A 72089-nucleotide genomic window follows, 5' to 3' on the forward strand; every position below is an offset into this window, starting at 1 on the left:
TCAGTTACCGCAGAGCCACAGAAAGAGAAAGACTGTGTGTGTGAGAGAGAGACTCCACTCCTCAACACAGATCAATGGCTTTAATGGGGGGCTTGTTGCACCATAGGACACATTTCCATCACAGCTGTGGGCTTGCCGGGGTGTGTGACTCCTAATGAACCCCTATCCTTTCCGACTGAATGTGTGTGTCAGTGTCTATCTGATGTAGTGGGTGTGAGTTTGAAAGTTGCATCTTCCCTTTTAGAGAGCGTTGAGACACTCTCATCCATCTGTCTGGGTTATGTGTGTATCTTACAGTGATGTGTAACCAGCGTAAACATGCTCACAGTAATCAGCCTGCTGTCTCCATTTACGGAGCGACTCTCTTATAGCGTGCAAAACGGGGTTTTCTGTCTTAGAAGAACCATTTTGGAAGAACCTTCAGTGAACAGGTCTTTAAATAACCATTTTTTTTGTTTTGTAAAAAAATGTGAATAATCTAAAGCAGGGTTGTAAGCTGATTAAAAAGCTAAATGTAAAAAGTTTTATTTATTATTAATATTTCAGTAATATGTGACCCTGGACCACAAAACTTCTTAAGTCGCTGGGGTATATTTGTAGCAATAGCCAAAAATACATTGTATGGGTCAAATTTATTGATTTTTCTTTTATGCCAAAAATCATTAGGAAATTAAGTAAAGATCATGTTCCATTAAGATTTTTTGTAAAATTCCTACTCTAAATATATCAAAATGTAATTTTTGATTAGTAATATGCATTGTTAAGAACTTAATTTGGACAACTTAAAAGGTGATTTTCTCAGTATTTTGATTTTTTTGCACCCTCAGATTCCAGATTTTCCAATAGATGTATCTCGACCAAATATTGTCCTATCCTAACAAACCATACATCAATAGAACGTATTGAGCTTTCATATGATGTATACGTCTCAGTTTTGTAAAATTTAACCTTATGACTGGTTTTGTGGTCCAGGGTCACATATAACATAATATATATATTTATTATTGGTTTTATTTATATGGGTCTAAAAATGGAGGACACTGTCTCTAATAGGTCTGGTCAGAATAATTATTAAAATAAATGTACTAAAATATGTGTAATATATATATAGTTTGTAAGTTGATAAAAGAGCTAAATATAAAATGCTTAATGTTTTATTTATTATTAATATTTGAGTAATATAATGTAATATAATTTTTTTTTATTAATACAGGTTTAAAAATTGAGAACTAAGTGGTTTAGACACTGTCTCTAATAAGTCTGGTCAAAATAATTCTTAAAATAAATGTATTAAAATAACTATTTTTTATTTTTGTAAAGAACATTTTAATAATCTAAAGCAGGGTTTCCTAAACGGTTTGTAAGCTGATAACAAAAGATAAATATAAAATAGTATGTTTTATTTATTATTAATATTTTAATAATGTGATATAATATAATATAATATAATATAATAATATAAATATTTTGTATTAATATTGGTCTAAAATTGGAGGATGGATGCACTTTATCGGACTTCAAGATCTCAACAGCCATTCAATGCCATTATAAAGATAGAGATTATGGTTTATAAAATTTTAAATATGGATATTTGTCCTACACAAACGCATCAAATTGCTTCAGAAGGCCTTTATTAACCCCCCAGACACATGTGGAGCACTATTTATGATGGATGGATGAACTTTATTGGATTTCAAAAATCAACAGCCATTCACTACCATTGTAAAGCTAGAGATTACAGTTTATAAAGTTTTAAAAATGGATATTTTTCTTACACAAATTCGTCGATTGCTTTAGAAAGTCCGGACCCGTGTGGACCACTTTTTATGATGGATGGATGCACTTTATTGCACTTCAAAATCTCAACAGCCATTCAATGACAATATAAAGCTAGAGATATGGTTTAAAAAGTTTTAAATATTAATAGTTTTCTAAAACAAACGCATTGATTTGCTTTAGAAGGCCTTTATTAAGCCCCGGAGCCATGTGGAGCACTTTTTATGATGGACTGCCACACTTTATTAGACTTCAAAATCTCAACAGCCATTATATAGCTTGAGATTACAATTTATAAAGGTTGAAATATTAACATTTATCTTAAACAAATGCATCGATTCGCTTCAGAAGGTGCTGTGTGAAGTACTTTTTGTGATGGATGGATGCACTTTATTGGGCTTCAAAATCTCAACAACCATTCACTGCCATTATAAAGCTTTGAAGAGCAAGGACATTTTTTAATATAACTCCGATTGTATTCGTTTGAAAGAAGAAAGTCATATACAACTAGAATGGCTTGACGGTGAGTAAATCTTAGGGTAATTTTAATTTTTGGGTGAACTGTGCCTTTAAATATGTCTTCATCTAAGAATGTGTGGGCATTTGTACTGGAAAACAAGACAAAAAGAGTAAGAAAATCTCTCTTTTTTTGCATTGTGAGAACCACTGATTTAATAAATGGAAAGGTTCTATGGATGTTAAAGGTTCTTCCAATCAATGCCAATCAAGAACTAAGTCGACTGTTTCTAATCTGTATCGTCAGCATGTAATTTCAAGAAAATATAATGTGGCATCATGTGGGCAGATCTGCTTTCATCCATGTAGAATCTGTCTCACGCGCATCTCAATACAATTCACTGTGCATCCCATTCATTCTTCGCCTCAAACTGCAACCAACGTCATTCACACAAAGAGAGAATCGCTCTTACATACGCCCACCATTCCTCTGACGCTCAAATCATCTGTGATGAAAAATACTTGCTTTTTATGATACTGACTCACAAGAGGTCCACAGAAACTTAATGAAATGTGAGAGAAGTGATGCTGTTTTAGTGTACTCTGTGATGAGATACCTGCAACGGGTGTGCCGGACATCGCCGTGAAGCCCACCAACATCACAGCGGCGAGCAGAAGCGCACAACATCCCAGCAGTCGCCGCGAGCTCCTCAGGACCACCCTTGAACCGGAGCTCTCCATTCTTGCACGTTTCTTATTCAAGACAGGCCATCCGATAATGATAAAATGTCCCCTGGATAGCCACAGGTCTTCCCGCTTGGTATCCTTCCTTTTCTACACATTGCTATGAGAAGACGAAACACATAATCAGTTAGAGAGTAAAGCTAAATTGTGGAGTTCAGAGCTTTATGAAAGATAAATGGAAGGCATCACCATCATCCAATATATACTCTGTAGGTTTTTAAGTTCCACTATTGGCATATCAGTCTGATACACTATGCATGTATTATCTTGGGTAATTTACTGTATATACTGTTTATTTTATAGTTTTAAGTCTTCTTATAGACAAGAAGAATCAAAGAGCAAATGGCTTCTTCAAGATCCCAAAGTCTGCAATCAATGGTCTGTGATTTCAGTATGAACTTAATTAATATATATTTTTAATCTTTTGATGTCAAATGAATTACATTTTATCTATCTATCTATAAAAAAAATTAGGTAGAGACAATTTTCATTCAGAAATTGCTAGTAAGTTTCACAAATAATAAACTCTACATTTGTTATCTATCTATCTATCTATCTATCTATCTATCTATCTATCTATCTATCTATCTATCTATCCTGAAAAATGGTGGAAATTGCTAGTAAATTTGACAAATAATTTATAATAAACAGTAATATTGTATCTGTCTGCATATCTATCTATCTATCTATCTATCTATCTATCTATACAAATGGTATTTTCAATCAATCAGAAATTGCTATTAAATTTCACAAATAATTAAAATAAGCTTTATTCTATCTATCTTTCTATCTATGTATCCTGAAAATTTGACAAATCATTAATAATAAATTCTAACAATCTTAAAATAGGTAGACAAAAATTTCAATCAGAAATTGCTATTAAGTTTTTTTTAAATATATTTAGTTTCTATTTTAGTATCTATCTATCTATAGATCTATGTATGTATGTATATATATATATATATATATATATATATATATATATATATATATATATATATATATATATTGTCTGTCTGTCTATATATCTTTCTATCATCTATTTATCATCTGTCTATCTTTCTATCTTAGAAAATTTCACAATTTTCTATCAGAAATTATTAGCAAGTTTCACAAATAATAAACTACAAAAAATATATCTATCATCTATCTATATATCTATCTATCTATACTGAAAAAAGGGTAATGAAACAAATTTTCAGTCAGAAATTTCACTAATTATTAAAAAAATTGAAGCTTGAAAATACAGAGTGTAACAGAGTTCTACTATCTATCTATCTATCTATCTATCTATCTATCTATCTATCTGTCTGTCTGTCTGTCTGTCTGTCTGTCTGTCTGTCTATCTGTCTGTCTGTCTATCTGTCTTAAAAAATGGTAGACACAATTTTTAATCATAAATTGCTAGCAAGTTTCACAAATAATAAACTGTAAAAATGATCTATCCATCTCTTGAAAAAATGGTGGAAATTGCTAGTAGGCTATTAATAAACTCTGAAAATTATTTTACAGTCTGTCTATCTATCTATATTGAAAAAAATGGTAGAATTTGACAAATAATTCATAAAATTCGAAAAATCATTTGTACAGTAGACACAGTTCTTCTACCTGCCTGACTGTCGGTCACACATGCATCATCCATAGGATGTATATTTTCGATTATTCCAATGCCATGCAATCCTACAACGCCATAAAGTCACTATATGCACACTGTGAGAATGTAGGTTATAATGACAGATCATCGGTGTGCGCGGCCCAAGGCTCCCGTGAGGTTAATATCGCTCGCATCTTGTCAGACAGGTATAGCGATAACGGGAATGATCTGAAACAGATAAATAGCGGTACAGATGGAAAAGGGCGGGTGTGGGAACAGACTAAGCGCATGCACTGGGTCAAAGACGGAAAAACAGCACCTTCAGACGCACAGACCGGCAGAATCTCCTCAAACCCAGATCATGTCACATATTTACAGTATTTTAAAATGGGTACTGACATGCAAAGATACAGAAGGAGAATGGCACCAGAGTCATTTTCGTATTCGTTACCTGTCATGTTGAGATGCGCGCCCCTTTAACGTTACACACCCGATATCATGATGACAGAACGGCCATACATAGAGAATTATCGATGCTATCAATGCAAGGAATCAAATCAGATGAAACATATTATATATTAATGCGGACGGCTCCCCGTATAGATGGTCTCCAGTGCGTTGCGAGTGCGCGGTTCATTTCCCGGTATCCGGTGTAGATATAATTGTGCAGAAGCGGTTATAACGGTCTTGCTGTTCCCGTGCACGGCCCATTTCCCAAGATCCCATCCCCTCCGAACACGCTGGACAAATTGCACCGCTTAAATAAATACGTGAGCCGCTTCTAAAAGATAATGTTGGCAGCTCATGTCCATTTCTACTACGGCATAAAACACTCCATAGAGGAGAAATACGCCTCATCGATATCTGCGGCTCTCGGTAAAGACCCGCCCCTTGGATTTATTCATAAGAAACATACAGAATAATGGAGACACTGTCATTGGCTACCAGCAGGACCCTTTAGTAACCCTCACACGATCATCTTATTTCAATTTTATGTAGCTTTCTTTGAAAAAAACAAACAAAAATACTAAGGACTTGAGCTGTGGATATGCGAGCGAATGGTTTAATATTATATTAATTATTTATATTTATCTGATTTTGTCATGAATTTCGTCAACTAGCTATCTTAAACGCGTTTAAAGAAAACATTAACAAACCTTATTTTGATGCTATGATATTTGTGCTATATATGTCTATAATAACTTAATAAATCATTGTTTATGCCGATGTATTTATCCCTTACAACATCGCGAATCTGTTGCTATGGTTACATCCTTGCAAAAGCGATTTTTGTTCCTATTCTGATGAAATTTAAGATTTCAGAGCGAATGGCTTATTATTACATTATTTATTTTTTATATTTATCTGATATTTTGGTAAGAGTCATAAATTTCGTTTAGGCGCAAGTCGATGTCGTCTTCTGGCGCCTGTAACGTATTTAACTGTCAACTAGCTATCTTAAACACATTTAAACAAAACATTAACAAACTTTATTTTGATGCTATGATATTTGAGCTAAGTATATAATAACTTAATAAATAATTTGTTTTTGCCTACGTACTTACCCGTTACAACGATCCTGAATCTGATGCTATGGTTATGTCCATACACGAAAGTGATTTTTGTTCGTGTTCTGATGAAATTTAAGGACTTGAGCATAGATATCAGAGCGAATGGTTTATTATTACATTATTTATTTTTTATATTTATCTGATATTTTTGTTAGTCATGAATTTCATTTATTGTTCGTCTTATGGCGCCTGTAACGTATTTAACCGTCAATTAGCTATCTTAAACGCGTTTAAACAAAACATTATCAAACTTTATTTTTATATATTTGTGCTATGTATGTCTATAATAACTTAATAAATCTTTAGTTTTTGTCGATCTACTTACCCGTTACAACGATCCTGAATCTGTTGCTATGGTTACATCCTTACGCGAAAGTGATTTTTGTTCATATTCTGATGAAATTTAAGGACTTGAGTGTAAATATCAGAGCAAATGGTTTAGTATAACATTATTTTTTATATTTATCTGATACTTTCATAAGAGTCATTCATTTTGTTTAGGATTTTTTTAGGCGCACGTCGATGTTCGTCTTATGACGCCTGTAACGTATTTAACCGTCAACTAGCTATCTTAAATGCGTTTAAACAAAACATTAACAAACTTTATTTTGATGCTATGATATTTGTGCTATATATGTCTATAATAACTTAATAAATAATTAGTTTTTGCCTACGTACTTACCCGTTACAACGATCCTGAATCTGTTGCTATGGTTACGTCCATACACGAAAGCGATTTTTGTTCGTGTTCTGATGAAATTTAAGGACTTGAGCATAGATATGAGAGCGAATGGTTTATTATTACATTATTTATTTTTTATATTTATCTGATATTTTTGTTAGTCATGAATTTCATTTATTATTCATCTTATGGCGCCTGTAACGTATTTAACCATCAACTAGCTATCTTAAACACATTTAAACAAAACATTAACAAACTTTATTTTGATGCTATGATATTTGAGCTAAGCATGTCTATAATAACTTAATAAATAATTAGTTTTTGCCTACGTACTTACCCCTTACAACGATCGCGAATCTGTTGCTATGGTTACATCCTTACACGAAAGCGATTTTTGTTCTTATTCTGATGAAATTTAAGGACTTGAGCATAGATATCAGAGCAAATGACTTTTTATTACATTATTTATTTTTTATATTTATCTGATATTTTTGTTAGAGTCATGAATTTCATTTATTATTCGCCTTATGGCGCCTGTAACGTATTTAACTGTCAATTAGCTGTCTTAAACGCCTTTAAACAAAACATTAACAAACTTTATTTTGATACTATGATATCTGTGCTAAGTATGTCTATAAAAACTTAATAAATAATAAGGAACACATTAGGCAAAATGCACAAAATTATATTATTTAATCAGTGCTGTTGGATCAATTAATCACGATTAATCGCATCCAAAATAAAAGTTTGTGTTTACATAATATATAGTGTATATATAGTATAATATAATATATATATATATATATATATATATATATATATATATATATATATATAGTGTGTGTGTGTGTGTGTGTGTGTGTGTGTGTGTGTATTATACTCAAAACGTATTATTTAAAAACAAACGTCTATTTTGGATGCAATTAATTGCGATTAATCGAATTGGCTGTGCTAATTATCATATATTATATTAGCCACATCCCTCAACACTTCTCAAAGTAAATAATCTCTTTAACATACATCAGGATTCAACAAATCCTGATTTATTCAGATTTATTAGAATTTAAATTAACCAAAATTAAATAATTTGTGCTGGTGACTAGCATATGACTGAAATGGCTATATCTTGCAGAACTACAAATATATATATTTTTTTGTATTTAAATGATTGACTAAATAGGAACAACAGAGTGTTTATTGATGAATACATATGAAAAAAGTGAAGGTTTATACCTCATGAGTTGATCGATATCACCCCATGAAAATACCACATTCACAGAAGGCACACCAGACAAATCCAGGCATGATAAAATAATAGAAAATTGATGCTAAAGTCACAGTCTTTAAATGTGTCCATTATCAGAAAGGAAGGGCCCTTTCGTATGAGCAGATGATTGAGCTATAATAAATCACTTAAAACATAATTTATAAGCACTTAAAACATAATTTTTTGGCAAAGACAGGTCTATTTTGATTAAAAATAATGATATATTTTAGTATTTCTTAAAATGAATACTTCTTAAATATTATTTGAATCAATTAATCAAAGCATTTGCAGTTCATGTATATATATGTATGTATGTATGATTTGAAAAGTGAGACAAATCCTAAACAATAACTCATAATTTGAATGTCTTGTCCTTAAGTACATAAACAGTGTGTGTTTGTGTGTTTTGTCACTGGGCAGCTTTAGCCTCCACCTCATTGATAGACACAAATCGTGGTCGTCTGCGCACCCTCCTCTTTGTGTTGTGTTTGGGATTTCTTTGATACATGTCTGTAAAAACAGAAGTCAAATAATATGAATACAATATAATATAATACTTTTAGTGACTGCAGAAATCCTGTTGCATACATGTAGTACCTTGAAAACTGACATAGTAATGCCTATTTCCTTTAATGACAGTAACTTCTGCGTTGCTGTCTTCTTGAAATGCTTTCTCCAGCTCTCGTGACGTCACAGATGTCACACGTTGCTTGTCATCCTAAAGAAAAATGATGTTGAAACAAAACCACAACCTGACCTTAAATTCAGGCTACTATGTTTGCAATTGAGTCTCACCGGTTGACCATACTCTATCCAGTTCTCATGATCTCCTTTGTAGTACCAAATCCACTCTGTTGTTAGGATGTAGTGGGCGGGTTTAGAGACAGAAGAGACTGTTGAGAGTCGGCGCACGGGTTCATGGTTCCTGGTCATGGACGCAAAATCCACCGCTCTCGAGCCTGGACTGAATCCAAGAGCAATCAGGGTTATTATGGTTAACTCAAACTAAAAGCCATTAAAGAAACTTGAAATAACATAAACTTTATCCAATATATATTATAAGAAAAAAAAATGTTGAACCTATTTTTTTTTCCAGCTAGTTGCCAGGACAAAATCTCTTTTTATTTTAATTTATGTACTAATGTATCTAAAATTGAAATAAAAATTAATTAAAAAACGACATCGACACATTAAAAAAAATTTATTAAAAAAAAACATAAGATAAAAAAATTTACATTTAAAAAAATGTAAAAGAAAAGAAAAGAAAAAATGGCATGTGCATTTGTACTGACCATAAAATAAATTTGATATAACATAAACTTTTTCCAAAATATATTAAAATATAAGAAAAAAAAAACAAGAACGAAACAAAAAAAAAAATACCCTGTTTTATTTCAGCTACTTGCCAAGGCAACATTTTCCATTTTCATTCAGTTTAATTTGATGTACTAAAATAACAAAAAATGAAATAAAAATCAATAAAAAAACGACATAGACTATATAAAAACTAATACAACAATACATAACAAAATTACTAAAACTTTAAATAGAATTAAACAATTTTAAATCTTAATGTTAAAGCAATAAAGTAATAAATATAAACCCTCGTTATGTTCCTTCCCATTAGAATAAATAAAAATAAATTAATAAAATAAAAAACATTTGATAAAATATATATTTTTTATAATGTAAAAGGAAATTAAAAATGGCATGTGCATTTGACCATAAAATAACAATCTTTATTCAAAATGTATGAAAATATAAGAATTTTTTTTTAACCTAATTTATTTCACCTATTTGCCAAGGCAACATTTCTCATTTTTATTTTGTACTAAAATAACTAAAAAAGCTGGAAAAAAACTACATAGACATATACAAATCTAATAAAAATGACAAAAATATGACAAAACTAATAAAACTTTGACTAAAATTACACAGAAAACAAACAAAAAATAATAATTCAAAGCAATAAAGTAATAAATATAAATCCTCATTAAGTTCCACACCCATTAGAATAAATAAAAATAAATGAATAAAAAAAAACATAAGACATTTTTTAATGTAAAAGAGAAAAATGGCATGTGCCTTTTCACTGAAAATAAAATAAACTTAAATAACATTAAAAAAAAAACTTGAACCTTGAATTTCAGCTGTTTGCCAAGGAAACATTTCTCATTTTCATTTTGTTTAATTAAAGTAAACTGAAATAAAAATTTACAAAACAAAAATACATAATTAAATGACTAAACCTTTACCTATAATTATACTTTAAATGATGCAAAAATTATTCAAAGTACTAATTCTAAGTGATAAATTAATAAATATAAACCCTCATTAGAATAAATAAAAAATAACATCGTGTAAAGGAAAAGAAAGGACAAAGAAAAAAATGGCATGTGCATTTGTACTGACCTGTGCTCATTCTTTGGGTCACAGTAAGCTCTCTCTATTTCCTCCATGTTTCTCAAATCCCTCCAGCCTTTCCCGTCATTAACCTCCCATTTGTATGGAAGATTAAAGTGGACAAGAACACACTGGTCTGAAGCAATAAAGCAACCCCATTTTAACTTAAATCTAACGTAAATGGCTTAAAGAAAACAAGATTACCCAGAGCTAACGTGGACGAAATGGACACCGACCCTGAAACTTGCATTTCCGTCTTATGAAGTGGAGACAGATTTCATTCTTCTCCATCTGAGCGACCGTTTTGACACCTTCATCGGATATCAGCTCTGAAATGTATATGAATATCTATGTAGAATTTGAATTACTGCATACATACGTAATATGTGTAACTGAATGTAAGCACCCTTACCATTGCTTACTGTTTGAGCGTTTAGGCGATAAACGTTCTGGTAGATGTAGGGCAGGTCATGGATGATGTCACCGCCGAGACCACGTTCCTCCAGCATTCGGCGGCTGTGCTCATCGATGCTGTGCGACCGCTTGCACTTGGGGCCGAACAGGCAGTCGTCTTGCACAAAGTGCTGACAAATGTGCACCTTAGTGCAGCCTTCCATAAAGGTACAGGCGCCGAAAAACCCTGTGCCTTTATTATAGTGAGCACACACCTGTGTACATAAATATCAGACTTGCACTACCGGTCAAAGTTTGAAAAAATTATCCTTTTTTATGTTTTTGAAAGAAGTCTCTTACGCTCAACTAGCCTGCTAATACTGTGTTGTTACATGAATGAAGTTGTTCATGAGTCCCGAACAGTTAAACCCCAACAGTTTGAACCCTTTCCAACAATGACTGTATGATTTTGAGATCCATCTTTTCACACTGAGGACAACTGAGAGACTCAAACGCAACTATTACAAAAAGTTCAAGCGCTCACTGATGCTCCAGAAAAAATACGATGCATTGAGACCTAGGGGGTGAAAACTTTTTGAATTTAAAGATCAGGGTAAATTTAACTTATTTTGTCCTCTGGGAAACATGTAAGCATCGTGTGTAGCTTCTAAAGGGTAGTGCTAAATGAAAATAATATGATATTTAGGCAAAATAAGAAAAATGTACACATCTTCATTCTGTTCAAAAGTTTTCACCCCTGGCTTTTAATGCAATGTTTTTTCCTTCTAAAGCATCAGCTAATGTTTGAACCATCTGTAACAGTTGCATATGAGTCCCTCAGTTGTCTTCAGTGTGAAAAGATGGATCTCAAAATCATACAGTTATTGTTGGAAAGGGTTAAAATACACAAAAATGCTGAAAAACCTAAAGGATTTTTCTGAGGAACAGCAGTTTAACTGTTCAGAACAAACAAGGGACTACTATCACTAAACAAAACAACACAGCTGAGGATCATTCAGGTAATAAAACAATATTAAGAATCAAACTTTTGACCTTTTGAGGTGTGGACTATAACATTTTTGGTCTATGATCCGTCTTATTTAGCTAAAATAATTAACATTTTGCAGATTCTGCAAGATGTATGTACATTTTTGACCTCAACTGTATTCATCAAAGAATCCTGAAAAACGTATCTCCATAAAAAGCTGATTTCAACATTGATAGTGATAAGAGCTATTAATAATTGAGCACCAATGATCATTTAGAATTAAGCAGCAAATCAGCATATTACAATGATTTCTGAAGGATCATGTGACACTGTTGTTTAAAAGAATAATACAAAAAATAATACAAAATGCAGCCTTGGCGAGCATAAGAGACTTCTTTTAAAAAACGAAATCTTGACGATTCCAAACATGATCTGTATGGTAAATGCAAATTACAATTTTCAAAACCACACATGCACTTATTAATAATTAAAGTTAACAACGGAAATGCCTTACAAATAGAGTGAAACGTCTAGAATGAACCAGTGCATCACAGTGCAACATTCTACTTTACCTGTTTACAGGACATTCTCCTTTTTTTCTTTTTTTTTCTTTCTTTTTTTTTCTTTTTTTTTTTTTTTTTTTCTTTTTTTGTTCAAACCAATCTTAGGAGACCATCAGGAACTCTTCATCCTTAAAGTGGACCACAATTCTTCTCAATTCACCACTTGCTTTTTTTTTTTTTCCTCCCCTCAACATTAACATACTGACGCTGATGAAGCAGACCTTCACTTGGATGACTTACTGGTTGACTTTTTCTTGCTGTTTGGCTTTTTTGTGTTTTTTTTTTAAACATTACAGACGTTTGACTGATGGTACTGATCAGATTGCAACTTATCCAGGATATAACGCAGAAAACAAGCCTCAAAAATTCAATTACTTGTATATTTGGGTGTAACCAGTTGCATGCCAGAACAAACGTCTGAGCGGTTACGTGAGCTCTGTTCTACTCTGAAAACATCTCGTAACTGAGCGCGCAGAGAAAGAAACGAAGAAGGGCGTTTCAAACCGCAGGAGAGGTACCTGGAAATGCAGAAATATCCCAGTCATAGCATGATTTTGGCTTCGGGGAGGAATTCTCTCATGAGAATGGAGTCCAAAAAACATTTAGGTGGCTATTTTAGCCGTCCTGTTTGCATTTCCTCACCTCTGGCAGTAGTGCTGGGTCATTCTGGAGCAAGAGCAGGAAGAGATCATCCTCGTTCAGTTCTTGAAGCGTACATTCCCGCAGCAGGGGATAGTTATGCTGTGACTGGATATCATGGGAGAATTTACACTCCTTCCTGATAAGCACAAAAACATAAGCATATAGTGATTCCGAGCTCTACATAATTTCCATACATTCATTTGTGTAAGAGGTTGACTGATATTGCTTTTATTTATCAACTATACAGACTATTTTCATGTGTGCAATGTGTAATAGCCAATCCGCAAAAATTATTTTGAACATTTTATTTCAGATTTTTTGACACAACGACTAAATGAATAGAGTTGCTGGGTGTTATTATCAATATTAATGAAACTTAATTCTCATTAATTAGTGCTGTTATTAATATTAGCACCTCGCAAATAATATGATAAACTCGGAATAAAAGTCGCAATTTTGAGATATAAACTCGCAATTCTGAGAAAAAAGTAACAATTTTTTTATTTAAACTCGATATTCTGGGGGAAAAGTAGCAATTTTGAGATTTTAACTCACGATTCAGAGAAAAAAAAGTTGCAATTTTGAGATTTAAACTCACTATTCTGTGGGAAAAAGTAGCAATTTCGAGATGTAAACTTGCTATTCTGGGGAAAAAGCTGCAATTTTGAGATTTAAACTCATGATTCTGGGGAAAAAGTAGCAAATTTGAGATTTAAACTTGTAATTCTGGAAGAAAAAAAGCAATTTCAGGATATAAACTTGTGATTCTGAGAAAAAAAGTAGCAATTTCGAGATGTAAACTTGCTATTCTGGGGAAAAAGCTGCAATTTTGATATTTAAACTCATGATTCTGGGGAAAAAGTAGCAAATTTGAGATTTAACCTTGTAATTCTGGAAGAAAAAAGCAATTTCAGGATATAAACTTGTGATTCTGAGAAAAAAGTAGCAATTTCGAGATGTAAACTTGCTATTCTGGGGAAAAAGTAGCAATTTTGAGATTTAAACTCATGATTCTGGGGAAAAAGTAGCAAATTTGAGATTTAAACTTATAATTCTGGGAGAAAAAAAGCAATTTCAGGATATAAACTTGTGATTCTGAGAAAAAAGTAGCAATTTCGAGATATAAACTCACGATTCTGAGAAAAATAGTTGCAAATTTGCGATATAAACCAGCAATTCTGAGAAAAAAGTCGCAATTTCAAGATTTAAACTCACGATTCTGAAAAAAAAGTTGCAATTATGAGATTTAAACTCACGATTCTGGGAAAAAAGTAGCAATTTTGAGATTTAAAGTCACTATTCTGTGGAAAAAAGTTGCCGTTTCGAAACATAAACATGCAATTGTGAGAAAAAAGTCACAATTTCGAGATGTAAACTCACGATTCTGAGAATAATAGTTGCAAATTTGAGATATAAACCAGCAATTCTGAGAAAAAAGTCGCAATTTCAAGATTTAAACCCACGATTCTGGAAAAAAAAGTAGCAATTTTGAGATTTAAACTCACTATTCTGTGGGAAAAAGTAGCAATTTCGAGATTTAAACTTGCTATTCTGGGGAAAAAGTAGCAAATTTGAGATTTAAACTTGTAATTCTGGGAGAAAAAAGCAATTTAAGGATATAAACTTGGGATTCTGAGAAAAAAGTAGCAATTTCGAGATATAAACTCATGATTCTGAGAAAAATAGTTGCAAATTTGAGATATAAACCATTTGAAAAATAAACTAGCTATTCTGTGGAAAAAAGTTGCTGTTTCGAAACATAAACATGCAATTCTGAGAAAAAAGTCACAATTTCGAGATGTAAACTCGTGATTTTGAGGGAAAATTTCAGTTTTGAGATGTAAACTTGCAATTCTGAGAAATAAAGTGTCAATTTTTAGATCTTCACTAGCAATTCTGAGAAAAAAAGTCGCAATTTCAAGATTTAAACTCAATAACCAATCTGCAGAAATGATCTTAAGCATTTTAATTCTGACATTTTTGACACAATAACAACTAAATGATCACCATACTAATTAAAAACATAGTTTATTGTTATTATTCATTTATTATACCATTGAATAGCGTTGCTGGGTGTTATTATCAATATTAAGGAAACTTTTTTCTTATAAATAGGTGCTTTATTAATATTAATGAATCGTTCTGAATCAGTTATCGGTTAAATAAATAAAAAATACTAGCCAGTTTTCTTTTTAATGCCACTAAACTTTGATGACAGCTAATACATTGTTGTTTTTTCTAAGTATTGATAATTAGTCCAATAGTCTTTAGTATTCATTTTCTATATTTAGGTAATATGACATGAACATATTACACTAGATATGCAGATATTCTCTCAAGCTTACCTTCCTTTTCCATATCGGCAGTTCCCGTAAACATAATACTTGCACAGATGTAAATCCTGGCACTCGTAGCATTCATTTTTGGAGTATTTCTTGCAGAGTCTCAGAGATGTTTTGGCAACGACGATGCAGTCAGACTCTCCATCCTCTGTTCGGGGTTTGCTCTGGACCACTGCGAAGCGGGCGCATTTCTGAACGATGTACCAGAAGCCATCTTCAGAGATATCAAAGCGCTGTGAGACCTTGTGGTGCAGCTGAGATATTTCCATAGAGCCTTTATTGCTGCATAATAAGCTGGTCGCATAATGTATGATCCGGGAGTAGCCCGACATGTCTGCGCAGATCTTCGACCACCGCTGGGCTGCTGTCTGCGTTATTATTGGTACGATTTCTATTCTGCGTTTCTCCAGAAATGAAACCGGAAACTGTAAATCCGTATTTAAGTCAATGCTAAATTCCCAAAGCCAGGTCTTTTCAAAATAAAAGCCTTACAAAAACATCCACCCTCAGGCTCTAATTGTCTAATAGACAGATAGTCGCAGTTCTGACTTCTTGCTCAAAATTGCTTGATATAAACTCGCAGTTGTTAGTTATAAAGCCAGAATTGCAAAATATAAACTCAATTCTGACATTTTCTCAGAATTGCTTGATATAACTCACAAATCAGATTTTTTTTTTAAGAATTGCTTCATATAAACTCACAGTTGCGAGTTATTAAGTCAGAATTGCAAAATATAAATTCACAATTTTGGCTTTTTTCTCAGAATTGCATTATATAAACTCACAATTGCGAGTTATGAAGTCACAATTTTGAAATATACACTCGCAGTTCAGAGAAAAAGACAATTTTAAGATATAAACTAGCAGTTCTAAGTATTTTGAGTTATAAACTTGCAGTTTGGAGAAAAAAAGTCACAATTTTGAGATATAAACACGTAATTCTGAGAAAAAAAGTCACAATTTCGAGATATAATCTCACGATTCTATTCGAATTGAGATTTAAAAAAAAAATACAATTTTGAGATATAAACTTGCTTTTATGAGAAAGAAGTCACCGTTTCGAGATACAAACTTGCAATTTTAAGATATCAACTTGCAGTTCGAAGAAAAGAGTCACAACTTCGATATAAATTTGTAATTCTGAGAATTTCAAGATATAAACTCACATTTCTAAGAAAAAAAGTCACAATTTCGAGATATAAACACATTTCTTAAAAAAAACTTTTACAATTTCGAGGTACAAACTCGCAATTCTGAGAAAAAAGGCCACTATTTCGAGATACAAACAAACAATTCTGAGAAAAAAGTAAAAATTTTGAGATGTCGCAATTTCCTTTTAATTTTTAAGGTGTTTTCAAAATAAAAGCCTTACAAAAACACCCACTCTCAGGCTCTAATAGACAGACAGATACTTGCAATTCTGACTTTTTGCTCAGAATTGCGTTATATAAACTCGCAGTTGCGAGTCATAAAGTCAGAATTGCAAGATATAAATTTTTTTCTTCAGAATTGCATTATATAAACTCACAACTGCGAGTTATAAAGTCACAATTTCAAAATAGAAACTCGCAATTCTCAGAAAAAAGACAATTTTAAGATATAAACTCGCAGTTGTGAGAATTTCGAGATATAAACCTGCAGTTTGGAGAAAAGAGTCACAACTTTGAGATACAAACTTGCAATTCTAAGAAAAAATGTCACAAATTCGAGATATAAATTCACAATTCTGAGGATTTTGAGATATAAACTCGCAGTTCTGAAAACAGTTCTGTCACAATTCTGACAAAAAAGGTCAAAATTTTGAGATATAACCTCAAAAAAGTCACAATTTTAAATATAAACTCATAATTCTGAGAAATAAAAGTCACAAATTCAAGATATAAACTCGTAATTCTGACTTTATAATTTGCAAACGCGAGTTTATATCATGCAATTCTGAGAAAAAAAGTGAGAATTGTGGGACAAAGAGTCGCAATTACCTTTTAAATTTTTTATTCAATCATGGAAATGATCATAAGTATATCTACTTACTCTTGTATTATATTATTAATATGGGGTTGTTATAATGTAATAATGCTATAATAAACTCTTAATGAAATTAAATGATTTCTTAATGAAATGAATGATATAAAGTGCACAATATATATATCGTTACAAAACAGCTTTAAAGAAATTTGTAACGTTAAGTGAGCAGCACAAAGGTAAAAGTACTAAAATAGACTAGATACTTGACTACACTAGACTAAATTAAAATAGACTAGAATAGAATAGACTCTGACAATGTAACAAAGCATCTGTTATCTATTGATTCAGTGCTTTCAGAGCTTCCTTCTGCATGATCTATCTGCCTGGGAAATACTTCCAGTTGATCTGGTAAGGGACTGTCGCTTGACTAACCAACCAGCATTTTTTGTTTGCAATAGAGTGCTAACATCACTCTGTGGCCCAAAAACAGAGACCTGGAAAGCTGTCCATGGTCTTTTTAGGGTTGCATCTTGAATACAACATGATGCTGTTTGTGTAGAGAAGCTTCTAGGGAGTTTGGTAGTTGGTCGTGTTACATATGATTGTTGAAGCCCACTGTGTGATTCCTTGAAAGCAGTCGTAGGCCTACCTAGTGACAGTTTGTTGTTTGAAGTGGACCCGATGGGCTTTAGAACATGCTTTCTTGGTCCTACAATATCAGGGGTAGAAACACTGCAGAGAAAATATGATTAAAAATTAATTCAGAGTTAAACAAGTATCTGTGTGATTGCAATACAATGCAATATAGTGAAACTCACAGGTCCAGGTCTCGGGTCAGTGGGTGCTCAGGGCCCAGGAGGTGAATCCTTATGTCTGCAGCTCTCTGGAGCAGATCCAGCCCTTCTCTCCTGTCCGCTCTACTGCAGCTACGCAACAATATTTTACCTGCCAGACAGCATAAAATACAAAAGTTTGGCATCAGTAGGATTTTTAATGTTTTTTAAAGAAGTCTCTTATGCTAATCGAAGTTACATTTATTTAATTAAAAATACAGAAAAAATTGCAATATTGTGAAATATTATTGCAATTTAAAATAACAGCTTTCTATTTTAATATACTTTAAAATAGAATTTATTCCTGTGATGTAAAGCTGGATTTTCAGCATCATCAATCCAGTCCTGTGATAGTTTTTTTCAGGATTCTTTAACAAATGAAAAGTAAAAAAAATAACAGCATTTATTCAAAATAGACATATAAGTCCTTAATATCACTTTTTATCAATTTAACACATCCTTGCTGAATAAAAGTATTAATTTCTTTCAAACAAAGAAAGAAAAAATGCACTGACACCAAATTTTAAATGGTAGTGTTTATTAGAAAAGATTTTTATTTTAAATAAATGCTGTTTTTTTTTTTTTATTTATCATAGAATTCTGAAAAAGTATCACAGGTTCCAAAAAATATTAAGCAGCTAAACTGTTTCCACCATTGATAATAAATCAGCATATTAGAATTTCTGAATGATTGTGTGACGCAGTAATGATGCTGAAAATTCAACTTTGCATCAGAGGAATAAATTATATTTTATAGTATATTAAAATAGAAAACCACTATTTTCAATTGCAATAATATTTCACAATATTACAGTTTTTTCTGTTTTTAATCAAATAAACGCAGCCTCGATGAGCAGAAAAGACTTCTTTAAAAAACATTAAAAACCTTTTGAACAAAAGTGTATATCTAAATATATTATGTTATGTTATTATGTTATTTTAAACTAGCAGTGAATGACTTCAATTGCTAATTTACAATGCTTCATTGGAAAAAATGTTCTTATGCTCAACAAAACTAAAGAATATTACTGTTTTGTGAGCATACGACACTTCATTGAATTGCAGTAGTGTATATCTACACACATAGCACACTTCTTTGTCCAAAGAAATCAAATACATTTTACCTAACGTCTGATTCATTTTGGAGCTGGATGGTTTGGTGTAAAGCTTTCAATGGAAAAATGACATTGAAACCAAGGCCACTTAAAAAGTGGATGGTCATTGTTCAAGTGTACAAGTACGCAGTGGCACAACCAGTCACTAAAGTCATTTAGTCACTCACCAAGCTTCATAAGAACAATAGCAAGGTCGTGTTGCATGGTGGAAAGTTGCAACATCTTAGCCTCAGTATCTTTAATGCTTATAACATGCCGGTACAGTTCAAGCATCTTCCTCTGTGTCCATCTAAAAGTGCAAACCAAACCAGTGACCTTGATATCACATTATGTGGCATTAAAGGAGTAGACAGATAATTTACAGATAATGTACTCACCCCCTTTTCATACAAGATGTTCATGTCTTTATTTTTTCAGTCTTAAAGAAATATTTTTTTGAGGAAAACATTTCAGGATTTTTCTCCATGTAGTGGACTTCTATGGTGCCCCCAAGTTTGAACTTACAAAATACAGTTTAAATGCAGCTTCAAAGGGCTCGAAACGATCCCAGCCAAGTAAGAAGGGTCTTATCTAGTGAAACAATCGGTTATTTTCTAAAAACAATTACAATTTATATACTTTTTAACCACAAAATGCTGTTTATGACAGTTAGGGTATGTCGAAGAACTCCCATCTTATTTTCTTCTCCAACTTCAAAATCATCCTTCATCGCTGTTTTGCCTTTGTAAGGGCATGTTCACTTTGTACACTCTTAAAAACAAAGGTGCTTTGTAAGTTTCTTCACAGCGATGCTATAGAAGAAACCATTTTTGGTTCCACAAAGAACCATTCAGTCAAAGGTTCTTTAAAGAACCATCTCTTTCTTACCTTTTTATGAACCTTTTTTTCGCTACACAGAAAACCTTTTGTGAAACAGAAAGGTTCTACAGATGTTAAAGGTTCCTTATGGAACCATTTTGACAAAAAAGGAGTGTAAACACAAGCATACGTCTTTTTTTCAGTACTTCTGCAGTAATGTAGGATGATTCTGAAGTTGGAGGAGAAAATGAGATGGGAGTTTTTCGACATAAAAAGTAAAAAAGTATATAAATTGTAAAAGTTTTTTTTTTTTTTTTAGAAAATAACCAATTGTTTCGCTATATAAGACCCTTCTTCCTTGGCTGGGATCATTTCAAGCCTGCTGCATTTAAACTGCATTTTGGAAGTTCAAACTCAGGGGCACCATAGATATCCATTATATGGAGGGAAATCCTGAAAAGCTTTTCTCAAAAAACATAATTTCTTCGACAGAAGAAAGAAAGACATGAAAATCTTGGATGACAAGGGGGTGAGTACATTATCTGTAAATTTTTGTTCTGAAAGTCAACTACTCCTTTAAGGTTTGATGAGAGATTGATGTAACTAAATGAAAGCATCTCACTCTGTGTTGGTTTGAGCTCCGGCCAAGAGATCTGCAAGCTGCTCCTCCACTTCTGCAACCAGAGGATGATCATGGCCGTACCAGCGCCTCCTGCTGGTTAATGCAACTTGGAAGCATTTTTCAGCAGTTTTGAGCTCGCAACAACTCAACCTTGACAAATGTTGAAAATGCAGTCAAATCAAATGGACATCAGGTATGCTTTACTGGCTGATAAAATAGTGGTCATATACTTGGTGCCCAACCCTGTTCCTGGAGATCTACCTTCCTGCAGAGCTCAGCTCCAAACCTGATCAAACACAACTGGACCAACTAATTAGGATCTAAAGGAGCACTTCATTACAGACAGGTGTGTTTGATCAGTGTTGGAACTAAACTCTGCAGGACGGTAGATCTCCAGGAACTGGGTTGGACACCCCTGTCTTAGACTTTACTGACACCTACTGATGTGGATGTACAACCTTCGCATGGTCTTACTTGTGAATGGCCTTCAGTAGCATGGCTGTGCCTTCAGCACAAGGAAGTCCAGACTTGTATCTAACAGAGCTGATTTCTTTGAAAAGCCCTGGCACTGCATACAGCCGTTCATCTTCTAGCAATGCCACACACAGACAACGAAGCAGCTGTCCTGTGAGAGCAGATTAGTCCTAAATGTGTTCAAATTCACCCTTGCCAAAAAAAAAATAATAATAATAATAACTCGCTTGTCTGTGAAATAAAATATGAAATACATTTACCAACTATTAGTTTGACCTCTGTGCTGTCAAGGTGGGCTTCTGTAAGAGACCAAGCCGTCTCAAGTCCCTTGTGGCAATACATCTCTGTGTCTTTTGGCAGATGCTTTTGGACATAAAGCTCTGCCAGCATATGTTGCACTTTGAGGAGTGACCTCATACTGTCACTATCCAGCTCTGCGCCCTTTGGAAAGACCATTGTAATAGATTATAAATGAATGAAACCTTGCATTTGATAATATTTTGAATGCACACAATTTCTGACAATGATTAGAGCTAATCATCTATCAAGATATTAGTGTCTTTGATTATTTTTACCTTTTGGAAAATTTGATTTGCTTGCAGTAGCAGTTTCTCAGCTTGTTGCATTTCACCCAAAGAGAGGAGGACTTTAGAAGAGTACAATGACAAGGTCCACAAACTGCTGTAATCTGGAGGGTGAACATCTAAGAAAGACCAGGTGATTTAGTTAACATTTACCATGAAGTGATCTCTGTGTCATAATTTCTGCTGTTCTGTGTCTACATATTAGAATTATCCTTTCCAAGAGGCTCTTTAGAAGGCAATATTTTGGAATACTTTAGTTTAGAATAAAATTATTTGACACTTACTTTATTCATATAACTTACATAACTATCAATTGTAAAAAAAATAAATAAATAAATACTATGTATTCTTTGAAGTGCATGAGAGTGCATAAATTCTATGATGCATGAATAAATAATTGCACTTTTTAATATATACAATGAGGTCAATAAGTATTTGATCACACTGTGATTTTGCAAGTTCTCTTACTTAGAAATCACGGAGGGTTCTACAGTTTTCAGCATAGGTGCATTTCCATTGTGAGAGACAGAATCTAAAAATAAAAATCCGGAAATCACATTGTATGATTTTTTTAACAATTTATTTGTGAATTACTGTGTCAAATAAGTATTTGATCACTTGCTTATCAGCCAGATTTCTAAACCACCAAAGACCTGTTACTTTGCTTTTAAATAGTCCAGCTACACTCATGATTCTAAATTAGTAGCACCTGTTTGAGGTCGTTAGCTGTCATAAAGACACCTGTGCACCCCACAATCAGCCAAAGTCTAAGTAGCAACGTGGGCAAAACCAAAGAGCTGTCAAAAGACACAAGAGACAAAATTGTAGACCTTCACAAAGCTGGAAAGGGCTAGGGGGAAATTGCCAAGCAGCTTAGTGAAAAAAGAACAACTCTTGGAGCAATTGTCAGAAAATGGAAGACGCTAATGATGACTGTCAATGTCCCTCGGACTGGGGCCCCACGGAAGATCTCTCCTCGTGGGGTATCAATGATGCTAAGAATGGTGAAGAATCAGCCCAGAACTACACTGGAGGAGATTGTCAATGCCGTGAAGAGAGCTGGGACCATCGTTTCCAAGGCTACTATCAGTAATACACTAAGACGTCATGGTTTAAAATCTTGCATCGCAAGGAAGGTTCCCCTGCTTAAGTCAGCCCCTGTCCAGGCCCGTCTGAAGTTTACCAGGGACCATCTGGATGATCAACAGGAGTCATGGGAGAAAGTCCTGTGGTCAGATGAGACCAAAGTAGAACTTTTTGGTCTTAACTCCATTCGCCGTGTTTGGAGGAAGAAGAATGATGAGTATCGTCCCAATAATACCATACCTACAGTGAAGCATGGGGCTGGAAGCATCATGCTCTGGGGGTGTTTTTCTGCACAGGGGACAGGACGACTGCACAGTATTAAGGAGAGGTTGAACGGGGCCATGTATTGTGACATATTGGGCAAAAACCTCCTTCCCTCAGTCAGAGCATTAAAGATGGGTCGTGGCTGGGTCTTCCAACATGACAATGGCCCAAAGCACACAGCCAGGAAAACCAAGGAGTGGCTCCGTAAGAAGCATATCAAGGTTCTGGAGTGGCCTAACCAGTCTCCAGACCTAAATTCAATAGAAAATCTTCGGAGAGGGCTGAAACTCTGTGTTGCTCAGCGACAGCCCCGAAACCTGACAGATCTAGAGAAGACCTGTATGGAGGAGTGGGCCAAAATCCCTCCTGCAGTGTGTGCAAACCTGGTGAAGAACTACAGGAACTGTTTGACCTCTGTAATTGTTAACAAAGGCTTCTGTACCAAATATAAAAAAAATTTTGACTCCAGTGATCAAATACTTATTTGACACAGTAATTCACAAATAAATTGTTAAAAAATCATACAATGTAATTTCCGGATTTTTATTTTTAGATTCTGTCTCTCACAGTGGAAATGCACATATGCTGAAAATTGTAGACCCCTCCATGATTTCTAAGTAAGAGAACTTGCAAAATCATAGGGTGATCAAATACTTATTGGCCTCACTGTAAATATATATATATATATATATATAGCAAAATAAAATATATATATATGGCTTTTTTAATAAATATTTACATGTATATGGAGTATATAAATGGTTATATATGTTATATATATATATGACAGAAATTCTTTATTTATTTTTATTTTAAAATATAGAATATAAATATAGAAGATATATAAAATTATATATATATATATATATATATATATATATATATATATATATATATATATATATATATATATATATTCAATATTATGTAATTACTTTGTAAAAATAGTCTTATTATTATAATAGTCATATTTACATGTATATGGAGTATAGTTATAGAATATGTTACCATTAAGATGCTGACAAGTCTGAGCCATCAGATTCTGGAATGAAGTCACAGGGTCAAATCCCCTCTTCCTTAGTAGTGTCCAATAATATATAACATCAATTGTCATCTGTGGGTATCGCTTCAGGCTGCTTGACAAAAACTCCATCGTACTATGAAAAATATGGAGACTTTATTTTATCACAGACTGAAAACTCACTGGCTGTATTAGCAAAAAATGTTTGCATTCAAAGACAAAGGGTGAACATACGCCAGACCGCTGAGGAAATCATGCAGCTCCTTAAACAAACCAGCTTGCTTGAGATGCCAAGGAATCTCTTCAGTCTTTCTTGCCCAGCTACAAAGCTCTAAACTGGACTCCTGAAAAAACTTAGCAAGGATCTGATGGTAGGAATTCTGACTCTCCGTACCATAGAGACAAAAGCAGTATGTATATTGTATATAAACTGTAAGATCACCCTAGAAATGCCTGTTCTCCTTTAATGCTTGGAATAGTGTCAGAGTTATTTTTTTTTTAAATACTAAGAAATAAAAATGTATTACATTTTATAATTTGAAAATATTATTATTATTATTATTATTTAATTCAATTTAATTTGTCATTCAATCAAATTAGGTTTGGCTACTTAAAGCAAATATTTTGTGGCAAGGATTGAAATTAAAACCATCCTCACCATGCAACAACAAGTTCATAGCCTGGCTGAGTGATTGATGCATGATTGTCAGAAGACCATTGTCTTTCTCCTGAACCCAGGGCCAAAAAGCAGAGCGCAGTCGGGCCCATTCCAAAACCTGGACTTTCAGATCACCACAGTAGCCTAGATCCAACAAAGCCAAAACCTCAGGCTCAGTCAGCCCAGAACGAGACACATGAATAAGGCAAAGCGTATCCCACACCCAGCCTGAGAGATCTGGTTAGAAGAAGAGGAAATGCTCATTAGATTTGACAAATAAAGTCATGGTTTTATATTATAACAAAGTAAAAAGGACTACCATCTCTGAGTGATTCAGTGCTTGTTTGAGCCTCAGTGACTTCTTCTGTTGGAGCAGTTCTGCTGTAATCTTGTATCCATCGATAAATGACCTTCACCCAGAGCTCTACAATTGAATCAGCCTCTATATACTCCCTCAACAGCTCCATCTCTTCTTCTTTCTCCCTCAGCCCTCCACATGTCCGTAACTCTGTGCCAATGAGCGCTAAAAAGGCCGGAAGGTGGGAGTTTTTCTTACGTGCCATTCTTTGCAAAACATTGTCTGGCAGCTCCTTGTAAGGCAAAGACATATGCTTGCGCAAAATGCTGTCCAGGACACTGGGATCGGAGAGATGGGGACAATTGAGAATCTGGACATCAGTCCTGCTGGTGAGACTTTTGTACGTGAGGTCAGTGAAGGTTGTTGTGATGATCATTTTACAATTGGGAGGCAGAGCATCTGGCAGCCATTGTAGTGCCTTAACCTGGGAAATGAAATACAGAAGTATGGTGAAATAAAAAAGGTAAAGACAACCTGTTCAATTTAACTGGAAACTGAAAGAGCACCTCTTGCTTTGAGAGTCCAAGTGTTTCTGTCAGAAGGTCAATACCATCTACAAGAAGAATACAAGGTCCAAGATTAACTGCTGCAGTAAATGCCTGGACCGCACGATGGAGGTGCATTAACTCAATCACGTCCTCTAAACTATCATCCCAATCTGGAAAATCACCTGCAGAAACAATTAGTAAAATATTAGAATATTTGCTCTTTATTTATTATGCACTAAAATATTATTTTAAATATATATTTATTTTATATATATATATATATATATATATATATATATATATTACATTTTTTATTAAAGATTTGAATCTATTTATTTAGATTTGATTTTTACTTCTGTCACAGTCTTCCGGGGAAGACTGTGACAACTTCTATCTCAGTCCCCCAATATTTAATACATACATTCAAATTGTAATATTACAATAAAATGTTACAATAAATGTTAAATACAATAAAATGTTAATTTAATTTTAAATGCATAATCTTTACATTTGTATTTAACACTTATTTGAAATTATGAAAATTAATAATATAAAAAATTACAGATTTGTTGTCATATATATATATTTAAATTAAAATTTATTATATTTAAAATTATTTTTGAAAATAAAATTTTTTGGTATTTATTTATGATGGTATAAAATGAAATATTGCTTAAAAATATAAAAAAAATTATTAAAAACGATTTGTATTAAAATATAGAATAATAATTTAACACAATTACATTGAAATAATAATACTTACATGTATAATAAAAGTTCCTGTTTTAAATGTATAATCTTTGCATTTATTATTTAACATCTCTATATTTATCACTTAACATTTATTTTAAAATTAATAATAATAATAAATATACATTTTTGGTCTTTATTTATGATGCTCTAAAATAAAATATTGTTTCAATTTTGTTTTATTAAAAATCTTTGTAATTAAAAATTATTAGGAATTATTTAAATTATAATACATGTAAAATACAATTTCCTATTTTAAATTTATAATATTTACATTTATTATTTAACATTTATTTTAAAATTAATTTAAAAAATAATAATGGATATACATTTTGGTCTGTATTTTAATTTTAAAATGTTTTTTTATTTATTATGCTCAATTATTAAAAATGTTTATTATTTTATTTATATTTAATATTTTTATATCTATGTTTTTTTTTTGTTTGTTTGTTTTTTTTGGTCTGGTCAAAGCAATAGTTCAGATTTCAGATTTTCCACTTGATTTTTTATCTGACCCTCCATCCACCCCACCAAAATGTAATACATTTATATTTATAATATTTACATGTTCTGATTTTAAAAATATAATGCATCTTTATATTTATTAACATTTTGAAATAATAATTACTATACATTTTTTCAAACACAATTTTACAAGTATTCAGTCTATTTCTGCTGGAAAATGAGTCAGTTTACCATAATGTGCTCTTCGAAGTTGAGCAGTCCACTGTCTAAGCATAGACCTGACATCAATGCTAGATACGCTAGTCCCACAGAAATGAGAGATGACTGGAACATCGGGATTCTGTCTGCAGAAAGACCACAACCACCAGGCTGCCAGAGTGGACTTCCCACAACCCCTTTCACCACATACCAGTAAGATAGACTTCTCTGAGTCGTTCAGATCAAGATCACTGAAATCAAACAAAAAATTGACCCATAACATATGTTAATCATACACAGTTTTCCTACTTCATTTGTGTTTTATGGTCTTACCATGTGAAATGAGCTCCTGGATGGCTTGAGTGCAGCTCTGATTTTGCATTATGGGTTACAGGATGCAGAAATTTGGTTAGTGCGTTCAGTATTTCTGTGGCGGGTCCTGAAGGCACAAATCGGTCACACAAAGCATGTGAATGTCTCACATGGTAATGCCGATCAAATGAATCCTGCCATCCTACAACAAATCAAGACAAGAATTATAGATCTTACTTGAAATATAATTTTCCATATTAATGACTCAAAAAAAAAACATAATTAATATTGAAGATTGAATATTAAAGATTTTTATTTATTTATTTGATTTGATTTTTACATCCCCATCAACTAATTTATTGAATATTTAATACATTTACATAAAATTATAATATTTATGAGTACAACATTTCTCATTTTAAATGCATAAATTATTTTAATAATAATAATAAAAGTTACACATCTTTTGTCATTGTTTATGTTGTTAATATTGTAAAAAAAAAAAATATATATATATATATACACACACACACACACACACACACACACACACACACACACACACACACACACACACACACACAAATAATACATAAATATAAAAAACATAAATATATTAAATAGATGCATGTTCCATAATAATGACTCAAAAAAAACATAATTAATATTGAAGATCAGGTTGATAATTTATGATTTTACAATTATACAATTTGCAAAATACAATTATTATTACAATTATTTCTTATTCTCTGAAAAATATAAACAATTGAATATAAATATATAAAGTATTAAAGAAATAAAGTTCTAATACAAATTAGAATACAATAATATCAAATATCAAATTAATCAAATTCCAGTAATTATTATTAATATTAATAATAATAATATTAAAGTTATCAGTAATTATCAGGTATAATTACCTTTCTTTGGGGTTTCATTAGGCCAGAGAAAGAATTTAAATGGGAAGACTTAGACCCCAAATATATAAATATATGCAAATATAATCATATAGACATATTTAATTATGTATTTTTTAATTTTATATTTGGTGTAATAAGTAAGTATACGTAATAATAAAAATTTGACTATTTTATTCACAATTAACTAAATATAAATACATTAAATGATAAAGAAATAAAGTAATACAATTAGATAATATAAAATATAATATAAAAAATAAAATAAGAAATAGAATACTGAATTGGATTAATAATATTATTAATAATAAATAATAATAATGATTCATATTAAAGTATAAGGCTTTTCATGGGTTTCCATTAGGCAAGAAAAATAATTTAAAGGTGAAATAAAATAAAAATTGTTTAAAAAACTACTATTATTACTACATATACAAATATAATCATATATAAATATTTTATTATGTATTTTTCATTTCTTTTTATATTTTGGAATTATAAGTATAATTAATAATTAAAATTTATATAAAATTAAATTGTATATACACTGAAAACAAAGCATTGAAAATTCAAGAAAATAATAAAATAAAAACTAAAATATAGAATTATTTCAGAATTTAATTAAAAAGGGAACAACCCAGATGTGTAGTTTTACTTGAGATGGGATATTTTGGATCCTCGTGAAATGCACAAATGACTCCCTCCCAGTCCGCCTTTATCATCTGCTCAAGTTCATGAAGGTTTCTGAAGAATCTGTTGCATAGTGAAAAGAAAAAAGAGGATGCATTTAAAATACACAATACACAAGTGAGCTTTAGTATTTATTTCAATAAATAAATCTGCATTTGTATTAAGACACCGTGGCTTGTTTAACTCAAACCTGACAGGAAGACAATGATTTATAATCCTTCTTTTAAGATCTCTCAATTTCTGTCTGTCACTTTGGCTTTGAGTAGACAGCATGTTCAAGAAACTGCAAATTTCGTGACTGTTTCCGTCCTCGGTGTTTTGTGGGGTGCAGTCTTTAAAATAAAAGAAGCAGCTTCTGTTGTTGTCAATGAAGGCTGCTTTGGTGATCTCCAGCTCTGTTGGGCTACAGGTGCGATACTCATCCTCCAAAACCCAAGGGTAGCCATCCTTCGCAGCAATGTATAAGTTCCTCACCACCTCAGATGAAGATTGGGAACCGTTTTCTTCTGGCAGACACTGTCCATAACTGCGTCCAAGAAGACAGATGAAAATAGTCGAGCGGTCAATGAGATCCAAACTGATTTTCAATTGCAAGTCACTGGATTTTTCATCTTCTTTTCTTTGTTGTGTGCTTCGCTGCAAGTCCACAGGTCTAAAACAGGTTCCTTTTGTCTGGCAAAGTGCATCTAGGTATGGAAACACTTTTGTTTTCAGGTAAATCAATTCTTCTTGAAGATCACCTGGAACATAACACAAATAAGGCCTGAAAGGAACCCCCAAGTATAAGTTGTCAGAAGTTTCTCCCATAATTTCTAACAATTTCAAAAATTGTATTTATTATAATGTAACTGTTAGTTTTAATCATTCAATATCTCCTGAAGGTTTAGTCAAAATAAAATAAACAAAATAGTGATTTTCTTGTGGGCTTACACTGTGTCAACAACTGGTTGTTAAGGAAACCGTAACTCTAAATTAAATCTGATTCTGAATCATCTAGTTCCGTTCCCACCAACCCGTTTAAACTGGAAAAACAAAATTAACACCGTTCCCAGATCAGCTGTCACAGCCTATGACGAAATCCCCTAATAACGAACTGGCATCCCGTCGAGCCAATCAACGCGAGCCACGATTGGAACGTGTGGAATCGGACATGTAAAGCGGTGATTGGACCACTGCGGCTGCGGATCGTTCTCTGATTGGTGTGGTTTTGTGCGTGGGGTGCTGTGATTGGCTCAAACCGACTGGGCTCAACCCCTAGAGCGCAGGAGTTTATAAAGCCGATTTGTCTTTCTATCTCCACGCACTGCAAGAGTTTATCGAGGCGAGGAGGGCGTTGCAACTGCTCAAGGCGTTAATCTGCTACCGAGTCTCATTAACAAATCTTTTTTCATTCTGAAACAATGAGGCGACTGTGGATTATCGGTCTCCTCTGTGCACTTTTGGCTTTCGGTGAGTCACATTACGTTTTATTGGAGGGCCATGAATTGCACCATTTTGCAGTTTGGTGGCTTTGAACTTGACAAAGCTTCTGTGTTTGCAGTAATGCTGCTGTCTTTGTGTACTTCCTCTTTTTGCCATGTAAGCTTTAGTATTGTATTTTAACATTTTTAATAACACTTAAGGTGCAGGTATGCGTTAACGTTTCCTAAATGGATGAATGATCCAGGAACAGGAAATAAAACATGGAGAGTGGATTTGACTCGCATGTGCTTCTCGAAGTTTCCTTAAGATTGAAATGGCCTTCGTATAAAAAAATCCCATATTACACACCATAGAGTTATATGGTGTCTTAAAACGACAAACTGCATTGAAATTAATATGGAATGAATGGTAAGAGTACTAGTAATGTACCGTTTTATTTTATTATTTAATTCTGGTAAGTAGCCATGCAAGAGACGTTAAAGAGCAATGCAAATGAATTGCACGTTTTTTTCAATTGAGAGATATATATAAGCGTTTCGTTGATGTTTGCTTTTTTACAGGACAATATTTGGCTGAGATAAAATTATTTTTAAAAAATCTGCAATCTGAGGGTGCAAAAAAAACCAATTCAGTTGTCCAAATGAAGTTCTTAGCAATGCATATTACTAATCAAAAATTAAGTTGATACATTTACGGTAGAAATTTGCTCAATATTTTAATGGAACATTATCTTAATATCCTAATAATTTCTGTCTTAAAAGAAAAATTTATAGTTTTCACCTATACAGTGTATTGCTGGCTATTGCTACACATGTAGAGAAGAATTTAACCTAAGATCTTAAACCATGTTGAATTGTCAAATCAAAAATGTGCATTTGCGCACAAATCCAGTACATTTGCACGTTTCAGATGTGGAGAGCCTTAACTGAGCAATTTTAATCAAATTTAACTTCACATGGAGTTTACTTTCATGTGCAAGGAACAAACAGCCTTGCTGGACACAGGGTCTTTGCTGAGCAAATGCATTTAGAAATTAAGTAATAAAACACTTGTGATCCAAATAAAAGTTCTATTTGGTGCTGTGTGTTATTATATCATTAAGTTACTCCTTAACACCAGTTATAGTGCTTTTTATCACTATCACATTCACATTATTTGTGGCTTTCCCTAATCTTTGATGTTTTGCATAATTGCAGCACCTGTGAAAGCGGATGACGACGTTGACATTGACGGCACAGTAGAAGAGGACTTTGGGAAGAGCAGAGATGGATCTCGCACAGATGACGAGGTTGTTCAGAGGTTTGTATGGACTTGGACTTGCACTTGACTTTCATTCATTTTGAAGCCATGTTCTTCACCCTTCATTTAGCCTCAGATCTTAAAGTAGAGTAAATACAATTGCAAAACGGATATTTGCTGCTATATTTAGCTCATTTGTTTACATTTAAGAGGTCTATAAACTTTTAGCTCCTCACAAAGACAGAAAATGATCCCCAATGGGGGTTGGACATCTGGTTGATGTATTTGTTGATGCATGTTGTTCCACAATACCCAAGGGTAAATCATAATAAGTCCCTAGAGGAATAAACATGTCACAAGCATCCTTTGCACCCGTCCATGATCCATCTTTTCACTTACAGGGAGGAAGAAGCCATTCAGCTAGATGGTTTGAACGCGTCGCAAATAAAAGAAATTCGCGAAAAAGCAGAAAAGCATGTATTCCAGGCCGAGGTGAACAGGATGATGAAACTGATCATCAATTCCTTGTATAAGAACAAAGAGGTGAGTTTTTAGAACATATTATAGGTCTTCACCGGTACGTGTTTTTGAAAATTCCTAATTGTTTATTTATTTTTTTATCCTAAAGATCTTCCTTAGAGAGCTGATCTCTAATGCCTCCGATGCTTTGGATAAGATCCGGCTGTTGTCCCTCACCCACGAAGATGCTCTTGCTGGAAACGAAGAGCTTACTATTAAAATCAAGGTGTGTTAAACTTTTACTGATCGTCCCTCTTTCCTGAAACTTTCGACTGGACAAAGAAATATAACATCGCTTTTGCATTTGCATTGCAAAAGAAGTTCAAACAGGCATGAAGCAAATTGAGGAACGTTTCCTTCCTTCGTTTTCATATCTTAATTTCGATACTCAACAGCTTGTTTAACCATGCAAACACTTTTTAGTTTCTTTAGTAAATATTTTACTACTTTTATCGGTTATAACCAGTCATAAGGGTCGATTTATAGCTGAAAAAGCTTTCCATTGATGTATGGTTTGTTAGGGTAGGACTATATTTGGCTGAGATGCAACTATTTGAAAATCTGGAGGGTGCAAAAACATAAATATTGAGAAAATCACCTTTAAAGTTGTCCAAATCAAGTTCTTAGCAATGCATATTACTAATCAAAAATTAAGTTTTGATATACTTATGGTAGGAAATTTACAAAATATCTTCACGGGACATGATCTTAATATCCTACTGTTTTTTGGCATAAAATCGATCATTTTGACCCATGCGATGTATTGTTGGATATTGCTACAAAGATACCCATGCTACTTACAACTGGTTTTGTGGTCCAGGGTCACATTTAGTCTCTTGTCTCTCCTCGACAGTCCGACAAAGAAAAGAACATGCTTCATATCACTGACACGGGTATTGGCATGACCAAACAAGAACTGGTGAAGAACCTTGGTACCATCGCTAAATCCGGAACCAGCGAGTTCCTCAGCAAGATGACTGAGATGCAGGATGAGGGTCAGTCCACCTCTGAGCTGATTGGTCAGTTTGGTGTGGGCTTCTACTCTGCCTTCCTCGTGGCCGATAAAGTCATCGTCACCTCCAAGCACAACAATGACACCCAACACATCTGGGAATCTGATTCCAACGAGTTTTCCGTCAGCGACGACCCTCGTGGAGACACTCTGGGCAGAGGCACCACCATTACGTAAGCAGTTGAACTCAAAAAGCTGCACAAATGTGTAGACTGTGATATGATGTAACTGAAGAAGTCTTGTTTGTTCAGGCTGGTGATGAAAGAGGAAGCTTCAGACTACCTTGAGCTGGAGACCATTAAGAACCTAGTGAGGAAGTACTCTCAGTTCATCAACTTCCCCATCTACGTATGGAGCAGCAAGGTTAGTGTACCCACTAAAGTCTTCAGGTCTTCTGGTTTCTAGCTGGAGGACGTCACGAACTCATGGTTATGTGTCATTTCCAGACTGAGACTGTAGAGGAGCCCATTGAGGAGGAGGAGGCTGAGGCAGAGAAGGAAGAAGCCGCTGAAGATGAAGCTGAGGTTGAGGAAGAGGATGAAGACAAGGACAAACCAAAGACTAAGAAGGTATTTAGCTGCATATATGCAAGCAAACACCTAGAAGAGATATACTAGATTTTCTCAATGATTTGAACGGTTTCTTTCAAGGTGGAGAAGACCGTGTGGGACTGGGAGCTGATGAACGACATTAAACCCATCTGGCAGAGGCCTGCAAAGGAAGTGGAGGAGGATGAATACAAAGCCTTCTACAAGACCTTCTCCAGGGTGAGTCAACACAAAGTCTGTGCTTTACGCACAAAGAATCAACTCCTGTGATCCTCTGTGGCTCAAGTGCAATCATTTTTGTTTTTAGGAAACAGATGAGCCCTTGTCTCACATTCACTTCACTGCTGAAGGAGAGGTCACCTTCAAGTCCATTCTCTTCATCCCTGCATCTGCACCCAGAGGCCTTTTCGATGAGTATGGCACCAAGAAGAATGACTTCATCAAGGTAATTTTAACAATCTTTAAGCGGGAAAGGATTGCATTTTCTTGTATTTGAGTTATTAATTGTACCAAATTTGGCTCTTTCAGCTATTTGTGCGTAGAGTCTTCATCACCGATGACTTCCATGACATGATGCCCAAGTATCTCAACTTCATCAGAGGCGTTGTAAGTGCTTCTGTCTGTGTTTTTAAGTGTAGCTAGGAAGATATTCAGCATGCGTCAACATTTTTGTGACTAAAAGCCTTCACAATCCTAATTCTGTGCGCACAGTGTGTGGCATATTTAAAATTCTTAGAAATATAATGGATGTTTGCATAGCATTTCCCTAGAAGAGATGGCCCTCCTGTGTAAGGGCTGATTAGTAAAGAACATTTCCATTCTTAAGCAGATTAAGCACTAATGTAATACAGGATGCAAATGTAATTTTATTTGCCAAAATTGGGTCAGTTACATTTGTTTTCTGCGTAAAAGGTGTTTAGAATAAACCAGTTCAAATGTTATTTAATAAGTTAACTATTAAAAACTAAAACTATTACTAATTGAAAGTTGCTAATGTAAGCTAAAGTAAGTTGTATAAAAGGAAAAACTGGAAAAAAAAATATTTCCAAAAGTATTAGATGGCAACTGGCTGAAATAAAAAGTACAAAATTTGCTAAAACTGAAATGAGTAAATTTAAATATAAATTGAAATACAATAAAGAACTAAAGAAATGTATTCATAAATATTATCATTTTATAAATTAACGATGAAAGCACTAAATTGTCAATATAAAATAATAAATGCTACTTTGTGTAAATTATTTATTATTTTTACATATAGCTGTCATTCAATGACATGTAAATAATTGAATAAAATAAAATTGCAACCCTAGACCACTAAAGGGTCAGTTACTTTAAATTGAGATTTATACATCAAATAAATATAAATAAGCTTTCCAATTGATTGAAAATCTTCAATCTAAGAGTGCCAAAAAATCAAAATATTGACAATCGCCTTTTAAAGTTGTTTAAATGAAGTTCTAAGCAATGCATATTACTAATCAAATTAAGTTGAGATATTTACAGTAGGAAATTTACAAACTATCTTCATGGAACATGATCTTTACTTAATATCCTAATGATTTTTGGCATAAAAGTAAAATCGATCATTTTGACCCATACAATGCATTGTTAGCTATTGCTGCAAATATACCTGTGTTATTTAAGGTTTTGTGGTCCAGGGTCTCGATTGCATTTATCAGTTTCAGACAGTAATTTCTTTTGCTAGATCACTATAATGAATATTCAGTGACCCAATGTTTGATCTCATTTCCCAGGTTGACTCTGATGATCTACCTCTGAATGTCTCCAGAGAGACTCTGCAGCAACACAAACTGCTCAAGGTAAGCTTATCTTGTTACAGTTCAAAGTAACATTGATTCGATGGTTTATGTGCAATTATTTGATGCAATGAACTCACTGTACATTGTTGCCTTCGTTCATCAGGTCATCCGTAAGAAGCTGGTGCGCAAGACCCTGGACATGATCAAGAAGATTGCCGAGGAGCAGTACAACGAGAAGTTCTGGAAGGAGTTCGGCACCAACATCAAACTGGGCGTGATTGAGGATCACTCCAACAGAACCCGCCTGGCCAAGCTGCTCCGCTTCCAGACCTCCCACCACGAAACCACCCTGTCCAGTCTGGAGCAGTATGTGGAGAGGATGAAGGAGAAGCAGGACAAGATCTACTTCATGGCTGGAACCAGCAGGAAGGAGGTGCTTGAATGCTTTTACTTTGAACTGTGAGAGACCCCATGTCTCTCCTTCCATATTAACATGAATTCTGTCTGGTTTTAGGCTGAGTCTTCTCCATTCGTGGAGACTCTTCTTAAGAAAGGATATGAGGTCATCTACCTGACCGAGCCAGTGGATGAGTACTGCATCCAGGCCCTGCCCGAGTTTGATGGCAAACGCTTCCAGAACGTGGCAAAGGAAGGCGTGAAATTCGACGAGAGCGACAAGTCCAAGGAGAAGAGGGAAGCTTTGGAGAAAGAGTTTGAGCCTCTAACCACCTGGATGAAAGAGAAGTCCCTGAAGGACAACGTATGAATATTTTCTGTCACTTTAATGCATTATATTGCATTTTATTACCTGTCATAACTTAGAAAACTGGCAGATGAGTTAAAACGAGCCTTGTTTTGTTTTTCAGATTGAGAAGGCCATTTTGTCCCAGAGGCTGACCAAGTCTCCCTGCGCTCTGGTTGCCAGTCAGTATGGATGGTCTGGCAACATGGAAAGGATCATGAAAGCCCAGGCTTACCAGACAGGAAAAGACATTTCCACAAAGTACGTCCTCTAATCAAGTCTTAAGCAAATTCTAGTGACACTATTGCTGTCAAATAATGATACCATTGTATAACTGCTTTGCAGCATAATCTAAATTGCCTCTAGTCTTCTTTTTTTTTAAATCACTGTTACTTTGGTGCAACCCACCATTTCCTTCTATGTGAAAAGGAAAAAAATGGTTAGTATTCTGCAAACTATGCTCATAAAAACTTACTGAAATGTTTTTTTCGCATTTTAGTTATTACGCAAGTCAAAAGAAGACGCTAGAAATCAACCCCAAACATCCTCTCATTAAGGAGATGTTGAGGAGAGTTAAAGTAAGTCAAACGTAATCACTTCCAGAATGAAAATGTACTTACCTGCATGTCATCCAAGATGTTCATGTCTTTTTTTTTTCTTCAGTCGAAAAGAAATTAAGGTTTTTGAGAAAAACATTCTAGGATTTTTCTCCATATAGTGGACTTTAATGGGGATCAACTGGTTGAAGGCCTAGAATTTTGCCAAATAAGACCCTTATTCCTCGGCTGGGATTGTATAGAGCCCTTTGAAGCTGCATTGAAACTGCAAATTTCAAAAAGGATTTTTCTCCATATAGTAGACTTCACTGGGAGCCAATGGTTTGAAGGTCAAAATTGCAGTTTCAATGCCGTTTCAAAGGGCTCTACATGATCTCAGCTGAGGAATGAGGGTCTTATCTAGCGAGTCAATCATTTAAAAAAATAAAAAATAAAAAATTAAATGTCTATACTTAACCACAAATGCTAGTCTTGCATTAGCTCTGCTTCAGTTCAAAATCCAAATTCGATTCAAATCATTTTCTCCAACTTCAAAATTGTCAGACATTTGTTTTACCTTTTTTGTAAAGGATTTTTGACTTTTTTTTTTGCATGGTCACTTTGTAAACTCTCCATCTACGTCAGGCTAATCCTTTTTTTTTAACATGACTGCATAATATGTGAGTTCGAGCTAGTGTAAAATGAGGATTACTGCTTAAAGTATATTTTATTATTTTAATATTTAAAGTATTTTAAGGTTTTTCTTTTGGTTTTTGTTTTTTTTTTAATAATTGAACCTTTTGCTTGATAAGACCCGTATTCCTCTGCTGGGATCTTGTAGAGCCCTTTGAAGCTGCATTGAAACTGCAATTTGGACCTTCAACCTGTTGCTCCCCATTGAAGTCCACTTTATGGAGGAAAATCTGGAATGTGTTTTTCAAAAACCTTAATTTCTTTTCAAACATGCATGAACGTCTTGAACATTTTGCTGTTAAAAGAGCTCAGATTGTCTTTTATATTGTGCTTTGTATTGTAGGAGGACGCTGAGGATCAGACCGCTTCAGATCTGGCCGTGGTGCTCTTTGAAACTGCCACACTGCGATCCGGCTACCAACTCTCAGACACCAAAGCTTACGGAGAGAGAATAGAACGCATGCTGCGGCTCAGCATGAACATAGATCTCGACGCACAGGTACACACACAGTCAAGCACCGGTAATATGAAATAAACTGGTTCCTATAAAGTGTGGCTCAATATCCTGTTGCCGTCTCCACAGGTAGAGGAAGAGCCAGAGGAGGAACCAGAGGAACAGACAGAAGAAGCAGAGGATGAGGAGGAGGAGGTCCAGGCAGATGAGGATGCAGAAGAAGAATCGGTGAGTGTGAATTTTTGCTAGCTTGCCCTCATGTTGCTCTAAATCTGTGTTTATTTCATCTAGTGCAGAATTGAAAAGGAACATGTTTTAACACATGGATTTCTCTGTGTTTCAGCCTACCAAAGACAGAGACGAGTTGTAAATTGTAAATCTGGGAGGGACGGGGTGTCAGACTGTGATGCAGAGTGAAGATGGCGAACTCAGCTGGTTATCTTTTCTCTGTGCTGAAGTGGGTGGGTTGGGGGATAGGAGCTGTTTTTTTTTTTAAGGTGTTGTGTTTGAAATTTTCTTTTTTTACATTCCTCCATGATTGTAAATTTGTTAATATTTAACTGACCCAGTTGTGGAGTGCTGACTCCTGTCCACTGAACCATTAAATGTTTCCGGAAAAGGACCCTGTGTCTAATTGTAATCTTTTACTATCTTCAAACTCTTCTCAAAACAACAGAAATCCAGTTTGGGTGCTATTAGTTTCTTTTTATTTAGTAGCCTCAGTTCTTGGAGTGGTTTGTATCAAGTATCAAGGTTTAAAGTTAAATATTGTTCATGGTCGTACCAGGGTGAATCTTCCTGTGGGGTCTGGGATAAACCATTTCTCCCAGAGGTCTAGATGGACGCAGGGGTAGTTCCAGGGCTTGAAATGGCCGTTCCAGTGTAGTAAGCGTGCATCTCTGAGATAGGATCTGGGATAAAGGGCATCAGGACTCCATCCTTCATAGAAAACAAGAGTATTTAGTTTGTGTTGATTTGCATTGCTGCAAATTTAATTTTACAAATCTTCACATTTTCTCTTGAAAATCCTATGATCTAAGGACTTGGTCTAGTCTACAAATCAAACATCTCAGGTGAATTATGCATAGGCTTATTGGGCATTAAATTGACTCTTAAAAATATAGGGAATATGCTTTTGATACATGATATTTAAATATATTTTAAAATATAATTTATTCCTGCAATGGCAAAGCAAATTTTCAGCATTACTCCAGTCTTCAGTGTCACATGATCCTTCAGAAATCATTCGTATATGCTGATTTGCATATTAAGAAACATTTCATAAATGTGGAAAATGGCTGCGCTTAATATTTTTGTGTAAACTGTTTTATTTTCAGGTTGCTTTGAATAGAATTATGCATTTCTTCAAATTTGAATTATAAATATCTTTACTGTCATTTTTAACAATTTAATGCATCCATGATAAATAAAAGTGTTCCTTTTTGAATGGATATATACTTTATAATACATAAACGTTTAATAACTATAATCACTGTCTGGTAAATACTTGTGTGTATTCTTTAACTACAGCTGTGCATAATTTAATGTGTGTATAGAGAGAGAGAGAGAGAGAATGATTTTATCAACACACTACCAGTCAAACATTTTTATTGTCTCTTCAGCTCACCAAGCCTGCATTTATTTGATCCAAAGTACAGCAAAAACAATTCTGACATTTAAAAATATTTTTAGTTTAAAATAACTCTCTTATATTTTAGAAGTCATTCTAATATTCTGATTTGCTGCTCAAAAGCATTATTAATATGTTGAAAACAGCTGAGAATATTTTCAGCTTTCTTTAAATAGAAAGTTCAGAAGGACAGCATTTATCTGAAATAAAAAATTGAAATAGAAAATGCAACATTATAAGTGTCGTTGTCATCACTTTTGATCAATTTAAAGCGTCCTTGCTACATCAAAGTATCAATTTCTGTAATTTCTTTCCAAATAAATGCTAATCTTTGGATGTATTCATATCCATCAAAGAATCCTGATTTTTTTTTTTTTAAATTACACTTTTTTTTGAAATATTGCAAACAATAATATAACATTAGAATGAGTTCTGAAGGATCATGTGACACTCAGGACTGGAGTAATGATGCTTAAAATTTAGCTTTGAATTCACAGGAATAAATTGCATTTTCAATAGTACAAATATTTCAAAATTTTTACTGTTTTGCAGGATTTTTGATCAAATAAATGCAGGCTTGGAGAGCAGAAGAGACTTTAAAAAAAACCAAAGATCTTATTGCTCAAAAGCTTTTGAATGGTAGTGTAAATATGGCTTTATTTGTCATTTTTATTGAAGCTAATGGATAATAATAGGGACAAATTACATAAATACATATAATTAGAGTCCAAATATTTGATTAATATTAGAAATACTTAAGAAATAAGTAATTATTCAGTGAGATTTGGCAGAAAAAAGTTAGAAGACAAACCCAGGTGTCTGACGTGCCACATTGAGTCAATGGTTGTGTATTTATCATAAAAAACGATCAGCATTGGAGGGGTGGCCACACCACCTGCCATAGCACTGCTGTACAGATTCTCCCTGCAGTGACAAAGAAAAAAAAATCTGTTAAATCTGAACTAATTCGATCTTCTAATAACTCAGTATGAACCAACACATCACCTGACATTCCTAGCCATCCATTTCTCCAGCTGTTTAGTTATTTTTTGCTTTTTCCATTCACCAAGGTCCGCCACAAAAACACCTGGATTGAAGGAGCAGTCGCTGGGGTTGATGCCCAACTCTCTGACTTCCTCTTTGCGGTAGTCCAGAAAGCCCATATAGGTTGTCTGTGAGAGGCAATTGTGTTTTGATAAAATGAAAAATAGAAATCAATCCATGTAAAAATAACTAAATACCAGAAATACACACCTGCATGCCCACACTGCGCACCATCTCATGCGTTGGGGGCAGATCACAGTCTGAGGCGAATGCAGCAGCGTGTCCCGCTTTCAGATTTATGTTATACAGTTCCTGTATATCTCCTTTAAGTCAGATGTAACAAAATCATGCCTTGTCACAGTGAATAGAGCAGTGGAGTGGTTTCATTTCATGCACTTGACATATTTGATGACGATAGCTTTTGTATCAGTGCAACACAAGTACAAGTGTAAGGTTAGTATCAATATCAGATGCTTACACACATCATAAAGCATTTCACCTTGCACTATGACGTCATCATCCAGGTAAACGATCCGTTTGTGATTTTCAATGGCGAGAAGGGGTAAGTAGAACCTCACAAAGTTAAGCTGCGGCACAAAAAGAAACCAGGATCAAGAATTAGTATGAAGGAGTCTATGGTTTGTCTAAGAAAATGTCATGTATGCTTGATTTAGTTTAGGGTGAGACTGAAGAGAAGAGTCATTTGGTCATACAGTGTACTAAGTGACCAGACCTTTTAGAAATAATGAAGAGTTTGCTTCCAGAAAACAGCAGAACTCACAGGGTGCAGCAGTTCTGGTCTGGATGAGTCCGGATTGACTTTTCCCTTCAATACCATCGGATTGAACTCCAGGATCTTGTATTTGATTTTTCTCAGCTGGGTTTTTTCTATGTATTCCCTGTTTGAGTCCAGAAAAAAAAATGCTTATTTAGGCATATGGGAGAATATTTATTGACTGAGCATGTTTCTGATTTACTATTGAGACATGTCATAATGTCAACCAGTCATAAGGGTAATTTCTTTTTGAAACTGAGATTTATAAATCATCTGAAAGATGAATAAATAGGCTTTCCATTTATGTTAGGATAGGACAATATTTTGTTGAGATACAACTATGTGAAAATCTGTAATGTGAGGGCGCAAAAAATCTAAATATTGAGAAAATCACCTTTAAAGTTGTCCAAATGAACTTAACAATGCATATTACTAATCAAATTAAGTTTTGATATATTTACGGTAGGACATTTACTAAAGATCCTCATGATCTTTACTTAATATCCTAATGATTTTTGGCATAAAAGTAAAGTAAAATGTAATGTAAATGTAATAAAATGTAATTTTGCTTATTGCTATACCTGTGCGACTTATGACTGGTTTTGTGGTCCAGGGTCACATTTTTGTTCATTAAAGCTAAAACAACTTTTAAAATCATTTTTATTCAATGAAATATAACCAAAATGAAAATACACCTGAAATAACAATAAATGCATCCTAAATAGCAATATTTACCAAAAAAAAAAAAAAAAACTACTACATGACAAAAGCACATTCTAGAATTACTGAAAATAAAAAAATAAAGCAGATAAAACTACACAAGTTTTAAAAGATGTGTATTATGCTAACTGACAATAATTAAATTTAATTGAAATAAATTGAAATAATTCAAATTAAATAAAATACATTTAAATGTATTTGAATTCAATATTATTATGTACTATATATTATTATAGTATTTTCATTTTCTTATATATATTCTTACTTCATTATCACAATAAAATTGCATATATACAATAAAATAAAAATATATAATTATTATAATATTTTATTGTTCATTATAATATAAATATATATTTATATATGTGACCCTGGACTACAAACCCAGTCATAAGGGTCATTTTTTTAAATTCATCTGAAAGCTGATTACATTTTTTCATTGATGTATGGTTTTTTGTACACATATATACATATATATATATATTCAGGTGTATAAATATATAGTGAGCCTATGTATAAATAATTGCAATGATTCTCAAGTGCAGAAGGTTGCAGGAAACAGAAAGAAATGCAAACAAATGCAAATAAACTTCAACTAACCATAATAAATGCAAATATATAGGCTTATCTACTTTTAAAAGGGAGAAGATGATCCTTCATAGCTTATGTTATTGATGTCAAAGGGTCCGATTAAATGCTCCAGTATTTTGACACATAAAGGTTTATAGCAGTGGTTCCCAACCGTGTTCCTGAAGGCCCCCCAACACTGCGTGTTTTCCATGTCTCCTTAATCAAACACACCTGATTCAGATGATCATCTCATTAGTAGAGCCTCCAAAACCTAAAATGGGTGTGAAAGACAAAGGAGAGATGCAAAATGTGCAGTGCTGGGGGGCCTCCAGGAACGTTGTTGGGAACCACTGGTTTATAGTATTAATAATGTTTGATTTTAAGAATATCTGTATTGAAATGTTGTACAATAAACTACTTGATGTGTTGGATCATCATTTTTGCGTTAAAGGCTATACCTTATTTTTTTGATGGCATCTCGCAGGGTAACTATGTAGAAGAAAACGCTGGAACGACTGTTGCTGTAGACGCTGTTGATGGTTGCCATTGCAGCACCAATACGCTCCTCTGAAGCACAGATGACCACAGGGATGTCAATGTCCATCTCCTTCTCGTCCTCAACACCCATTTTGCCCTCATCTTTCTTGGGCACTGCATAAACCACAATACGATCAATATAACAAACCAAATATGTGCGTATACTTGCATATCAGTAGCCTGCAAGTGCACCTGAATACTTAGCCAGCGTCTGTAGTCTGGTCTTTTTGTACAGAAGAGCAAAAGCCACCAGGATGAGCAGAATGAGGAGACCACGGTTGACTGGTAGAGAGAGAGATAGAGAGATATGACTTGACCAGGGTTGGGCCACTTGAGGACACTGTCCTTCAGAGTTTATCAAACACACCTGCCTGAAGCTTCTAGTGATCTTCAAAACATTGATTGTTCAGGTGTGTTTGATTAGTCTGCGGGACAGTGGACCTCCAGGACTGAAGTTGCCTATTATCTTAAGTAGCATGGGTATATTTGTAGCAATAGCCAACAATACATTGTATAGGTAAAAATATCTCTTTTTCTTTTATGCCAAAAATCATTAGGATATTAAGGAAAGATCATGTCTCATGAAGATATTTTGTGAATTTCCTACTGTAAATATATAAAAATGTATTTTTTGATTAGTAATATGCATTGTTAAGAACTTAACGATTTTCTCAGTATTTTTATTTTATTGCACCTTCAGACTCCAGATTTTCAAATAGTTGTATCTCAGCCAAATATTGTTCTATCCTAACAAACCTTACATCAATGGAAAGCTTATTTGTTCAGCTTTCAGTTTGGAAAAAGAGACCCTTAAGACTGATTTTGTGGACCAGGGTCACATATGAAAAAAGTGACCACTAGAGGTCACTATAAGATAATGCATGAGGGATGATTTACAACTGTTCTAATTGCTACCAACTTAAAAATAATAATAAATAAGCATTGGTAGTCAAACTGGAATAAGTAGCTATAATTCATATACTACACTTTAAAAAATTATGTTTCTATGTTGTAAACAGATTATTACTAGAGTATGTGTATTTCAGTCTTTCTACTTCAAGGTTTCATGTTTGAATTAATGCATTACTTGAAGTTTCTTTTTAATTATTTGTAAAGCAATTTCTGAGCAAAATGTTTTATTGCTTATTATTTGTATTGTTATTGTTTACCTCAACTAAAAAAATCTAAAATTAAAAAAGCTAAAAAAGCTCAAATTAAATAAAATATAATTGTTAGATGAAAAGTTAAAAATATAAGAAAATATAAGAAATTTTGCCTTACTTGTAAAAATGATTTTTTTGAATTTTAAAATAAAACAAAGAATACTGAAGTATATTTTACACATAAGCACTATTTCAGTTTTTCTACTTCAGTGTGTTACTTGATGTTACTTTGTAATTATTTGCGAATTTCTCTAGCAATTTCTGAGCGAAAAATTTTTATTGCTATTTTTTGTTATTTTTCAACTGTATTGTTATCCTTTACTAACACTAAAGACAACGCTATTTACAGTCTTTTTTGGTAATTTAAATAAACCTGAAATTAAATAAAATACAAATATTAGATGAAAAGTTAAAAATGAAAAATCTTGCCTTTACTGTAAAAAATTATTTTCGGATTTTAAATAAAACAAAGATTACTGAAGTGAAATTTATTAGCAATTTCTCAAAAAAAAAAATGTATTTAGTGTTGTCAACTAACTGAAGGCAGTTTAAGTTGAAAAACCATAATTATTAAAACTAAAACGGAAATAAAAGTATATTAAATCTATATAGTAATATTTAAAAGAAAAGAAACGTGAACAAAAAAACACTGAAAATATAAGAAATGCTCATTCAAAATGTGAATAAATACTATAATAATACAGATCTGACACAAAAAGGTGAAATCTAATATAACTTTTTTGGGGTGTAGTTAGGGCTAAATAAAATAAACATGCATGTGTTTTGTTGCTTTCCATTCCTTGACTAATGCAAAACATGTTTTTATACCTCACGGCCTTAATGAAACTGAGGAAAAAGAAAGGAAAGCATTGCTTACACTGACCAAATCTGTTTAAAAACAACTGGTTCATCAAATTTCTACTATTACAATGACATGGCATTTAAAAATAATACTGTTAATTGAGCATCTATGCTTTAGATAAAGAGTAAAACCTACAATATAAAGGCCTGCAATTAAAAAATACCCACTCAAGATAACTCTGGCTTCAGTAAATGTGTTCTGAGTTGGATTTCCAGGCAGAGATCTCGCTATGCATCACTTTTATGGTTCCTTATCTGTCTGGTTACCTCATTTACTCTGGGATGACCAGTGGGACTGACCCCTCCTCCAACACATGCACACACACACACACACACACACACACACACACACACACACATGTTTGTTTTTGTGAATTGTGGGGACATTCCATAGACGTAATGGTTTTTATACTGTACAAACGATATTTGCTATCACCCTACACCTTCCCTACACCTAAACCTAGCCCTCACAGGAGACTGTGCATATCTTTACATTCTCAAAAAAACGTATTCTGTATGATTTATAAGCCTTTTGAAAAGTGGGGACATGGGCAATGTCCTCATAAGTCACCCTCTCCTTGTAATACCTATGTCATACCCATGTTATTACACCAATTTGTGTCCTGATATGTCACAAAAACAAACACACACACACACACACACACACACAGGACACATTCCTGTTTTGCAGCACAGCAGTGCAAAATGACGCACTAAAACATTCTCAAATATCAGTTTTCCATGAGATTTCACAATCAGAGTGATCTCAAATCATGTACGTAAGACTTTTTGTTTTGTGTAAGGAGTCTGATTCAGAGTGTGACTCATGCACTGGACGTGATCACTAACCTTGGATGTTTTTCCATGTATTATGAAACAGTGATGCAATAAACAACTGTACAAGGGGACTCGTGTAAATGCAACCTGCAAAACTTGTTGCATGTTACTTACTTTTCCTCAACAAAGCCATTTTCCCCCATCAGCATCTGTAAAGAGAAAGAGAGAAATAAAAAATGCTCAGATATTTCAGGGGATTTTGCTTTGTTAGATCTAGAAAACTAGCAGATTTATTTTAAAATCGCAGCACTTTCCTGTAAAACATTTAATATAACTCATTTAAAGAACAAAAGAAATCAATGCGTAATGCCAGCAAGTTTTAAAAACTTTACTTCAAAGATAAAAATTTGCAATTATTATTAAAACTGACTTCAGTAGTATTATTTACAATTATTGAAATATTAAATTTTTAATTATTAAAAAGTGAGCCAAAAGGAATTAAAAGTGTATTTAATTCTTACTAATGAGTTTTTTTTTTTATATCAAACTAGTTTGTTTTTTTCCGGGTCTCTTGAGACTTTTGCACACATGTGGGACTGTTTATCGGGAGTCTCCTGGCCTTTCCTTCCTGATGGCATTCCTCACTAAGCTCTAAACTTAATAGTTTCATTTCGAAACTCTCTTTCTGTCCTCTTTTCATATCATATTCTCTAAGGCCTTTCAAAATGGAGTAAACTTACTCTAGCTTCGCTGAAAGGAACCAGAAACCAAGTAAAATCAAATAGTGACTACCATCAAGCAGTTCAAGCAGTGCAAGTCAAGTTGATTTCTGGCTTTATGGTTTGAAAATGTTAAGCTATAAATATTTTCTTTTATTTAGGGTCTTATAAATACTTAAAAAAGCTGTCACATGCTTCACACATCACTCTTTCTTTTTTTTAAAAAAAAAAGGCTATAATAGAAAAAAAAAACATTTATCCTATTTACTGTGGACAATTTGTGTGGCTTTTGGGTTTTAAAAGCAGAAGGCATCTTAAAAAATGATAAATTAACAAAAATATAGAAGAACATTAGCCACATTTGTGACCCTGGATCACAAAACCAGTCTTAAGTAGCCAGGGTATATTTGTAGCAATAGCCTAAAATATGTATGGGTCAAAATTATTTATTTTTCTTTAAATGCCAAAAATCTTTAGGAAATTAAGATCATGTTCCATGAAGATATTTTGGAAATTTCCTACCATAAATATATCAAAACTTAATTTTGGATTAGTAATATGCATTGTTAAGACTAAGAACTTCATTTGGACAACTTTAAAGGTGATTTTCTCAATATTTTGATTTTTTTGCAGATTGCAGATTTTCAAATAATTGTATCATGGCCAAATATTATCCTATCCCAACAAACCATACATCAATGGAAAGCTTTTTTTTTTTTTTTGTGGTATCTTCTTCAGACAGATAATATTGACTTATTACTATTAAAGGCAACACTTTAATATTTTCATTACTCACATTAACACATTTTTACATCAGTAACAGATTTTATTTCATGTACGGTATACTGATATATCCTATATGTGACCCTGGACCACAAAACCAGTCTTAAGTCGCTGGGGTATATTTATAGCAATAGCCAAAAATACATTGTATGGGTCAAAATTATTGATTTTTCTTTTATGACAAAAATCATTAGGAAATTAAGTAAAGATTAGTTCCACGAAGATTTTTTTGTAAAATTCCTACCGTAAACCTATCAAAATGTAATTTTTGATTAGTAATATGCATTGCTAAGAACTTAATTTGGACAACTTTAAAGGTGATTTTCTCAGTATTTTGATTTTTTTCACCCTCAGATTCCAGATTTTCAAATAGATGTATCTCGGTCAAATATTGCCCTATCCTAACAAACCATACATCAATAGAAAGCTTATTTATTGAGCTTTCATATGATGTATATATCTCAGTTTTGTAAAATTTAACCATATGACTGGTTTTGTGGTCCAGGGTCACATATTTTGATTTATAGCTATACGTTCGTCCACATCCATGGACTATTACACAGTATATGTCATTTATTACATTTAACCCTAGTATAATAAACATCTTCCTTTATTTTGCCAACATTACCCAAAATAACACTAACTTTGTAAAACAAGAGGTGGTTGAGTTTCTTCATGTCTTAAGTACCGTAACATAAACAAACAAACAAAACATGTAACGTAACGTTAGCAAAAAGGTTTTCAAGTCTTAACGGACACACAACAAAGATAACCAAATATCACTGGCAGTTCTCATAAAAAAGGAGGTGAAGCTTAGCAGTGCGCAAGGGTAAAATATGAGGGAAAACACGCTTGTCTTCGCGTTTTAATTGTTTATATTGGCACTTACCAGAGTTTAATTCCCAGCAGTTGCGTTTATTACGTTCATTTAATCCGTACGGCGTGGTCGAGTGGGCGTGGCTACGCAAGAGACGTCCAGCGAAACTCGCAGATGCTCACTGCTACGTTTGACTTATTTATCCTCATGAGACACAGATATGTTTTTTTGTCCAGATGTCTTCTTAATATTTCTGAAATCCACACACTCCACAGTGCAACATGTAACTGTGTCTTACAGGGGACGTCCCGGAGTTTTCTCACATAGCCTACCAGAAGTGGGTGTGGCCAATACGTTATTTTATATATATATATATATATATATATATATATATATATATATATATATATATATATATATATATATATAGTATTATATATAACTATTGTATAATTTTGACAATTATATAGCATATTACATAGTCATAATAACGATATATAACATATTCACTACCAGTCAAAGTTTGGACTGGTGTTTGAAGAGTGAGATTTGTAATGTTGTGAAATATCTTTACTATTTAAAATAACTGCTTCTATTTGAATCTATTTTAAAATGTAATTTATTTTTGTGATGCAAAGCTAAACTTTCAGCATCATTACACCAGTCTTCAGTGTCACATGATCCTTCAGAAATCATTTTAAAATGCTGATTTGCTGTTCAAAAATATTTTTTTTTGTTATTATCAATATTTAAAACAGCTGAGTACATTTTTTCAGGATTCTTTGATGAATCCAAAGATCAGCATTTATCTGAAATAAAAAGCTTTTGTAACATTATACACTATAACATTCAAAACCTTGGAGTTAGTGGGTTTGTTGTGAAGATATTATAGAAATGAATACTTATATTTAGCAAGGATGCTTTAAACTGATCAAAAGTGATGATAAAGACATTTATGTTACAAAAATCTAATAATAATATTAAATGTTTTTGAGCAGCAAATCAGAATATTAGAATGATTTCTAAAGAATCACGTGACTGGAGTAATTATGCTAAAAATTCAGCTTTGAAATCACAGGAATAAATTAAAAGTTTAAAATATATTCAAATAGAAAACAGTTATTTTAAATAGTAAAAATATTTCAAAATTTTACCATTTTGCTGTACTTTGGATTAAATAAATGCAGGCTTGGCAAGCAAAAAAGACTTTAAAAATTTTTTAATCTCACTGTTCTAAAACGTTTGACTGGTAATGTAAATTTAGATTATTAGATTAAATATCTATTCATTATTTACCATTAATTATGTATATTGCAAACAGTTTGAAGACAAAAACAACAGAGAGACTGTATCAGATCTGCCCAAGATTTACTCAAGTCTGTGCAACATTTACACATATATACATATACACATAACATAATAAATTCTCAAACAATGGCACACAAGTCACTTGTCTTTCAGAAAATGTCTGCTGAAACAAAAAGTAGTTAAAAAATTAGGACTTTTTTTTCCCAAATGGTAAAAAAAAAAAAAAAAATTAAAAGGTTACATAATTATGATCAAGCTAGTTTACAATGTTCAAAAACTTTTGCAAAAATAAAATTACACAATGTATATACAGTGCAAAACTTAAGTTAGTTTAATTACACACTTTGTCTTTATGTAAAACTATATGTAGGAATGGTTATCAATCTTCCAACAAGTCACTGATGTTATAACTGTGGACATAAACACAATTTTATAAATTAGTGTTCCTCAGCTATTGTGTCGTTCTCAACAGCTGTAATACTGTAGTTATCGAGGGCCTGAAAAGGCCCTTCCAAAGCTTCCAGAAAAAGACACGCTCCTTATTCTCCACCTACACACTGTGACGTCATTGTTTACTGTATCCCAAATTAGGGCAAGACCAATGTGGGAGAACCTGTAAAATAAAGTGATAGAGGGGGAAAAAACTCTTTGGTGATGGGAAAAAAGTTTTTGAAGTATTAAAATAGATAGGGAACATACTTTGATCTGAGTAATGCACAAATGTGAACTTTACAAAATCACTCCAAAAGACACAAAAGGCTTAAATGTGCTGTTTTATAGTAACGATAACAGCATTGCAACGTTGATGGGCAGCTCTATTCTTTCATTGGTGTAGGTCATGGATCTGACCCGTTCAGGTGGAGAGAGCAGGAAGGCTGTAGGTCCCACACGCTGCTCCACACAGGTCAAACACAGAACGCCTCCCGCATCCACGCCGTCCATCTAAAACACACACAATTAATCAATACAGGAAGTAAGCTTTCAAACCTACAAGACTATTTCATGCAAAAATGAAAGTTTGCAGAAGATTTGCTTCATCGTTTGCTCACCAATGGATCCTCTGCAGTGAATGGGTGCCGTCAGAATGAGAGTCTAAACAGCTGATAAAACATCAATAATCCACAAGAAATCCAGTCCTCAATTAATGTCTTTTAAAGGGAAAATCTGCATGTTTGTAATAAATACAACAAACAAATATGTAGGTAAATTCTGATGTGGGAAGACAACAGGAGGAAGCGTTTTTATGGACCTGTATTTTAGCCAAAAGTAATGGTTGCAAATGTTAAAACGGCTTAATGATGGATTTGTTTCTTACAAACATGCATCTTTTCACTTTACAAAACACTAACTGATGGACTGGAGTCATTTGGATTGATTGTGGATTATTGTGATGTTTTTGATCAGCTCTTTGGACTGTCGTTCTGATGGCACCCATTCACTGCAATGGATCCACTGGTTAACATTTAATCAATACAAGAAATAAGCTTTCACCCAAAGATTAAAGCTAGCAATAGATTTGCTTCTTTATCGCTTGCTCACCAATGGATCATCTGCAGTTTGTGGGAGTTCAAACAGCTGATAAAAACATCAATAATCCACAAGAAATCCAGACAAATCCAGCCAATTAATCAACGTCTTTTGAAGTGAAAATCTGCATGTTTGTAAAAAATACAACACATTTTTTAACTTTAAACCATTGCTTCTGGCTAAAATGTGAGTCCTCTATATATATATTATTACAGTCTCCAAAAAAAAACAGTCTAAAACAGTTCTAAACAAATATGTGTGTGAATTTCGATGTGGGAGGACAACAGGAGATGGACTTTTTTTTACTGGAGGAAGCGTTATTGTGGATTATGGACTTGTATTTTAGCCAAAAGTAATAGTAACAGCTTAATGACGGATTTGTTTCTTACAAACATGCAGCTTTTCACTTCACAAGACATTAACTGATGTACTGGAGTTGTGGGAATTATTGTGATGTTTTTAAATCAGCTGTTTGACTCTCATTCTGACGGCACCCATTCACTGCAGAGGATCCATTGGTGAATTAGTTGATTTACTTCTAAATTTCTACTTATCTGTATTGATCAAAAGAAAACTCATCTAGATCTTTGATGGCCTGACGGTGAGCACACTTTCAGCGAATTTTCATCTTTGGGTGAAATATCCATTTAAAAGACAAAAAAACAAACAAAAGTGCAAAAAGACACTGACATATCTGATGGGGAGTTTGCTCATGCTCAGAACAGACTCTGCGTTGATGTGGTTCGCACAGCCTTCAATGGAGCAGACGACACATGGGTCTTTACTCAGCAGAGAGCTGGTCAGATCTGACCTCAGGAAGTACTCCTGCGAAAGATGAAGAGGCAGGAATAAGAATGCTTCCATGTCAATATTTCTGGATATCCTTTTGATTAAAAAAGATCGGAACAAAGCTAAAAAGCATGGAGAGCAATAACTCACCCCAGTGAATGTGAGGATGTTCCTGATGGTCTTGGTAATGTACAGCGCTCTTTTGGCTCGTGTGATCGCCACGTACAACAGGTTCCACTCATCATCCGGAACATTTTCTGCAGCCAGAGAGTGAAGAATTAGGCATACGCATATTTGGATTTACATAGATTGATTCTGATTGGTCAGCTGCAACATTATGCAAATATTTCGCAACTAAGAGACTGTTACTGGGGTAGTACTCTTTCATGTGTGACCCTGGACCACAAAACCAGTCAAAAGTAGCACAGGTATATTTGTAGCAATAGTCAAAAATACATTGTATGGGTCACAATTATCCAATTCATGCTCCATGAAGATATGTTTTATATTTCCTTCCATAAATATATCAAAACTTAATTTTTGATTAGTAATATACATTGCTAAGAACTTCATCTGGACAACTTTGAAGGCGATTTTCTAGAATTGTATCTCGGACAAATATTGTCCAATCCTAACAAACCATATACATCAATGGAAAGCTTATTTATTTAGCTTATATATTGACCCTTACAACTGGTTTTGTGGTCCAGGGTCATATATGAATCATTTAGATACTAATATAATAGGGATAAATAAGGTACAAAAAAGTACCTTTTGAAAGAGTGAATGCTTTTGTACCTTTTTTCCTGAGTGTACATGATCTTTAACATAGTACTTATATACACTAAGATCCATCTCAGACTGCATATTAATAAATGTGATTCACATTATTTTTATTTGTGATGCCCATTTTTAAAAGAATAACTTATTCTGATTAAAACTGATGGCACATGCAGTTAACCCTCTGGGGCCCGGGGGTGTTTTGGGGCCCTGAAGAAGTTTTGACATGCCTTGACATTTGTGCTTTTTTCAGTATGTTAAAAACATATTAATATCCTAAATCTAAATACATTGTATTTAGCACAAATTGGACTACAAAAATATGTAAGCAACATGAATGTACACTTTTAAGTTTTTGAGAAAACAATGTTTATGCGTGCATTTTGAAAAACTAAATTTTTGAAGTCACTGAAATAAGGTCATCTAACACATACAGAATATTTATTCTCGGGACTTTCGAGAATTGGATGTGGTAGGCTTGGTTTTTTTCTACCAAATGATGTGAAAATCATCTAGTTCACTTGTTTTCACAAAACAGTATATAGATTTAAATTTTTGAAGACACTTTTTGTTTAGAGTGGCTGTATGCGAGAAGGCGTGAATCATCATGAATAATGCTGTGATTTACACCTGAGAAGACAAAGACCTGCATAATGAGCCGCATAATGAGCCATTCAGTCGGATGTTGACTGAGAGGAAACAACAGAAAGAATAAAGGAAAAATGAAAGGACAAAATACATATATATTTAGTTTGAAGCGTATTTTGAATATATTTAACTATCACACAAAATAACTTGTCTTTCACTTGTGAGTGCAGTTAAACTTTTTATTAGGAACAAAAGTAATAAACACAGAAGTCAAGATGTCGAGGGTGCAATATCCAAATCACTTGCAGGAAACTTGAACACAGGAAAACGGGGAACAGCAGAAACTGCAAAGAAAACAAGTAGATGTGAGCAACACAATGATCTGACAAAGACAGAGCTAACATGGAGAAAATACATACACTACCAGCCAAACTTTTTATTATTAAAAGTTTTTTTTTTTTTTAAGTGAGCAGTTTTTTTTACATAGTAAACCTATTTCACAAAATTAGATAATTATTTTTCTTTAAAAAAGTACCTTTGACTGGTAGTGTATAGCATAGGCGTATAACAGTTAGGTGCAAATAAAACAGTGTGAGATAAATACAGGTGTAAGGTTTGTAATGAAGTGATACAGGAGAAACCATACATCTTCTACCTTTCATACAGATTACTTAAAAAGAGAATAGTAGTTTTTTATTTGAATTGGTTTATGTAAAAGTAAACATTTCAAGCTTTCTACAAGTAAATGCATTATGTCTGTGAGGCACGTAATCACTTAGATTTAGGTTTCATGCACGTTAGTTTCATTTATGTGTCTGTGAAAAGATATAACAGACAGTGAAGGCAGAGCGCGTGCCCTGACTGTTTTCTTATTTTCATAAAAGCACAGTGTATACAAATAAAAATATACCCTCTACAGTTTCGAATGATGTATTGGTTGTATTTGTACGATCAAAACTGACGGAGAATTTTACATCCTTTTCGGAGTTATTACAAAAGCGTGCCTCAAATGCACCAGCGCGTTTTTCGACCAAAGTTGAAACATCCTGTCATCATGAGACATTTAGATGCAGTGAAATGAAACATACTTTATAATGTTTCACTTGCTGTAGTCAGGAAATACAGTTGGCAAAAAGTCTTAACTGGTAAAATGTGCACATTCTGTCACAGTAACAACTTACAAATATAAAAGAAAAAAACTTACTTGTGTAAATATCTCATCTGCTGGTTCACGCCATGTCTCATTTAATGTTCATCTTCTGAAGTAAGTTTTATTCCTGACAGCCCGTCTTCTTCCAGAAAGGACTAACTTGAAAGAAAAGAAACTGCTTTCTCCTTTGTTTACTGTGATGTGGGCGTCTACTTTTGGCGCGGCGCCCTCACGTGGACGATTTGAATATGAAAGACTGGAATCGCTCTTGGGCGTGATCTAATTAAAACTAATGAAGCAGACAAGAGAGACTGGACATCGTGTTGGTTTCATACGGATTACTTTATCACAGAATATTTGATTTCAATAAACATTACTTTATTTGAAAGTATAGATATCAAGCTTTCTCTAGACATATTGCTCATGTCTCTGTGTTGTGTATTGGCTGAGTTATAGTCTATTTTAATGACGCGTTTCTGAATGAAGATCACGGAGATCAACGCGGCAGACAGCACACCCTTTTTGTTTTCTTTATTTTGTAAAATCACAATATTTTTTTGGTTTTGTGAGTATATACAAATAAAAGTAGACCCTTTACAGATTCGATTGATGTACTGCTTTTATCTGTACAATCAGAAATGACCGAGTAATTGAAGTTCCTTTTGGGAAACTGCCACAAAACGCGTATACGCGTGTTTGGACCCCAGGGGGTTAAACCCACAGAAAGTGCCCAAAGATTTCAGATCACAATGGAAATACACTCTTTATGCACACTTTGATCCACCAGATGTGCAGATGCACACTTGGCTAAAGCCCAGACAAACTTTCTGTACAGATACAGAAACTGTAATAACAGTATGAGCTGGGCTTTATTTTATTATGTGCAACACGTTTGTGACCCTGGACCAAAAAACCTGTCAGAAGGGTTTTTCGATCATCTGAAAGCCCATATAAATAAGCTTTCCACTGATGTATGGTTTGTTAGGATAGGACAATATTTGGGCGAGATACAACTATTTGAAAATCTGGAATCTGAGAGTGCAAAAAAATCTAAATACTGAGAAAATCACCTTTAAAGTTGTCCAAATGAAGTTCTTAGCTATGCATATTACTAATCAAAAATTAAGTTTTGATTTATTTACAGTAGGAAGTTCACAAAGTATCTTCATGGAACATAATCTTTACCTACTATCCTAATGATTTTTGGCATAAAAGAAAAATTTATAATTTTAACCAATGCAATGTATTTTTCAGTGTAACATTTATTATTACATTATATATAAACAAACACAAATGGAGTATTCAAAAAATATACATTTCTAAGGAAATGCCACAAACCTGCATCGAAACCGCCCACTCTCTGCAGGTTGTGTCGAGCACATGGTACTTTCATGAAGTCATCTGTCACAACCACTGTGTCAAACTCTAGTCCTTTAGCTTTATGCACCGTACCAAGGATAAAATCTGTCACAATTTAAGACATAAAGGCATTCAGTTTATATATGAGGCATGTATGCATACATTGATTTTTACTGCATGCATTGTATTTCTCAAAAACTGTGCTTTAGTGCTTTTAGTCGTTAGTCTCATTCACCTGCACACACTGGGCTCCTCTGGGCACAATCACGGATGCGTTTCACCAGCTCTGGAATGCGTTTGTTGTATTTTTCCACCATGGCCAGTTTGCCCTCCAGCTCGCGGTCTTCCGAGGCCAAGGCGTATCCCTTCAGACCTCTGAATCCGCCCATCTTATCTTTGCAGAAACTTCGGATGAAGTAATCCTTGATCACAAGGTTTTCTAAGAAAGAGAAAGAAATCCAAACAAAGCAAACTTTCGAAAAACAATTTAACAACCATCAGTTTCAAAGATCCAAAAAGGTATTAATGACTTGACCCTGGACCACAAAACCAGTCTTAAGTGGCATGGGTGTATTTGTAGCAATAGCCAAGAATACAGTTTCTATGGGTCAAAATTATACATTTTTTTAATGCCAAAAATCATTAGGATATGAAGTAAAGATCATGTTCCGTGATGATATTTTGTCAATTTCCTACAGCAAAACTTAATTTTTGATTAGTAATATGCATTGCTAAGAACTTCATTTGGACAACTTTAAAGGCAGATTTTTAATATTTTGAATTTGTTGCACCCTCAGGTTACAGATTTTCAAATAGTTGCATCTATGCCTAAATCTCAGTTTCAAAAGATTTATCCTTATGACTGATTTTGTTGTCCAGGGTCACATTTTGTTTAACAGTGAGACTAAGATCTTAAAACTTCCAAGCTTAAGTGACTCACCATTCTTGCGTTTGTCTTGTGTTTGCATCAGGACCCAGAGATCCATAATTTTTTCCAGTCCAAAGTTTTCAACACCCTGAAATTACAGATTGGCACTTTCTAAAAAAAACACTGACAACATTATTTTTTCTGACTGAAAAAAAAATGCACAAAACAACAAATTCAAAGACGTGTATATTTGATTCATTTCCTGTTAGCACAAATGTTTAATGTACTCACTCCCACAATGTAGATCTTGCAGCTGGAGTTGGCATCTGTAAGTCGGACAGCCTCGCTAAAAACAGTGACATTACAGCGACTCAAAATGGCCACGCTCCCATCTGGCAACTTCTGTCCCAGCTTCAGATGTTGCAGTGTTTGTGTATCCTCCCCTCGAACAAACCCTAAAAAAAAACAGGCACATAGCATTTTTGTTATTGCCAGGTTTATACTTCAATTCAAAACCAAAAATAATAGAACACTAGAATTTCCAGCAGCTAAAAAAGGTTTTTAGTCAGTTATTTCTATCTTTAGCTGTGGTGTGGTCAGTGGGAAATAGGTTAACATATTCAAATTAATTTTGCCATTAATTGTAATAATCCAGCGAGATTTTTCTTTGCACAAGGAGTCCGACAACAGCCAGTGCTCCAAACAGAGATCTGATCTCATCCTCATCCAGTCTGTCTGGAGTGAGCTACAGTATTGATAAAAGTTTTAGGAACTTGTGAAAAATGCTGTAAAAAAAATGCTTTCTTTATCAATTAACTTCTATTAACTAAATTAAATCAACATTTGGTGTGACCATCCATTGCTTTTTAAAGCAGCTTTTGCCCTAGGTAGCTTTGCAGGAAGGTCTAAAGCATCTTAGAGACGTTGCTACAGTTCTTCTGGATTTATTCTGTCTCAGTTTGTTGTTTCTTCATGTAATTCCAGACAAACAGGATGAGGATGAGATCAGACCTCTGTGTGGAGCACTGGCTGTTGTCAGACTCATTGTGCAAACTAAAATCTCATGTTTGGAAAATAAACTGATATTTTCCACTGACACACTACAGCAAAAGATAGAAATAACTGACTTAAAACTATTTAAAGCTGGTGAAAATACTAGTGTTCTAATAATTTTGGCCACCACTGTTATTTCTTAAACTTACCATCCTGATTCCCACCAACTAATATCTGGTTCACTTTTTTACAGCTGTCCAATATTGCAGCACCAACGTATGCGATTTCAGATCCAAACCTGAAGCTCTGTGAAAGATATGACCGTTGATATTACACATATTTACCCATAAACATGTTTATCACAGTGGCAGATTTATGTGTGGCCCACTTCCTCTACAGATGTTATCTGTAATTTCCTTTTCCTCATGTGTTTTTGTTTGTACCTGTGTGAGATAGTAGATGTGTGTGTGAGGAACACAGTGCAAAGCGTTGACCGCTCCTCTGAAAGTGTAAATCTGTTGATGAGGATCACCAACCAGGATTTTCCCACAGTTCTGAGAGAGCATAATGCCCATGATGACTGCAAACACAAAGACCACAAACAAAGCACAAAATAAGAGATCAGTAGAGTCAACAACACATTACAACATCTGAAACCACAAAATTCAGTTTTTTAATACAGTGCTACTTTAAATGACCTAAATCTGAATGAAATTACCAAACAAAGATTTATTTTAACCTGGTGTGCAGTCTTGAGCTTCATCGATAAAGATGGCATCATATCGGTCCAGCTGTGGTCTACTCAGCTGCCAGAGTTTGAGGTATCCTGTTTACAACAATAAAAGAAAAAAAATTGATACATAGATACAAAATCTAAGAAAAATACTTCATGCATTAAAATAAATTAATAAATTCAAATATTGGTGATTACCATCATGGGTCATGTTGTACACCCTCTCTTTTCTGGACTTTTGCTCTACCATTTTATCCCATAACTCCTGTGCAGCATCAGAAAATGCCTGGAGAAAGAGATTTATTAAAGGAGAAGTTCACTTCCAGAACAAAAATATACAGATCATTTACTCACCCCCTTGTCATCAAAGATGTTCATGTCTTTCTTTCTCCAGTCGTAAAGAAATTATGTTTTTTGAGGCAAAAATTTCAGGATTTTTCTCCATATAGCGGACTTCAATGGTGCCCGCAAGTTTAAACTTCCAAAATGCAGTTTAAATGCAGCTTCAATGGACTCTAAACGATCCCAGCCGAGGAAGAAGGGTCTTATCTAGTGAAACGATCAGTTATTTTGTAATTTAAAAAAAAATTACATGCAAGGAGGATCAAACACCCTTTACAAAAAAAGAAAAAGAAAAACAGCGATATAGGATGATTTTGGAAGTTCAAACTCATGGGCACCATAAAAAAAAAAAAAAAAGAAATGTTTGCCTCAAAAAACTATTTCTTTACAACTGATACAGGAAGACCTGAACATCTCGGATGACAAGGGGGTGAGTAAATCTGTAAACTTCTCATTTAATGCAAAAAAAGTGCACAGACCCAAATAACTGTAATATTTCACTTCACGCATTCACTTTACCATTTTTTGGTGATCGTCTGGCTGTTCTATCTTTCCGTTTGTGTTCCTGTACTCATGCGGTACATGTTCTGGACCAACACGTTCGTCTACAGACGCCCAGAAATTGTGCAGGGTTTGCGTCACCACTTTAGCATTGACGAATCCTCCGAGTCCTTTAGGCAAGACCCATGCCACATCAAACACATGCAAATTATTGGACAGCTTCCTTAGGTTTTTATACCTGCATGGGAGAAATGACACAGCAATTATTCCGGTAATAGCTCTAAAAACTTTATTTATTCTTTAAAATAGAGTAGTCAAAATTCAAAGTTGTCCTAAGAGAAAACGGGTATTGTTTTGATAAATGCTGACTGGCTCATAAATACATTGACAGGACAAACTGACCTCACTCCCACAGCTCTGAAGGCCATTGAATGGATGGTGCTGCATTCGACATTGTGTGGAAATGAGCGTTGTGCTTGCATTGCTACAGATTTGTTGAAGGCCAGGTAGAGGAAGCGCATATGCAGCCTTTGCTGAGCATACTTCACGAGTGTGGTCGTCTTTCCAGTGCCTGCAACAGATAATAATTGCATTATATGCTACTCAGATATTTTGTGAAAGAATTTAAATAATTTCTCCTCACCTGCAAAAGCCATTATTTTGACAACTTGATCATTCTGGATGTCGTGGTTAAGTATCTGCTGTTGCTCGTGAGTGATAAGCTGTCTGAGAATGATGATGATGATGATGATTATTACAATTATATTATTTGTAATTAATATATACACTTCTGTTCAAAAGTTTAGAGTTGGTAATACTGGAGTTGGTAAAATGTGCTTATGTTCACTAATCTTGCATTTATTTGATCAAAAATCGAGTAAAAACAGAACTATTATGAATTTTAAATATCCATTTCTATTTTTAATGTAAGATTTATTGTGGTGATTGCAAAGCTGAATTTTCAGTTCAAGAAGTCCAAAAGAAAAGCATTTATTCGAAATACAAATATTTACAACTGTCTTAACTCTCACTTTTGATCAATTTAATGCATCCGTACTAATTAAAAGTAATAATTTCTTACTGCCCCAAAACTTTTGAACTGTAAATAATACACAAGTACTAAATCTAAATTTATTTCTCACCTGTACTCTTGCAAGCCCGCAGGAGGAGGAGCGTTTTCCATTAAGTGCAGCACATAGAAGATGTTGTAATGCCACCTGTGTGAATGTTTAAAAAGTGAAGAATCATTAGATCAATCTACAAAATACAGAAAACATTCTACAGTCTTCGTGTTTGTTCAGCTAATCACAAATCTCCTCTTTTAACTCAGTTGGCTATGCAGAACTTGTGGCCACTTATCCACCTTATTCTTTAATGCAGAAATAGGCCAATGGGCGAGACTTCCAGTTCATTATCCGCTAAATTAACGAGAAAAATAACAACGTGCAGTAAACTGTAAAACAGTTTGCACCATAAACCAGTGTGTTCATAATTAAGATAACACATTAAAATAACAGTAATTTGCAATATCAAGCAGCAAAACAAGCTTTGTGCAGCTAAAAAGAGCTGGATGCGGATGAGACCGGAAGCCAGAGCCATAAAATGTACAAATAGCCACGTCCACTTATACAGGAAGAAAAAAGTAGATCTCAAACTGGTCTCTCACCTGTTGCTTATGTTAATACTGTTCTTTCTCATGGCCAGGAGCAAAGTTGCCATGGCCCACAGGTACTCAGAGATTCCTCCTGCTGTTAAGAGACACCCAGACTTCCGCAAGAGAGCTACCAGGTCCAAAACATCTTTCACTCCGTCAGCCAAAATCAACATTAGGGCCATGGAAGACCAAGGGTTTGGACCCTGTAATACATGTTGATAATTGATTAAATATCAAAACATCAAAATAAAGTACAACTACATGCATTTTATAAAGGACTGGAGATATACAAGATGTTAAGAACACTATCTAGAAGTTGCAGAAATTGTTCCTGTGAGATTTCATTACCTCATCATCCACTATGTCTGGGATTCTGTCTTTGATGCAGGCTTCAGCCTGAGCGTAAAGCCGATGTCCTTTCACACACGCCAACACGTCCTTCACATTCACCCGTTTGCTGTGTTTGAACTGAGACATGTACCTGAAAAACATGCAAATAGATACAATGACATTTAATGATATTCTGTATACACCATATACTGCATTTGAATTCATCCTTATTGTATTCTTTTTTACCCTTTTTAATTTTTGACCCTGGACCACAAAACCAATCATGAGATTTATACATCAACTGAAAGCTAAATATAATATAATATAATAAGCTTTCTATTTATGTATAGTTTGTTAGGATAAGACAGTATTTGGCTGTGATACAACTATTTGAAATCTTAGGGTGCAAAAAAATCTAAATCACCTTTAAAGTGGTCCAAATTAAGTTCTTAGCAATGCATATTACTAATAATTTTGATATGTGTGAAAACCAGCCTCGAGTAGCACAGGTATATTTGTAGCAATAGCCACCAATACATGGCATGGGTTAAATATTTTTCATTTACGCAATCATTAGGATATTAAGTAAAGATCATGTTCCATGAAGATACTTCCAACCGTAAATATATCAAAACCTAATTTCTGATTAGTAATATGCATTGCTAAGAACTTGATTTGGACACCTTTAAAGGTGATTTTCTCAATATTTAGATTTTTTTGCACCCTCAGATTCCAGATTTTCAAATAGTTGTATCTTGGCCAAATATTGTTGCATCCTAACAAACCATACACCAATGGAAAGCTTTATTTATTCAGGTTTCAGATGGTGTATGAATCTCAATTTAAAAAAATTAATTGACACTTATGAATGGTTTTGTGGTCCAGGGTCACATATTTATGGTAGGAAAATTTACAAAATATCTTCATGGAACTTGGAATCTTTACTTAATAACCTAATGTTTTTTGGCATAAAAGAAAAATCGTCATTTTGACCCATGCAATGTATTGTTGGCTATTGCTACAAATATACCTTTGCTACTTGAGACTGGTTTTGCGGTCCAGGGTCACATATATCAAAATTACAATTATTTTGACCCATATAACATACTATGTTTTGTTGGCTATAGCTACAAATAATCCCTTTTTATTTCCCTATCACTGTCTACATCAGTTCACCTTGATTTATTCTCTGTATAGTCTATATTGGTTCTTTTAGTACTTTGCCAATAAACATTATCAGTCTTGCCATTGATGTGCTTTGCTGACTTTAAACTAACCTATCAACAGATCATTAAACTACATTTGACCGCCGATGCACAATTGTCACCTATCCGTTTTTAACCTTTAACAGCAGCTCTGATGTAGACTTCAAAATAAGCCATAGGTGTGAAAGTGGGGGCAGGAGATCACTTTCTGTTGTGCTTCAAAGGCCTATAATGAAAGAGCATTTTGTATTCTTACCTTACCATATTGAGAAGACAAAGGTCATCCTTTTTGTTAATTTGATTATCATCCAGGATAGACTTCACCTCCTTCAGCGCCTCGTTTTGCCGCTTGCGGTATCTGCAGTACAGCTTCTTCCAGGGTAGAAACTAGAGATGAAACCATGAGATGTTTACATAGAATTCAATGTTATTATTAAATCACCAAAACATAAAAAAAAAAAAACACACCTTGGGGTCCATGGCGACATCCCTCCAGTGATGGCACACCAGGCTGATGTTACGATAAAGATCGTCTCCTGGCAGGTGTGCGAACACTTCCCTCAGGACCTCCTCAGGCAGATCCTGGAGCTGGCCCTTGGGCACCTCCTGGCCTCCCTGCACTCCCAGCAGGCCATAGTGAGCATCAGGAAGGGCTTCAACCAGGTCCTCCTCATCCTCTTCTTTTTTCACAGTAACTTCCAACGAGTCGTCTTCTTTTTTAACTGACGTAGGTCCTACATCAAAGTCTTCGTCGAACATATCCTCAGTGATTCCTTCCATATAGTCCTCCACCTTCTCCTCTACATTTTCTTCTTTTGGGATAAGATGCTCAACCGGTTCCTGTTTTACCTCCTCCTCCTCTTCCTTCACTGGTGTCTTAGCTGCTTTTTGAGGGCTGGTGCTGATGACTCCAGTGACTGAGAAGAATTCAGTGATGCCTTTCTGTTGTCCCACACCACCCGAAGCTTCACAAGAAAATTAAAAGTTGTTAACATGCAAAAATGACATGTAGAAAGACGCAAAACACTCTGATGAATAGATAAAACACCTTGTCTACTTCTTTTGGTGGGCGTCCTGGGCTGGAGTCCTCGGTTTGGGTTTGTGTTGCTGAGGTTAACATTAAACGGCTGTGTGAGAGACTGGTTGCCAGTGTTGCTTTGCACCAGATGATCACATTCTGAGGGCCCCAAGTGTCTGCGTTTGGCCCTTCCTATAGACAAGCGAAAGCCATTTTAAAACACACAGACGAAGGCTTGCTTTCACAGACAGGTCTTAGACTAGAATTAGGACATTTAAATACATTTTATAAATATGCCTTAGACTGGTGTGCATCTCTTTCAGTTAAAACAGCTTAGACTTACATTTCAGAACAAGATTCGAGTTAAATGCCAGCTTTGACTTCAGCACTGACTGACGGCTGTGTCCATTTACAAACATATATTTAATCTACTCACCACTAACATGACGCGCAAAGAGAAAAAAGGCAAAACAAAGAATGTTTACGTAAATATTACCTTTCATGGACGATTCCATGGTTTACAAACACGTCTCGACACACCGATGTCACAAATGTTAGTAGGAAAGGTCCATCGAAACAAACACAACAACTTCACAAGTTCTCCACTTCCGCTCTGCGTCGCTACAAATTAAAAGTTCGAAAGTTCCTTCAAAATAAAAGTTCTCTGTCGAGTTCAGCGGTTACTATTCTGATTGGACAGAAGGAGAATCTAATGTTCAAATATTTTTGATTATGTTAAAAGTTAATTGCATAGAAAATACATAAATAAATAGTTTCCATAGACGAAAACCGACAAGCGTCCATCTTATGAGTGGGTGAGTGATCTGTCACACAACTGATTCATTTTGTTCAAAAACATTTGTTTCAGAACCCATTCTTTCACATACACTGCTAAATATTATGTTTCTTGAATCAGGTCATTGTCTCTTTAAATTTCTCCTCAGAACTGCTACAGACTGAACTAAAATGAGATCGTTATGATGGAGATAAAACGTCTGGAAGCTCGAGAGTCTAATGTCTCAAATGTGGAAAAACGAACTGGTAAGAGATAAAGACATGGATGAGACAAAACGTAAACAAGGGAAGGCATTCATATTAAAAAATTAATAAATAGACAAAAAAGTTGCAATATTGCTACAGTGCTCATCTTTGTATTTAATGTGACACTGGATCACAAACATTTTTTAAATTGAGATTTCTACATCATTAATAAATAAAGCTTTCCATTGATGTATATGGTTTGTTATTATAGGACAATATACAGCTTTTGAAAATCTGGAATCTGCCTGAGGATGCAAAAAAATTACATGTAAAGTTGTCCAAATGAAGTTTCTACAATGCATATTACTTATTAAAAAAATACATTGTAATATATGTGACCCTGGACCACAAAACCAGTCTTAAGTAGCACAGGTATATTTGTAGCAATAGCCAAAAAAATAAGTAAAGATCATGTTCCATGAAGATATTTTTATTACATTTCCTACTGTAAATATATCAAAGCTTAATTTTTGATTAGTATTTCGATTTTTTTGCACTCTCAGATTCCAGAATTTTTTCTCAGATTTCAAATATTGTCCTATTGAACAAATCAAAAATCATTGGAAAGCTTATTTATTCAGCTTTCAGATGATGTGCAAATCTTATTTTCTAAAAATTGACCCTTATGACCTAATTCAGCAAGCAGTGTCAGGTTATCAGCTCTGATATACTGTACTATAAATATGTTTATTTAGTATTTTTAAAGGAGTAGTTCACCGAATGAGAGTCCGAAGCTGATTAAAACATCACAATAATCCACAAGTAATCCAAACAACTCCAGTCTGTCAATTAATGTTGGTGTTGTATTTTCTGGTCTAAATAAAAGTGAGTACACCCCTCACATTTCAGCTGTTTGAAAATATGGAATCTGAGGGTGCAAAAAATCTAAATATTGAGAAAATCACCTTTAAAGTTGTCCAAATGAAGTTCTTAGCAATTAATTAAAATTTTAATTTTGATAAATGTTACTCTGGACCACAAAACCAGTCTTAAGTAACACAGGTATATTTGTAGCAATAGCCAACAATACATTGCATGGGTGCAAAAAAATCTAAATATTGAGAAAATCACCTATAAAGTTGTCCAGATGAAGTTCTTAGCTAATCAAACACTCCATTTTGATATATTTAAAGTAGGAAATTTACAAAATGTCTTCATGGAACTTGATCTTTACTTAATATCCTAATGAATTTTTGCATAAAAGGAAAGAGGAAAATTTAGACCCATACAAACTGGTTTTGTGGTCCAGGCTCACATATTTATTTTATTTGTTTGTTCTTGACCCCTCTCAAAACCACCTGTCTGTTCTCTGTAGTGTTTAATGAACCAATAGATGGCAGCAGAGAGACAGTGAAACATTTGACATTGGCTAGTATGAATTGAAATAATTTCTATATGACATTCTCTATACATTGAAATTGTGAAACTATGTCAATTAACTGCAGAGACTGCTATCAAGACAGAGGTTAACTGCAAAAGAAAAAGCCTCATTGGATAGCGAGTGGATAACTGGTGTAAGTAAACAATGCGGGAACATTGATTGTTTAACCGTAAGTTATTAATTGACCTTGTTTTGAATGGAGGTGTCCCTATTGATGTTACACGTGTTCATTTGGGACTGGGAATGTTCAATGTCCTGTCCAAAAAACCTCAGACGTGGAGCTTGTCCTTAAGAGAGGGATTTTTGTTCACTGCCAGCAAGGCTCTTAGTGTGAGCCTGGCTGGATGAATAAGAATAATTTTATTTTAAACTCAGTATAAAACAGCCTGTTTTAATTGAAATTAAGTTTCAATAAAATTTAGATGAAAAGCTTAAAAAGCCTTTTAGCTTGGGAATTATTTTAAGGAAGTTTAAGTGCACAAATTATTAAAACTAAAATAAAAAACTGAGCTAAATAGATATTTCTTTAAAAAAAAGAGAGTGATACCTGAAAATGATCTAAGCACTTAACAAAAATGTATTAATTGTTTCTATAATAAACAAAACGTAAACAAGGGAAGGTATACAGATGAAAAAAAAATGAACAAACAAAACACTGTTGTAAAATTGCTGCAGTGCTCATCTTATATTTTAATAATATCTGACACTGGACCACAAAACCATAAGGGTAAATCTTTGAAATTGAGATTTATTCATCATAAATAAATAAGCTTTCCATTGATGTATGGTTTGTTAGGATAGGACAATATGTGACCTGCAACCTGAACATAATGTACAACGCACAGGGAAACCTGGTGAGACGGAGGAGAGGCCGGGGCAGGAGGCAAACCACAGTCCCCAGAATCTCCAGGCACATAATGAGGATGGGAGCAGAAGCGGCATCATCAATGTATCAGAGGACACAAAGCACCAGGCAGAGGTGGAGGGTATACAGGACATAAGACAACCTGGACAGGACACATGTGTAGGAGTGGTCCGGAAGGAACCAGTGAATTGGCCCGCTGCAGTGGCAAGGAAGGAGTGGGAGAGGTTTGATCATGATGTGGATGAGGTGCTGGAGGCAGCCTTGGCCGGAGATGTGGGGAAGAAACTTAAGGCTATGTCTGCCATTATTTGGAGCATAGGTGCGGATCGCTTTGGAAAGAAAGAACCGAAGGTCAAATCATATGTCCAGCTGAAGGAAAATAGACGCATGAAGGAGATAGCAACCCTTAGAGGGGATCTGCGGAGGCTGAGGAAGGCATTTCGTGAAGCAACAGGGGATGAGAGATCAGCTCTCACGGAAATTCGAGACAATTTGAGGGAGCGCATTAAGACTGCGAAGAGCTGAATGTCACCGCAGGGATAGGAAGAGGCGAACGAAGGAGCGGACAGATTTTACCAAGAATCCTTTTAAGTATCTGTCGAAACTTCTGGGCGATGTAAGATCAGGGCAGCTAAAAGCGACAAAGGAGGAGGTGGAGGAGCACCTTCGTCAGGTCCATAGTGATCCTAGAAGGGAAGAAAGCCTGGAGGAGATTGAGAGACTAATAAAACCAACGGAACCAGTTATTCCCTTCGGAGCAGAGGAGCCGAGCTGGCAGGAGATGAACACTTTTCTCAGGAAGACCAGAGCAAAACCAGCTCCAGGGCCAAACGGTATTCCGTACAAGGTTTATAAATATTGTGAAAGGCTCAGGAGACGACTTTGGAGGCTATTAAGAGTGGCATGGAAGAAAGATTTCCTTGCTGACAGTTGGCGGGTTGCTGAGGGATGTTTCATCCCTAAGGAGGAAAATTCTACAGAAATCAAGCAATTCCGTACCATCTCTCTCCTCAACGTTGAAGGCAAGATTTTTCTTGGGATTTTGGCGAAGAGACTGACCTCCTTTATGATGGACAACGGTTACATGGATACGTCCGTCCAAAAGGGGGGAGTTCCAGGGGTAGCAGGCTGTCTTGAGCACAGCAGCATAATCACTAAGATCATTGAAGATGCAAAGAAGAACCGAGGTGACTTGGCAGTTCTGTGGCTGGATTTAACAAATGCGTATGGAACGATACCCCATAAATTGGTGAATTTGACGTTAAAGACCTATCATGTCCCAGAGCGTTTCCAGAAGCTCTTACAATGTTATTATGACAACTTCAACATGCGCTTCACCTGTGGAGACTTTACCACTGAATGGCAGAGGCTAGAGGTGGGCATTCTCACTGGCTGCACGATTTCAGTGATCTTGTTTTCGACTGCGATGAACCTTCTCGTTAAGTCAGCAGAGAAGTTGCGGAGGGGCGCAGTGTTGACCAGTGGCATCCAGCAGATACCTATAAGAGCATTTATGGATGACCTCACTATCACGGCAAAATCGGTACCTGAAGGAAGATGGATCTTGGAGGATCTGGTTGAGCTCACCGATTGGGCAAGGATGAAGTTTAAACCTGAAAAGTCCAGGAGCCTGGTATTGAGAAAGGGGCATATTCAGGATCGGTTCCGTTTCAAGATCAAAGACACCATGATCCCAACAGTTCAAGAGAGACCAGTGAAGAGCCTGGGGAAGTGGTATAGGGCAGACCTCAATGATAAGCAGAGTGTGAAGGAGATGATTATCCAAGCAGATATCTGGATGACATCCTTAGAGAAGAGCGGCCTACCCGGCAAATACAAGGCCTGTGGTTACCAGCATGGGGTACTTCCTAGACTGCTCTGGCCTCTGCTTGTTTATGAGGTACCTTCTTCAACTGTTGAGGGATTGGAGAGGAAGATGAACACCTATCTCAGGAGGTGGCTGGGTGTTCCAAGAAGCTTTTGCTCCATTGGCCTGTACAGCACAGGCAGTAAGCTGCAGCTACCAGTGACATCAGTGCTCGAGGAGTATAAAGCGACAAAGACACGCCAGGTCGTGATGCTGCGAGACAGTAAGGATGAAAGAGTACGTCAGGCAGGCATTGTGATTAGAACAGGTCGCAAATGGTCAGCTAGTAGAGCACTGATGGAGGCTGAGGATCGACTGCAGCATGCTGACATTGTTGGGACAGTAGCTCAGGGCAGGCTGGGACTGGGCTGCTTTACAAGAACGAGCTGGAACAAAGCTGACCCAAAGGAACGCCGCAGCATGGTACAGAGGGAGGTCCGTAAAGCAGAAGAGGAAACACGGCATGTCAAGGCTGTCACTATGAAAAAACAAGGCAGCTGGATGAGGTGGGAGGGTGTACGAGAAAAGGCCCTGACGTGGCAGGACATTTGGACCATGGAAGGATGCCGGATAAAGTTCTTGATGTGCTCTGTCTATGATGTCTTGCCTACTCCATCAAACCTTCATATTTGGGGAATAGCAGAGAGCCCTAGCTGCACACTATGTGGAAAGCGAGCCAACCTTGAGCATGTCTCTAGGCCTCTAGGTTTCTAGGCTGATAAGATTAGGAACTACACTTCCATTCTGGCGTAATAGTCAAGGAAGTTTGCTGCCGAAACTAATCTAATCTTATCGGCCTAGAAAATCGCATCTTTACATTTTCAGCCGGTCTTAGTACACGATATAACTGCAGAAGAGTCAAGTTTTAAATAGGACAAATACTGAAACTCGATGGTCATTTTTGAATGCGATGCTATTGGTCTAATAGGATTCAATGATCTATGCTAAGCTATGCTAAAAGTGATATCGCCAGAACAGGAGAACCACTGAATGGATTTCAAAACGGTAAAACTCAACTTATTAACTCGGGGGGAGTTGGAGAATGAGCCTATTTGCAAAAAAAAGTGGAGTGTTCCTTTAAGTACACAAATTACTAAAACTGAGATAAAAAATAAGCTAAATAGATATTTCTTTAAAAAAAAAAAGGAAAGACCAAAGCACATAACAAAAAAAAAAATGCTATTTTTAAAAATTAATTAATTCTATAAAAGTATACAGATAAAATAACACTGTTGTGTGCACACTTGCAGTCTGTAAAAGTTCAAGGGTGGTTAAAAAATTGCACACATCAATCAAAATCTCTCATTCTGCACTTGAACGTCATGCCGTCTTAAAGCCGTTCCAAAGATTAGACTACAAGACTCTTATGTGTACCTGGAGATGCTCTAATCCAGAGCTTTTACAAAAAGTGTGATTCAAATTGCAAGCATGCAGCTCTTTTCAAAAAAGAGTGGCATGACTTATTAAAATACTACAAGTTTATACAAATAAAGTCAACACGGGTTTGTTCTGATGTGTTGTTTGATAAGGCGAGTCTTGAGGAGGGATTCTGCTGTCCGGACATGTAGTGAAAGTTGGTTTTTGCCATTTGCACACAAGGACAATGACGTGTTTAGCCTTTTCGAGAGGTGAAAGCATGACTGTCTGACTGTCTGTGGTCTCTGGTGACCATGTAGTTATAATGAATGGTGACTGAAGCTTTAAGCTTTAAAAATGATTTACAAAGCTACTGTATCATTTCTGAAAACTAAGTCATATGATTGGGATTTCATGGTCCTTAAGAGCTTCTGTCCTCATTCATTGAAATTGTATGGAAAAGAGTGAATAAGAACTTCTTCTTTTGTGTTCCATGGCATGAAGGAAAGAAAGTCATTCAGGTTTGGAAAGACATGAGGGTGAGTAATAGATGACTTTTTAGGTGAATTAATCTTTTTTAGTCTCCTGCAGCTATTATTAAAACAATCAGGGCAAAAGTCAAGACAACTCTGTCTGAACTCATTTCTCATCTAATTTGTCAAATTAACTGAGTATTTGATTTATAGAGATTTCACTATTCACTCCGTATTTGAGTATTTTTGAATTGTATAGGGATATTATGTGAAAAACTTAAACTTAAAAAATTGAAATGTTGTACTGGCAACTAACTGAAATTAAATAAGCTTACACAGAATTACAAAAAATGACTAAAATTAAAACTGTAAATATATATATTTTTAATTTTCTAATTTAATTTGAGTTGTTGCATTTTCATGATTTGACTGCAGAGTGTATTTTATCAAAAAAAAAAAAATTTAGTAATTTGTTTTTAGTTAATTTAAATGAAGCTGAAATTAAATACAGACATGGAACACTTAAACTTAAAAAAAAGAAGAAGAAAAAATAAAGTACTACAATAAAATACGTTTACATTGAGTAAAAAAAAAAAAAAAAAAAAAATATATATATATATATATATATATATATAAAATTCAATTAAATTAAAAAAAATATTTCTAATAAAAAAAATATATACATATAGAATTTTTTATATTTTTTAATTTTTTATTTTATTTTACTTTATTTAACTGCAGAGTGTATTTTATCAACAAAAGATATAGTATGAAAAACCTTTTAAAAATTGTTTAAAAATAATTTTAAAAGATTACATTGAATTAAAATTACTAAAACTGAATATATATGTACATATATATATATATATATATATATATATATATAATTTTGTAATTTGATTTGTTAGATTCTCATGTTTTTTTTTTATTTTAACAACAAAATCAATAAAAAAATATTTTTTGTTAATTGAAATGAAGCTAAAATCAAGTACGGATATTATATGAAAAACTATATATAAAAGGTAAAAATTGTTTAAAAATAACTGAATAACTATTCTGAAACTAACTGAAATAAAATAAGTTTACACTGAATTACTAAAATTACTAAAACTAAAACCGAAAAGAATTTTCTTAATTTAATTTGATTCGTAAAATTGTCATGATTTAACTGAAAAGTTTATTTTCTCAAATAAATAAAATATTTTGGTTAATTGAAATGAATCTGAAATCAAATACGGATATATGAAAAACTTAAACTTAAAAAAAATAAAAGTAGAAATGTATTGGCAACTAACTGAACTAAAATAAGTTTACATTGAATTACTAAAATTACTAAAACTAAAACTGAAAAGAATTTTAAAAATGGTCAAATTTAATTTGATTTGTAAAATTAAACAAATGGCAGAGTTTATTTTCTCGATGAAATAAATTAGATAATTTTGTTAATTAAAAAAAAAGCTAAAATCAAATATGAATATCAAATGAAAAACTTAACCTTAAAAAAAAGAAATATTGTTTTGGCAACTAACTAAAATATAATAAGTTTACACCGAATTGCTAAAACTATTATTAAACTATTGTTACATTTTCAAGATTCGAAAAGTTTATTTGGTCAACA

General features: G+C 34.3%; 5 protein-coding genes and 1 pseudogene across 5 annotated transcripts; 2 read left to right on the top strand and 4 right to left on the bottom strand.

The window, feature by feature from the left end:
• Positions 1–8499: 8499 nt before the first annotated feature.
• LOC141332749 (protein mono-ADP-ribosyltransferase PARP12-like) lies at positions 8500–15760 on the bottom strand. The gene is made up of 8 exons (XM_073837711.1): positions 15425–15760; positions 13080–13215; positions 10906–11161; positions 10730–10822; positions 10503–10629; positions 8886–9054; positions 8688–8808; positions 8500–8600 (listed from the first exon to the last, which is right to left on the bottom strand). The coding sequence occupies exons 1-8, from the start codon at positions 15751–15753 to the stop codon at positions 8500–8502; spliced, it is 1332 nt and encodes a 443-aa protein (XP_073693812.1). The 5' UTR covers positions 15754–15760.
• A 1979-nt stretch (positions 15761–17739) lies between these two features.
• On the bottom strand, positions 17740–29826 carry LOC141332750 (putative tetratricopeptide repeat protein 41). Its single transcript, XM_073837713.1, has 17 exons — positions 29210–29826; positions 28985–29082; positions 27434–27614; positions 27134–27351; positions 25706–25869; positions 25158–25623; positions 24842–25078; positions 24418–24613; positions 24171–24319; positions 21804–21931; positions 21489–21669; positions 21229–21379; positions 20755–20904; positions 19502–19623; positions 18205–18331; positions 18036–18118; positions 17740–17915 (listed from the first exon to the last, which is right to left on the bottom strand). The coding sequence occupies exons 1-17, from the start codon at positions 29824–29826 to the stop codon at positions 17740–17742; spliced, it is 3444 nt and encodes a 1147-aa protein (XP_073693814.1).
• Positions 29827–30310: 484 nt separating this feature from the next.
• On the top strand, positions 30311–38569 carry hsp90b1 (heat shock protein 90, beta (grp94), member 1). The gene is made up of 18 exons (XM_073838638.1): positions 30311–30468; positions 31638–31740; positions 32082–32223; positions 32309–32425; positions 33053–33384; positions 33463–33574; positions 33658–33780; positions 33862–33978; positions 34067–34204; positions 34288–34365; positions 35517–35582; positions 35686–35955; positions 36037–36282; positions 36389–36525; positions 36764–36842; positions 37837–37992; positions 38077–38175; positions 38291–38569. Exons 1-18 carry the CDS (start codon positions 30420–30422, stop codon positions 38315–38317), a joined length of 2391 nt encoding a protein of 796 aa, XP_073694739.1. The 5' UTR covers positions 30311–30419; the 3' UTR covers positions 38318–38569.
• Positions 38570–38631: 62 nt separating this feature from the next.
• Positions 38632–46329, bottom strand: glt8d2 (glycosyltransferase 8 domain containing 2). The gene is made up of 9 exons (XM_073838639.1): positions 46199–46329; positions 43416–43505; positions 43145–43337; positions 41403–41520; positions 41121–41208; positions 40832–40944; positions 40583–40749; positions 40389–40501; positions 38632–38886 (listed from the first exon to the last, which is right to left on the bottom strand). Exons 1-9 carry the CDS (start codon positions 46215–46217, stop codon positions 38720–38722), a joined length of 1068 nt encoding a protein of 355 aa, XP_073694740.1. The 5' UTR covers positions 46218–46329; the 3' UTR covers positions 38632–38719.
• Positions 46330–49709: 3380 nt separating this feature from the next.
• On the bottom strand, positions 49710–64100 carry fbxo18 (F-box DNA helicase 1). Its single transcript, XM_073838637.1, has 21 exons — positions 63985–64100; positions 63519–63680; positions 62939–63435; positions 62727–62857; positions 61284–61416; positions 60948–61138; positions 60424–60498; positions 59925–60007; positions 59684–59852; positions 59300–59519; positions 58637–58724; positions 58445–58531; positions 58149–58285; positions 57915–58011; positions 57004–57167; positions 56785–56860; positions 56080–56283; positions 55824–55949; positions 52118–52224; positions 51869–52003; positions 49710–50593 (listed from the first exon to the last, which is right to left on the bottom strand). Exons 1-21 carry the CDS (start codon positions 64001–64003, stop codon positions 50426–50428), a joined length of 3069 nt encoding a protein of 1022 aa, XP_073694738.1. The 5' UTR covers positions 64004–64100; the 3' UTR covers positions 49710–50425.
• Positions 64101–64468: 368 nt separating this feature from the next.
• LOC141332751 (uncharacterized) lies at positions 64469–69356 on the top strand (annotated as a pseudogene).
• The last annotated feature ends 2733 nt before the right edge of the window (positions 69357–72089 follow it).

Source organism: Garra rufa, chromosome 4, assembly GCF_049309525.1.
Source record: "Garra rufa chromosome 4, GarRuf1.0, whole genome shotgun sequence".
NCBI classification, from domain to species: Eukaryota; Metazoa; Chordata; class Actinopteri; order Cypriniformes; family Cyprinidae; genus Garra; species Garra rufa.

Bases quoted from the DNA above. Each gene is read 5' to 3' on its own strand.
- hsp90b1 (XM_073838638.1), top strand. From the start codon at position 30,420: ATGAGGCGACTGTGGATTATCGGTCTCCTCTGTGCACTTTTGGCTTTC. The intron at 30,469-31,637 runs GTGAGTCACATT...GCATAATTGCAG, and splicing joins CTGTGCACTTTTGGCTTTCG to CACCTGTGAAAGCGGATGAC. The intron at 33,385-33,462 runs GTAAGCAGTTGA...TTGTTTGTTCAG, and splicing joins GGCAGAGGCACCACCATTAC to GCTGGTGATGAAAGAGGAAG.
- LOC141332750 (XM_073837713.1), bottom strand. From the start codon at position 29,826: ATGGGAGAAACTTCTGACAACTTATACTTGGGGGTTCCTTTCAGGCCT. The intron at 25,624-25,705 runs GTGCTCTTTCAG...TTCATTTCCCAG, and splicing joins TTGGACTCTCAAAGCAAGAG to GTTAAGGCACTACAATGGCT. The intron at 24,614-24,841 runs GTGAGGATGGTT...GTGATCTTACAG, and splicing joins TATGAACTTGTTGTTGCATG to TTTATATACAATATACATAC.
- LOC141332749 (XM_073837711.1), bottom strand. From the start codon at position 15,753: ATGTCGGGCTACTCCCGGATCATACATTATGCGACCAGCTTATTATGC. The intron at 10,630-10,729 runs GTCGGTGTCCAT...TTATTGCTTCAG, and splicing joins ACGGAAATGCAAGTTTCAGG to ACCAGTGTGTTCTTGTCCAC. The intron at 8,601-8,687 runs GTACTACATGTA...CTGTTTTTACAG, and splicing joins TTACTATGTCAGTTTTCAAG to ACATGTATCAAAGAAATCCC.
- fbxo18 (XM_073838637.1), bottom strand. The intron at 58,725-59,299 runs GTAAAGTGAATG...CTCTTTCTCCAG, and splicing joins CAGACGATCACCAAAAAATG to GCATTTTCTGATGCTGCACA. The intron at 58,286-58,444 runs GTTAAAATAAAT...TTGTGTTTGCAG, and splicing joins AGCTCAAGACTGCACACCAG to TCATCATGGGCATTATGCTC.
- glt8d2 (XM_073838639.1), bottom strand. The intron at 41,521-43,144 runs GTATAGCCTTTA...GGACTCAAACAG, and splicing joins GATGCCATCAAAAAAATAAG to GGAATACATAGAAAAAACCC. The intron at 40,750-40,831 runs GTGTGTATTTCT...TGCCTCTCACAG, and splicing joins TGCGCAGTGTGGGCATGCAG to ACAACCTATATGGGCTTTCT.